This window comes from Phocoena sinus, chromosome 17 (assembly GCF_008692025.1).
Source record: "Phocoena sinus isolate mPhoSin1 chromosome 17, mPhoSin1.pri, whole genome shotgun sequence".
NCBI lineage: Eukaryota > Metazoa > Chordata > Mammalia > Artiodactyla > Phocoenidae > Phocoena > Phocoena sinus.
Window position 1 is genome coordinate 19,064,035 of NC_045779.1, and position 72,089 is coordinate 19,136,123.

Sequence of the window (72,089 nt, forward strand, 5' to 3'; positions counted from 1 at the left end):
TGGACTGGTACTTATTGTTTAGGGTCAACTGTAATTCAATATAACACCAGCTGGAATATGTGTGTTTTCAATGAATGTCTAAAACATAATGAAAACCCACTTCCATTTTTATACCTAAAATGTCACATTTTTATACCTAAACTCTAGAAAGTATATATGAAATGAAATTCTATATTATAAGCTTCTTCTGAATACAGTTTGCTATGTATTCCTTTTATATAAAAGAGTTTATATTTTAAAAGATCCAAATATCTGGATCATCAGTGTAATTAACCCTTCCACTTTAAGAATAGCGTCTTCTCAAGTCTAAAAAACACATTCTTACTCTCAACCTTCGTTTTCTTTCCATGTTTTAGGGTCTACAGAAATCTAAGAGTATAGCTAGGACACTTCTATATAAGGACAATTAGGACAATTTCTTGAAAGAGTTAGGATTTGTGATGAAAACTTGAAAGGAAGGGGCAGAGAGGTACATGCAGCAGTTGAGGATGATGTTATAATTTGGGGCAGAATTTGGGCAAAGAGCACAAGGACAGGAATATTCAGGAGGCAGTGAAATGCCAAGAGTTAGTACTCCAGTTAAGGGAACAGCACGAAGCAAGACAGGACCAGAATACCTTCTGTGAACAGTGCAGTTACACAGTATTGAGGTTATGAATGTTTCAGATCTGTGTGTGAACGCTGTTTATTTAAGTATATTTCCTATTTGTCCATGTGCTCTGTTTATTATTTATAAAGTTATGATTTACAAAAACCAGTATTTGGTAGTTATTTCATTTTCTTTTCTTTTAATTCCAAAGCATTTCGAAAATCTCTGTTAATTCTTGTGCTTATTCTAGCAGAATACCTAAAGGTAACGTATAGCAAGTAAACAGTAGCACATTTTCTTCCATATTTGCAGTGTGTTTCCCTACAACTTACCTAACTAAAATTAAATTTTCTTAATCTCTCTCGTTATCTAGTGAAATAATGCTTAACATTCAATTACTATCTACACATTTACATATATATAATTTTTATATTTTATAATTATATAAAAATCATTTAATTGTGGATGGTGTGTTTGCAGAGAAACATCAGGGATTTTCATTTTTCCACTTTTGTTAAATATGGGTCCTTAAAATTGTCATTAAAAGTGGGCTGCAGGGTTTTTGCCAACTATTTCTTCATGGGTTAGCTAATGGTAGTTGAGAAAGTTTTTATCCTCCTTTTATTAGGATGAAAAGCCTGTCTCTGACATTAATGCTGTAGATGAAAGGGTAGATACTTTTCCTTTTATCATGCCTGCCTTTCAACAGCCCTTCCCAGTAAACCTGAAAGGCAACCTCTAACCCAGGCACATTGTGAAGCACTTCTGCAGATCTAGAAAGAGAAGTGATCATCAAAAGATGAAGCTGCAGCCAGAGTCCTCATGCCACCCTGAATGTACTTCAGAGGCACTTCTTCAATTTAAAACGTTTCTAGCATTGCCTACTGTTGTGGATATTCTGATTTACAGAAATTAAAATATAATATTTCAACCGGGATGGAGTTTTTTATATCAATGAATAGCTCTTTTCAGTTTTGCATCTACAGCTCATGCTGTAATCTGCAATGCTGCAGATGCTAACAATACACACGTGCCAGATCTTCATAAAAAGACATGCAGGGGCTTCCCTGGTGGCGCAGTGGTTGAGAGTCCGCCTGCCGATGCAGGGGACACGGGTTCGTGCCCCGGCCCGGGAAGACCCCACGTGCCGCGGAGCGGCTGGGCCCGCGAGCCATGGCCGCTGAGCCTGCGCGTCCGGAGCCTGTGCTCCGCAACGGGAGAGGCCACAACAGTGAGAGGCTCGCGTACCGCAAAAAAAAAAAAAAAAAGAAAAAGAAAAAAAAGAAAAAAGAAAAATCTCTAGGTGAAAGGCATCTCCAGCACGATGTGGAGCTTTGTTTGCATTGTGTATTCTTGTGTTCCTGCCTACAAGCTTGTACATCCAGAGACATGTGTGTACTTTTCTGGTCAATAAGAATATTCCAAAAATCCAAATTCAGTTGTTCATTTAACATATATTGTAAGTAATACAGAGGTCACATAAACATGATCTCTTTTCTCAAGGAGGTTTTAGCATTGTTGGAGAGCTAAGAAAGTATAGGACTAGCCATAATTTATATAATAGAAATTGATAAGATTTAGAAGAAAATAAAATAGAGAAAATGGTTGACTGGATCAGTGATTTTCTTTGTGGAGAATGGTTAGAGTCTGAATATTCAGAAGAGAGTGAATGGAAGAAACTTCAACCAGTGAGAACTTTACCAAGAAAATCACAGAAGCATGCACAGAAATTATTGAACATGTTTTTTTCAAATGTGTAGAAGTAGTATTGGTGGTAGTAGTTAACTTATAAATGAATCATTGCATTTAGTGATTGCAGATCAGTCAAACTTCAAATGGATGACAAAATAGGTCCTCTGCAAATGTAAAAAGAAGCTTAAAATAATTACTTTCCTTTACATCAGGGGACAGATTAAGGAATTTTCAGGTTATGGCATCAACATGGATCTCAGCACTTGCATTTCTAAATAATCTGATTAAAGCATCGTAACTCTAGATTAAAGAACAAAGACATTTTTCTATCCCTTAATTCTGAAAATTACCTCTTTTCCAGAACAAATTCACGAAGATTTTTATAGTGATGCTTATACGATATGCAGGCTTTTAATATAATCTCTGAAATCTTTCTATAAAAACTCAATTACTCCCTTGTCATAACATAAAAACCCATTCCAGATGGATCAAAGACCTTACAGTAAAACATAAAATAATAAAGCAAGAAGATAACATAGGAGATTTTTCTTCATGACTTTGGGATAGGCAAATATTTATCCAACAGGTCTTACACATCACTAACCATAAAGGAAAAGATTGAAAAATTGAACTTCATTAAAATTAGGACATTCTGTTCATCAAGAGACATGATTAACAGAGTGAAAAGGCAAAAAAATGAAATGAATAAGAAATTTATAATATACTTTACATTTAAAAAGGACATGTTCGCAACACTTACAAAAGATTCTTACAATTCAATAAGAAAAATGTATACAACTCAATTTACCTACTTAAATTGTACATAAGTATATGTTAGTACCCAGAAGTCCTACTCCAAGCTATACAGCCAATAAAAAAGGTGTGAATATGTGTACAAAAAGGCATGTACAGGAATGTCCTTAGCAGCATTAAGTCCTAAACAGGACTATTAAAATTCAACAACAGAATGGGTAGAAAAATTGTAGAAGGCTCATAAAAAATAAGTAAAAGAACAAAGTATTGCTATGTACAACAACATGGATGAATCTTGCGGACATATTGAATGAAAGAAACAAGATACAAAAGAAGCCAGACAATGGGGGCTTCCCTGGTGGCGCAGTGGTTGAGAGTCCGCCTGCCGATGGGTTTGTGCCCCGGTCCGGGAAGATCCCACATGCCGCGGAGCGGCTGGGCCCGTGAGCCATGGCCGCTGAGCCTGCGTGTCCGGAGCCTGTGCTCCGCAACGGGAGAGACCACAACAGTGAGAGGCCCGCGTACCACAAAAAAAAAAAAAAAGAAGTCAGACAATGAAATTGTCTCCTGTATGATTCCATGCACATAAAGATTAAAACCAATTTTGGGTAAGAAATTAGAATATTACTTACCTTTGGGGAGAATGCACCAAGAAGGAGGCACAAAGGAAACTTCTAGAAGATGGTTATGTTCTCTATCTGGATCCCAGTGGTTTTCACACAGTGTGTTAACTTTGTAAAATTTCATTGAGCTGTACACTTAAGATTTTTGCACTTTAATGCATGTATGTTACATTTCAAAAATAAGGTTATAATGATTGTAGTTAGAGTAGAAGGACTTATGTGTGACTATCTTGAGGCAGAAACAAATGGCTGCTTTGGAGAAAAATGGAAACTGTTCTACTGTAAACAGAACAGCTGTGAGAGGAAAATTCACTAAGCACTGCAAGAAACATTATAGATTGTTTTTATCACATGTATGGCCAGTTATTTCTATCTTCTACTTAAAAATTAAACTCTTATACTGCACAATACTTTGATTAAAGCCCATTGAGTTTATAAAATAGCAACTATAAATCCTCTACTTTAGTTCTCATAATAATAATATTTAACTCTTATTGGGTACTTTCTGTTTATCTGTTTTAAGTGCTTCCATGTATTAACTAATCTTAATACACAAAGTGAAAAAGTGAGATAGCTCCAGTTATTATTTTCTTTAAAGGGAAAAGGATCCACGGCTGCTAGATGCCAAGTAGCATAATCAAGGTCCAAGGACTAGTGACACGTCATGACTAACTCGGGCATCTTAATTTAAAATTACATGCTTTAGAACATTGTACTACACTGATTCCACCTCACGAAACATAACACAAATTCTATTCTTACATCCTCCAGTGGAAGATGGATTTACTAACAATATGGTGATAGAACAGTCAGTGTGCCTCCGTTTGTTTTTTTTTTTTTTTTTTTTGCGGTATGTGGGCCTCTCACCGTTGTGGCCTCTCCCGTTGTGGAGCACAGGCTCCGGACGCGCAGCCTCAGCGGCCATGGCTCACGGGCCCAGCCGCTCCACGGCATGTGGGATCTTCCTGGACCGGGGCACTAACCCGTGTCCCCTGCATCGGCAGGCGGACTCTCAACCACTGCGCCACCAGGGAAGCCCAGTGTGCCTCAGTCTGAGATTGAGGTTTGGGGTCATGAAAGTATACAGTGGGTGAAATACCCAGAGATGAATATATACCCGAGTTTGCAATCATGGGGATAGAAAAAACACATAAGAATATACTTAAAGATAATTCCTAAGTATGCACATGAACAGAACATAATAGCAGCAGCAGCATGGAGAAAACATGACATTGCCAGAGGAAAGTATCTTCTTTGTAGAAATGTATCTATTAGAATGCTTTAAGCTGCGAGTAACTGAATTCCCAAGTCAGTGTGGCTTAAACAATACATTTACTGCTTGTTATGGCTAGAAAAACAGAGGCTAGGTGTTCAATGATTGTTCAGTGTCAGGGAGACTCAGGCACTATCTGCCTTTCTGCTCAGCCAAGGTGGTAAGTCTGTCTTCAGGCTTGTCCCTCTTTGCACAACAACAGGTGCATCTTTCAATTTCACAAACTGATACATCAGTGCCTGAAGGGACATTTCCTCTTTCTGCATCTCTTTTTATCACAAAAGAAAACCCTTGCCAACCCTCTCTTCACCCCCAAGCAGATTTCTTCCTTTTTTTTCAGTAGCCAAGGTTGCAAGGCAAGCCCATGCTAAGTCAATTACTGGTAGCAGGGATGGAGTGTGATGATTGCCTTTGACCAATCAACATTCACCTCCTAAGGATGCCAGTTTGAGAGGATGTGAGAGGGCAAACACCCCCAGTAAATTGGAGGCTATGGGCTTGGAAGAAAGGGGGTAGGAGGTTGGTTTTGGGTTAGGCAACCAACAGTGTCTGCCACAAGAAAGTAGTAATGCTAAAAGCGACTGTGGCTTTATAAGTAACAGCCTTAGCCACAAACCAAAGGGCCCGTTTTACATGAATTCTGTGACATTTCTTCTGTCTACACACAGATTTCTCAACAACAAATTAAGAAGTGAACACTATCATCTTTGAGTATTCCAGGATATTGTGTTTGATTACTCTTGAAGATGACATTTTCAGCATATATATTAAATCAGACATGACACGATGTATTATTGAAGTGTTAATACTTAATATTGTGAATGTTTAATTATTTTATATAAAAATATGACCTGCAGTACCAAATTGGAAGCCGACAGAAACACTGAGACAAGGAATACAAACTTTTTTTTTCCTTACCTGGAGAAAGTTTTGGAATTAAAACCTTAAAACCAAATCTAATTTTCTTTAATGTAAGCCTTTAGGTGTCTGATTTATATATTTTGTGGAAAGGTTTATAATAGAAACATTCAAGAGTCAGTGCATTTAACTTCATTTCTTAGCATCTCAATTCCCTTCTTCACAACTTAAATTGTCTTTGAAAATGTTTCAAGTAATGCTATTACTTTTAACTGTTTTTTATTTGATACTCAGTATACTTTTCAATACCACATTAAAATTGCAGTATATAAACATGTTCTTCATCCGGTGTGACAAATGACAGTTCTTTTACCACATACTTTGGGGTCTTCCATCAGTTTCCAGGAAGGAAAACCAATGCATGAGAGATATATGTAACTAACTGAAAAGTGCAAATGTAAGTTTTTTTTTGTGCTTAACCTGCTACAAAATTGCAAAATTACACCTTCTATGAAAGTGGTACGTGCACCAAAACTTCACTTTCTGTGCCCTTCTGATAGGTCATGTTTCCCTTTTGTCTCTTTTCTGTATTGTGAGAGGAAGGAAGGTCTCACCTTCACCAGGGGCTTAGATTTGAATTTTTTGATCTGATAAAGTGTAATCGGGTGGTGTGGAAAGAGACAGGTAGCAACTTGGGATGATTTGGGAATTACTATCAGAATGTTTTACTTTATTTGACCATAGGCCATGGACGCTAGCATTTAGAGAAAAAAAATTGAGTTCATGGCTCAATACAGAAGGGAAGCAAAGGTAAGTAAATTTAATAAATGCTTAATAAAAAACATACCTGTAGAAGAGCACCACATTAATTAGGGTGAGCCTTTGTGAATTTAAAATTAGTAATTTTCCTACTTCCAAGTATAGCATGAACAACAGCGAAACTGACTCAGTTCACTATCAGTTCTAGGTTTGGATTTTGAATTCCTGTCAAGGTAGCGCTGATAAATTAACTGAGGCTACCCTTCATATCAACTCCATAAATGATTACATCATTAGAAAAAAAAAAAAGTTCTGTGGTCACCTTAGGACCCGAATGCAACGCATTTTATGCATGAAGTGGAGCTCTCAACTGTCAGGTAATCCTGAGTCACAGATCACCCACCATTCTATGAAACCTCTTCCTCATTTGGTCATCATCATCAAGGTTTTAACAGAGCCAAAAAGAACAACTTCCCAATTCTAGACAATGGGTCTTGATAATGGATGTGATGCCCTGGAGAAAATAAAAGGAAAAGACTTCTGCTTCCCAGCCTACCTTCTGCACAGTCCCCTCTTCTCGCCCCAGTTCTCCTGCTAAATCTCCAAAACCCAACGTGTTAACCCCACCTCCACCCTCTCCGCAGGCCCTCTAGGGGGCAGCTCCTTTTCTGTAAGGGTTGTTAGAGCCATTTTAGCATCGAGTCAGGAAGAAATTAGGAGAAGGACCTCTGAAAGCAGGGGAGCTGTGACGGGCGGGAGGACTTGGGGACCTCCTTGCATACGCCTCCCACAGGGTCCAGACCTTCCACGCCCGGGTCCCTGAAGCCCAAAGCACACGCACAAAGGCCAAGTGTCCCGGCTTCGCTGGGCCGGGGGGTGAGGGGCGTGGGGAGAAGCAGGGCGGCCTCTCGTCGCTCCCGCCGCGGGCCCCTGTCCAGGGCCGGGCAGAGGTGGGGTGGGCGAGGAGGGGGAGCTCACGTCACGTGCGCGCGCGCTAGGACCGCAATAAATGCCCGGGAGCTCGAGGAAGCGGCGGAAGCGCTCGGCGCCTGGCTCTGCGCGGGGCGGCTGCACCGAGCGGGGGAGCGAGGTCGTCTCCAGCCTTCGCCGCCCAGCCCGGCCCGGGTCCCCGCCCCTCGCGCCGACTGATAGGGCTCCGAGAAGCTCGGGCGCCCACCCTGGCGAGCTAACCGGGCAGCCGCTGTTCCGCCCCAGCCTCGGGCTCTTAACTTTGGAGCACTTTTTGCCTGCTCCTCCTTCCAGGTCCAGGGAGGAGCCGCGGAGGCCGGGGCCCACGTCCCCCTGCAGGCAGCGCCCCCGTCGCCCGAGGACGCGCCGTGCCCGGGTCCTGCCCGAACCGGGCTGTCTATGTGCAGTCGTGCGTGCGGGCTGCGGGAAGCCGGCCGTCTTGTTCGGCTCAGCTCTCGTAGGGAACTTCACGCTGGAGAGGTAAGGGCATTTCTAAAACCGCACCGCCTTCTCCAATCTTCTTTTGGCTTCTTAAACTCTACTTAAAAAAAAAAAAAAAATCAACGTGCAGAGAATGGTCGGTCACTGAGGGTGGGTGGGCTGCTCGGAAAGCAGCCACGATGGAGATTTGTGGGAGCTCCTTCTGAGTTTGTGAGTTTCACCTCCTCCCGTCGCGCCCTTTGGTTTAGGTTAAGTGAACAGTGCGCGCCTGCGGCGGGTGGGAGGAGAGGCTGTGAAGCTGCCCGCGTACTGTTGGCTTTATCGGGTGCGGGCCACAGGTTAGGCACACACTTTCTAGGAAATAAAGATTTTCTTCTTGACTTGTGGCTGTATAAGAAGAGACTTCCCCCAGCGACCGTAACTATTCACTCGCATTAATTCAGGGGTCCCTCTAGAAGTACCCATGGATATATGTGTGAATAACAGTTTGTACCTCTTTACAACATTCACCCTCAATTTCGTTATTTCGTTGACATTCTGAACCAGAGATGGGACACTTGAGATAATACCTTAAAACAGAGAGAGACACGTGAAGCTCTGGATTGATTGATAAAACATTCTAGGGACATCATACCCTTTGCAGGCTGTATATATCTAGCCATTTAAAGCTTTGTAATTCAGAAATTATTTTCAAGCTTTGGCTCCTCTCGGTTAGTTTTGCCATTTATTTTTGGCGTCATGCACATTATCTTGGAAAATGTTGCTGTCTATTTTGTGGAAACAATTGTGAAAAGTCCTCTGGAGGAAAAATGGATGGGAGAAAATTTATTTCAAAAAGTGCATGTCCATTTGCTGGCATTATGTAAACAAATCAAACTGGCTCCATCCCTTTGTAACTGTTGGATTAGTTTTGTTATTAGAAAATTAATATCTGCCGGGATTTTCACCCTAATTACACTGCATGTCCTTATAGCCAGACGGAGTGGAAGAACCTTTCTTGGAGCTTTTCCCGGGGACATCCTGAGATCATTCATTATGAAGTGTACTGCGCGGGAGTGGCTCCGAGTAACCACAGTGCTATTCATGGCCAGAGCAATTCCAGCCATGGTGGTTCCTAATGCCACTTTATTGGACAAACTTTTGGAAAAGTACATGGATGAGGATGGTGAGTGGTGGATGGCAAAGCAAAGAGGGAAAAGGGCCATCACGGACAATGACATGCAGAGTATCCTGGACCTTCATAATAAGTTACGAAGTCAGGTGTATCCAGCAGCCTCTAATATGGAGTATATGGTAAGAAAAAATTTCAAATGGTATGTACATAGAAATGTTTAATAATGCTTTTAGCTTCCATGGTTAAATTCCACCATGCTAGTATTTAACCTTTTACTATTCGTCCTCTATAAAATTTCAAAAAAAAAAAAAGATTTTCTTCAAGAGTATCTTCTTCCGCATACTCTTTTATTAGTGCTCCTTTCGTTCTAAGAGCTCTTTGAATTTCAGAGTAGAAGTAAATACCTTTAGGTCTAATGTTCCTACTAAGTACTTTAAATTCTACTCTTAGGAGAAAGATTCCTGTCCTGAAAGTGCTGATGGTTGGTGTATTTGCTTTTAAGTGACTTAGTAGAATAATTGTTTCCTAATTCCTAACCGATGGAATCTTCTTATGAATGGTGGATCTGAAAAAAATCAAGGATCAATAATTTGAAGATGCTTTCCAGATGGCTGATATACATATATGGGTAGATAGGTAGATAGATATAGATATATGTCATTTCTTTTTTTTTCTAGAAAAGAGTATTTTTATTAACTGCCTAATGCCCCCATATTACCTTTTTTCCCTACATTTTTTTGAATTTTATTTTATTATTTTTTTATACAGCAGGTTGTTATTAATTATCCATTATATATATATTAGTGTATATATATCAATCCCAATCTCCCAGTTCATCACACCACCACCACACACCCCCCCCCAATTTACCCCCTTTGGTGTCCATACATTTGTTCTCTACATCTGTGTCTCTATTTCTGCCTTGCAAACTATATCATTTCTAATGGGCCATTGTTTCTTAGAAGTATGTAAATGACATATTGTAAAGTGTACATTTCTGTGGTTGCTTTTCGTTAAGGAATACTTTGGCAATGGCTTTTTTTTTCTTCTTCTGGATTTGTTTGTGAACTTTGATGTGTGAAAATAAGCCTGGGTGAAGGATTAAATAAAAATATGTGACTTATCCTTAATAACCTTACATTCACTCTGAGAGTAAATTAGCAAGTTGGGGAAACAAAATTACTCTTTAAAGACTATCAGTTATTACTCTTGTAAGGCTATAACTCATTAATATTAGCATACTTCATACCCTAAATATTCAGAAAAAAATCCAAAAATCTATACTACTTGCATGAATTAGGAATGCACTAGCAAAGGCTGATAATAATCATTGGTGACCGCAAACTTAAGGAACAGTGGTGCTAACATTTCTCCTTTGGACACATTGCGGGGTACAGTTAATTTGAACACATTCTGGTTTTTACTTTTATTTTTGCACTTACATTAGTTTTGATAGGTATTCTCTATTTAGGTAACTTTCATGAAGCATGGAAATTCTAAGGTAACATTACCCATTACAAAATATTTCATTATATTATTTTAACTTTTTCTAGAAAAATATTTTACCCTAAAGAAAGTAGGTAGCACTCAAGAGAACTCATCAGAGATTAAGAGTCGGGACCCAAACATCAGGCCATCAGGGTTTAAATTCTGCCACTGATACTAGCTAGGTGACTGTAGGCAGCTTATAAATTTCCCTCTACTTCAGTTTCTTCATGTCTAGCACATGCACTCACCTCAGAGGGTTGCTGTGAGGATTATGTGAGGAATGAGATGACCTGTGTAAAGTTTAGCTCATTATCAGGCGTATTGCAATTACAAGGTCCCAGTAAATGTTACTAAGACATTTAACCAATTTTATGTCTCCTTATACTGTTTAAATAGAATATCTGATGAAATTGTTCGCTCTTTTCAAAATTCTGTGCACGATATGACATCTGTAATGTCTCACATTTCTGATTTTTGTGTATTTTAAAGTGTTTGTTCAAAGTACAAAATTCTATGACTTCTTCATCTGTGAGCTTTCAAACAGAAAGAGCCAATTATGGAGCTTTTCCAAGTAGGCCACTGTATGCTTATTCCATGTGGATAGGTATTCAGTTGCTTTTTATTTAAAATAAGGAAGAACTTGAGAGTTTAAACGCACAAAAAGAAATCTGAGAATATTTGTGTGTGTTTTAAGTAATATGGGAATAATGAAAGAACTTCTGTGATTTGTTTTCATGTCTGACTTCCAAAGAAAATAACTGCCTGTTGTATGATGTCTGGTCTAGGATGTTTATATGAGTTTCTTTTTACTTTCACTGGTTTCATTCTGTCCTTGAAATGTAGATTCAGAAACCAGCCAGGGTTTATGTTGTGTTGCCCTTAGATACTGTTAGTACTGGAACTATGTCCTGGCCAATAACTGGGCTGCAGAGGAGTTTATTTCCCAGTGGTAGTACTGGAACACATTTGCTAGAAAACAAATTTATGGGAAAGTCTAAATGAACAATACTGTTTTATTTGAAATACTGTTGGTTTATATCTTACATATTAATAATGGAAGTACAGATGTAGATCAACCCGTGAAAACAAAATTTGTTCAAATAGTTGTTTAAAGTGTATTTATTTTGATAAAACAAAATTAAAAACTAACTAAAGAGCCACTTCCTATAAAATCTGCAATGCTCTATGATAAGTGCCACCACTTTTGGCCACTTACACTCTATGTGTCATATTACGTTAAAAATTTGCATAGCCAGTTACCTTATTTACATTTGGTGCTTACTTTAGTGTACTCTTTGTGCTTGAACTCCGGCAGCCAAGTCACATCCACGTTTATTGACATCACAACGCTACCCGTACTCTAATGCTCATTTAATAGGGTTAAAAATGGCTTCTGCAAGGCCACCTCTTCCCTTGAAGAGCTTATAGCCTGATTGAGAAGAAAGAATAGACATATTTGAAAATTTTCAAGTGAGCAAGGACACAGAGTTCTTTGTTCACATGTATGAATAATGCCAGGGGAGCACAGAATAATGGAGAATAATTTAGGAATATTCCTAAGCGAGAGAGTTAATCAGTGGGGAAGATGAGGTTTATGTTGTTCCTGGAAGGTGATCAGGACCACAAATTGTGGCCAAGAGTGGAGGCCATTTCTCAGTTAGAAGAAGAGGAACCAACACACATGGAGTAAGTGGCAGGCTGGTTGTAGGAAACTAGAAGCAGAATAGGTTGATGAAAGCAAAGCCCTGTGGCAGAATCAGGAAGGGGAGAAACGAGTTGTTAATGATAGAAACCAGTGAACTTAAGGAGAGAGATTACCAGCATTTAACTTAGGATACATTGAAAAATTGGGGCTTTTAGGTCAGCAAATGAAGCTGTTACTGAAGAGGCAATGGATTTTTGAGGAAAAAACACTGGCGCTGGACCTAGGTTCTCGTGTTGTCTCTGCTGCTTACTGGTATGCGAAGTCTGACGGTCAGCAATCATTTTGGGCATTGCTTTTCTCATCGGTAAAATCGATGTAGGAATATAAAACCCACAGGCTGCAATGAGGTAAGAGATTTGACCCTGTTGAGCACACTCTTAGTTTTCTTCAAGCCTTTGCTTTCCATGGGTTTTGACCCCATCACTTGGTTCTTTTATTTTTCTGGTTATTTCTTCAGCATATTCTTGTTTGCTGTTCATCTCTTAAAACTTTACTTTTGGCCCCAACGGTTTTACTTTCGGCCTTCTCCCTTCCTACAGGACTTTATCTACTCCTTTGACTTTAAATACCATCCGTATATTGATGGCTCTGTAGTTGACACTCCATCCAACAGTCCTCTTTGAGCATTGTCTTCCTATTTCCGACTGCCCACTGGGTCCTCTCCATGTAATTTGACTCCCCAGTTACTTCAAGTTTAAGATTTCTAAAAAGCAAATGAGCTGCTTTTGTTCCATCCTTGCCCAGGGTCCTACTTTTCTTCCTGGATGTCATGGACATAGGCTTAGTCCTCTCTAAACAGAAGACAAACAAACAAAAAGAAAACTGGGCACATCCTCAGCTGCTGCCTTGCTCTCATTCCCCCTACCCACTTCCACGTAAAATTCACGCACAAACATAAATACACAGTTACTTGTCAGATTCTCTAGATTCTGTCTCAGAAATGTCTTTTGAATCCATGTCTTCTGTTTCATCCTAACGGATGCTCGTGGTCTCGCCCTCCTCCACCGCCCCCGTGATGGGTACCGCAGCTTCCCCTGCAATGGACTGTACAGTCTAGTCCTACTTTATTTCTACTTTAGTCCGCCTTCCTCTCTGTTACTCAGTCTGTCTTTTCCCTCAGACAAATCTCTGGTGGTCACTCAGCTGCCCAAAGCTTCTGTGAACTTCTGGCTGCTCGCAAGCTAAAGCCCACCTTGAATAACTTACAAAAGGTCTAGCCCAGTATGCCTCATAGCCTCAACTCCCTTGCGTATCTCTGAATCTGTGTTCACACTTAAAATATACACTGTTCTTAGAGATGGTGGTGTTCCTCATGCCTCTGTGCCTCTTTGCTAGTTGTTTCCTCTGTGCCCGGAATGCCTGTGCATCCTGTCTCCTCCTGACAAATTCAAGAGTGCGCAGACTCTGTCTTTCTGTAAAGCTTCCTCTGATGCAATTCGATATATACGTGTCTATTTCCCTTTCCAAGACTGAATTCCTAGAAGGGTAAGGATGTACCCTGCTTATATTTATAACCCTGTGCCTGATGCAAAGAAGTACTCAGTAAATATTTGTTGACTGAACATTGCTGAGTGATAGTAAATATGTGTTGAATAAAGGGAGGGATGGAAGAATAGGTAAGATTATATATGAGATAAATATGAAAGACAGGTGAGAAAGGGGAATTAAAACAATAAAAGTTCTGGAAGGTAGGATATCACCAACACCAGAGATAGTGACATGGAAACTGGAAATACCAGAGATGAAGGAATAAATAATCCAGGATTTTTTTTTTAAATATTCATGCTATACTAAAAATCGTCCTGTAATATAGAGCTGCTGAGATAATACTCAAATGCTCTGGAATTTAAATAATAAATTAATTTAAATAATCATTTAATTACATAATTAAATTAATGAGTATTTACCCCTTCTAACAAATTTTTAATAGAGCCTCTAAAACTTATTGATTGGCTAAAATCCAAAATAGCTCACTGTGATAGAAAGCGTACCTAAGTCTAGAATGTATTTTAGCAACATAAGGACACGTCACCTAAAAATGACATGTGTCATTATATCATGCTAATTATATAAGCCATTTTCCACTATTATAACTATTTCCATGTCTTTTAGAGAACTGTTTTTTAATTTTAATTTTATTTATTTTTTATACAGCAGGTTCTTATTAGTTGTCTATTTTATACATATTAGTGTATATATGTCAATCTCAATCTCCCAGTTCATCCCACCGCCACCATCCCCCCGTTGACAGATACTCTGCTGGGAGGGTTGATGGCTGTGCCTGCTTGCTCTCACTTCACATATGGTGAGACTAGGGGCAGAAACTCTGCACAGCATTTTTCCAAATGTAGAACAAAATATATCTGGATATTTATCCTTTTGCTGGGCAGCCAGAGGCTCCAAGCCAAATAGCCAGTGGTACTTGCTGTCCATGGTACATATTGATGCAAACAATGGCTTAGTTCCAGTTGTCACATATATTCTTTATATGGTCATGCTTAACACTGGAAATCCAGATATTTCTCTTCTGTGCTTCAGTGCAGCAGATAATTCCAGAAACTTGACAGGGGATAACCTAGTTTGCTGAACAGGGTGGTGCTAGTCTGAGTTCTGCCCTGTTTCTGACACTCTGTAGCATGAATCCAAGCCTGAAAAAGTGATTTTTAGCTTGTGAGTTGCTCTCACAAAACAACTCTCATAACTTCACATTTTCTGACATTATTTGCCACCAATGACATATATCCAGAATAAATGCAAAGAATGAAATGATGGCATCATAACTTACTTACCAAAGCTCAGTGTCTACACATTTCTTATCTTGCTAAAAGTGGCAGGAATTCACTATCAGGAAGGTTTTATTGCAACTCTTGATTCCTAAAACAATGATTTTTCTCTCTGTATACTGGCACTTGCCTGGTAGCTTTCAAAAGTTAAATATTTGCATCTCTTAGTGATGTACAGTATAATCCATATGCACTTAGAGGTACCTGAAATATCTTTCTTGCTTCAAAGAATGTTATTTAAAGTTTTTAAAGTTTATTCTATATTTAAAATAACATTTAATTTTCTTAAAGTGTTTTTATTTTACTTCACTAATGTTGTTTAGATACAATAAAGCTATGTTTTGTTTATTCCTCTACTGAATTTAAAAGTTTTCAAAACCTTAATTTGATACATAGTTGTGTGTTTTTTTTTGTTTGTTTGTTTTTTTAAAGACATTGACACTTTAATGTAGTTTCCTGTTTGGAAGTTCCACTGTAGATGGCAGTACCTATAGGAAGAGAGTGACATTGTAGCTCAGTTCTACTAAATTTAGTAGTGACGTTGTAGCTCAGTTCTACTACCCTGGAGTTCTGGGAGATTAAGATTCCTCATTAAATGTAAGCAGCAAACCTAGGATCTTAGAAAGGCAAGAGACGACAAGCAGTTTCATTTAGGAGAGTGGAACACCCAGAGCCAGAAAAGCGTCACAAAATTTTAAAATTGTTATTGTTGTTTATTCCTTCATTCAGCAGGTATTAGGAATTTATCAAATGCCAGGCACTGTCTAGGACCCAGCAGTAAACATAACAAACATTCTTCCTTTCCTGGAATAGGTGTAAAGATCCTCATATCCCAACTCAGCAAGGGGGCCCACGTGGCTGACACAGAGTGAGTGTGGAAGTAATGCAGAAAATGAGGTCAGAGCTTTATCTGAGGAGAACAGATACACATCACTGTAGTCATTTTAAAGACTCACTCTGAGTCTGAGTGACAAGCCATTTGAGCCATTTGAACAGAGGAATATCATGGTCTTACTTATACTTACTCAGAATCGATTTGGTTTGTTGAGAACAGACTTTAAAGTGGTGGGAGGTGGGGCAATGGTGTGAGCAGGGATTCAAGACTATTGCAACAATCATTCCAGCAACTGATGGTCGCTAGGAGTGGGATGGTAGCCTTGAAGGTGAAGAGAAGTGGCATGGTGTGACTCCACACTGAAACTCCTTTGTAGTCATGACATCAATATTGATAAATTCAAGGAAGTCTTGTTGCAAGACTAGTGCAATTGACTTGGCCAGCCAGGCAGCCAATAGGCTGGGAGTTACTGCATCTGGTGCAAGGTCTAAACCCACCCAAGCCCTGGCTGCGGTTTTTGAAAAATGGCAGTTTCCATTCTGGTTTAAATATCGATGGGGAACTTTCAACTTGTACTGACTTCAGAGTGGTTACAGAGATTCTAGAAATCAGCAGGTTACTGATACCCATTTTGCCAACCCAATTCCAAGAGATCAGAGGAGGTGGAAGCAAACTCTGCCTCCTTGCTTCCCAGGATAAAGGTGCTTGCTGTTTCCCCGCGTGGTCTGCCCTCACCTCCAGTCTATTCTCCCACCCCCCCTAAAAACAAGAGAAGGTGAGAACTTTAGCAGAACAGGTCAGTGGCCCAGTTCCTGTTCATTAAGTACTAGTTGCACCATCATGGAGTGTGTTGTTGGGATTTTATTCCGTCTTGGAGGTAACACAGACAGATTTTGGATGTGGGGTGTGGCTGTACAGATTTTGCCCGAGGAACTGGAAATATTGGAGTTACCATTTTTTAAGACAGGAAAGGATGTGGATAGACCAGCTTTTGGTAGAGAAAGCTGGAGCTCAATTTTGGATAGATTAAATTGAAGATTTCCCTTAAATATCCAAGTGAATTTGTCATGTATGCAATTAGATATGTATAGTCTAATCTGGGCCTTGCAGTTAGGATTCATCAGAATTTAGGTGGTATTTAAAGGCAGTAGAAGAGACGAGATCATCAAGGGAATGAGTACAGAAAGAAGAAATGTTCAAGAAGTGAGCTCTCGACATACTTTACAGTGTAGACGTAGGGAAGGAGAGGAGCCGCAGCAAAGGGAATGGAGGACCAGGAAGAAAACCAGGGAAGCAACATGTCCTGAAAGCCAAGCGAAGAAAGGCAGAAAGGATTATCAACTCTGTTAAATGTTGCTTACAAAGATCAAGTAAAATGAGGACCCTTGAATTTTGAGATATGGAGGCCACACTGGAGGTCTGATAACACAGTTTGGGTGGCATCATAGTGGTCCTAGGATGGTTCAAGGAAGAATGGATGGGAAAAATGAGCAAGCTTGTTCACCCACTCATTCATCAAACATGAATGACATCCTATGGGCCAGGTGGGCTCTGCAGCCTTAACTCTCTTCTAACCAAAAGTTTTAACTTAGTTTTAGAAGAGGTAGTTTAGTTAGGGAACACATCCCAAACTTATAATTACGGTCAGTAGGAAAATGCAATTTCTTAGCTTAATTGTTTTTGTAGTTACCTTTACTGAATGCCTTCATTAAAAGCAAACGTGGTCATTTATAATCATCACAATTAAGAGTGACGTTTAGTTCAAGAACATTCTTTGCTCTTGTTCAGCTTTGTTCTTTCACATACTTCTTTTAGGAATTTATACAACCACGTAACTGTACATGATTTAAAATGTAAATTCTCGTATTTTTGATGATTTTGACTAATTGAATTAAAGCTTATGAAACTAGCGTAAATCTATGCTCGTTTTATATGTTATTATGTCTTTTATATATATATTATATATATATAACATAAAACATTTAGTTCATTGGAAGAAAATGTGAAAATTCAAGTGGTAATGACTTGTCTGGTGAAGGTATTACAGTAAGTATGCTTAATAACCCTTTCCTTATTTTTCTAAGTATTTGTTGTCTTCATAATTTCAAGAAGTTACAGGAAGGCATTTATAATTGATTAAAACAATTTGTTATTCTCATTGATAAATTTGTGATTAGAAAAACATTTAATTCAACAACTACTGATTGAGCATTTTTGTGCCAGGCACTGTTTTTTGGTGCTGAAGCATACATCAGTGTGTAAAAGTTTCAACAAGCTAATGAAAATAAGCAAAGTGAGATGATAGAGAATGATAAAGGTGGAGCTAACATGTTAAACAGTTGCGGAAGACCTCTCTGAGTCAGTGGCTTTTGAGCTGAGAGCTGAATTACAAGAAGGAGTCAGCTGAACAAAGCTCCAGAGATCTAAGCAGAAGGAATACCGGGCAAAAGGTCTTTAAGTCAGGAATGAGGTAGGAGTCTTCAGGGACCACAAAGAAGGCTAGGGTGGCTGAATTTTATTTAGAAATGAGGAAAGTGTTAGAAAATTAAGTAGACATATAAGCAGGGGCGAGAATTCCTTTTGGGTCATTGGTGAAGAGAAATTTGGATTTTATTTTGAGTGAAACGGAAGGTCATTGGAAAATTCTTGGCAAGGGATTGACCCGGTCATATTTCCTGTTTCATAAAATTACTCTATGTTGTGGAGAGTGAGCTACAGGAGGGTCACAGCTGAAAGCAGAGAGATAGTTAGGAAGCCACTGGTATCTTCTGAGTGAGAGATGATAGTGACTGAGACCAGGGTGACAGTGGTAAAGATGGAGAGAAGTGGGTAGTTTCAGGGTTTGTTTAGACGGTATTGCTGATAGTTTTCTGATAGCTTTAATGTGAAGGGTGAAGGATAAGGATCTTCGATTTTTACTCAAGCACGTTGGTGGATAGTTGAAGCATTCGTTGAAACAGGAGGAGAAACAGAAAGGAGAAGGTGGCCATGAAATCAGGCGTTTCTTTTTGGCCAAGCTTATCTTGCGATGCCATGTCATCCTCAGTTGAGTTTAATGGTCAGTGGAGAGGTGGGACTTGAGATAAAAATGTGGAAATCATGTAGATGCTATTAGGGACCATCTTAACTGACTGAACAAAACCATCTGAGAAGATTTTTATGGACGGAGGTTGAATGCCTTGAATTGAGCCCTGGCCCGGCAACATATGGAGGTTGAGCAGAAAGGAGAAGCTAGCAAAGGAAGCTGAGAACAAGTGGTCAGTGAGGTTGGGGGAAAAGATGGGCTACCCTGGTGTCCCAGAAGCCAGGAGAAGAGAGTTCAACAGCTTCCATACTGCTGAGGAGTGAAGTAAGAGGAAGAAAAGCTAACAATGGTTTTGTGGACACGGAGGCTGCCAGTGACTTTGATGAGTCATTTCAGGGGTGGAGTATGACCCGAAGTCTTACTGAAGTGGGAGGAAGAGAACGAAAGGTGAGGAGGTTGAGAAGGAACTAAGTAACTCCTCAAGATACCGTTGCTGTGAAGATCTGAAACTAGCTAGCACTACACGGGTATATGGCAATGCTCTTGGTTTTGTTCTTTAAAGAGCATGCTTGTAAGTTAATGGAAATGCACAAGTTGAGAAAGCACTTGACATGGAAGGGAGAAAATATAACTCCAAAGTCAGTTCATTTATTTTGACAGGAAAGGCTGAGGTTGTAGGTACACAAGCAGGTCGGTTGGTGTATTTAATGGAAAAAGAATTTTCACGTGGGTGCTTCTGTTTTTCCCAGTGAAGTATGTAGCAAGATCGTCAGCTGAGATTGAGAAAGCAGGAATGGAGGGGTGTGAGGATAGGATATTATGAAATGGTAATTTTGGAGTTACTATCTAAAGATCTCTGTGGAGTCAAATGTATGAGATGTTTGGAAGTACTTTAAGTTCATTTGGTTCACCATGCTTTAGGTTACAAAATCTAATAGATAGGGAAGAGGTTTACTAGGTTATGTGTTACTAGAGTATGTAGTAGTAAACTATTTCCAAAAAGCAGGAAGATTCAAAGTAATGATTTCTCTGGTTTGCCGTAGGTCACCCCACTCTTTCCAGCCACATCATGTGGTGTCACTTGCTTGACCTCTGAAGACATTTGACTAGGCAGCTCCTGGAGATGTGAAAGACATTAAAGGCACGTTAGCCCGGGTAGGGGGAGGGCGGTGGATTTTTTAAGTATTCAGATAGTACATAATACAGATCAAGTACAGATACAGATATAGACAAAGTAATGTTTTTGAGGTTCAAATTGCAGAGTGAGGTTAAATACACATAGTTGGATGGGAACTCTAAAAATTAAATTATGGGAATGACCCAAATATGTGACTTGGATTAGTGGGTTATTAAACTCACCAAATGTAGGAACCTGGAACTATGATCCAGTGAAGCTTACTTTTTTTTTTTTTCTTTTAACTAGTTAACAGAATCAATGAGGTGCAATTAAGTCAACTGCTTAGATATAACTTATTGGGAAAAAGGCAACAGATTTTCTCTATTAGAAACTCATTAACCTAAAGGCAATATATGAATATGGATACAATCTACTTAATAGTCTATATTAAATGCTTTATATTTTGTTTTTAATCAAAGAAAAATTTGAAGTCAAACGTCAGGAAATTGAGTAGCAAGTGTTTTTCATGGGAAAGCAGCTAGGTATGATTTGGGGAATAGAAATGAGGGGTGCTTTAGTCTAGTGCCACTCAAACTTTACTGTGCATACGAATTCCCTGGAACCTTGTTAACATACAGATTTTGATTCAGTAGGTCTGGGTGGGCCCCAGTATTCTGCATTCCTAACCAGCTCCCAGGTGAAGAGGCAGCTGCTGTCTGGGAATGGAACTTTGAGTAGAAAGCTTTAGGCTCTCTGGAGAAAGCGAGGTCTAAATTAAGACATTAAAAGTTGACGCGAGGATCCAGATACTTTCTTTTTCATCTCAACTCTCACATTCACCTTCTCCTTTTTATAAGGTAGCAACTCTAGCTATTAGTGCAGGAAAATAGAAACTCCTTTTCATTCCCTTTCATGAAGTGCTTAGAAACCAAAAAGATAAAGAAGCTTGAACAGTAAGAGTCCCCAACACTCAGTGTTTAAATCAGCTTGGAGGAGGGGTAGAAAATGAAATGTCAAATTTAGTTGATGGCACAGTTCTGCAGGATGGTGGAAAGTGAAGTGCAGTCAGTGACAGGAGAGACTCTAAAGGCCATATGAGTGAGAAGGAAGTAGAATTCCAAAGCGAGCAAGAAAGGAGGTGGCAGTGTGGGGCTGGGAAGGGTCGGCTAGATCAGATAATGAGCTATTAGATAAGACCCAAGAATGAGCATGGGAGTTACTCTTTATAACTCTCCCCTTTGCGTTATTGTTGCAACTCAAACAGTACAAAGTAAGCAAACAGTACAAAGTAACCATCTAAACAGGGGAATAAAATATAAAACTATATCTTATGTTTGCTGAAGACATGGCAAATCCAACTCTGAAATACTGAAAGATTGACTGATATGCTCAAAAGAAGCTACAGTGAGATCAGATGTTGTCCAGAGGCAGGAAACCAAAGAGATTTAAAAAGGGGTGGGGCATGAGGGAAGCTTTTGAATGAAGATGGAATAAAGAGCATCAGAACTCCTGTCTAGAAAGAAAGGGCTGAGAGAAGAGCTTTGTGAACTGAATTCCGTGAACATAGTGCGTACATCTAAACAAATAAAAAGCAGTGCTATTTCACAGGAACATCTGTACCGTTATTCCATATACCTTGGATTTTTTTATGCTGTAGGGATCTTGCCAAGCCCTGTTGCTTTTGCAGATGTTAGAATGACTTATGTGCATCTTGTTTTCTCTCTAGTGAATTTCTGCTCTTCCTTCAAGACTCACCTCTAATGACGAATCTTCTCTTGTCTAAACCCTCCTGTACGGAGTTAGGTGCACTTCACCCCAGTTCCCTGGCTTCCACAGCGTTTCCTACCTGCCTTTGCCTCTGTTATTTACATCCTTGTCTCTTTCTCTAGCCTTACTTTCCTTTGTGGGAAGGAACTGTGCTTTCATAACTTTTGCATTTCCCCAGCTGAGAGGCTGACACATGCTCTAAGCTCAGTTTATGCTAGTTGAAAGGGAAACAATGGAATGAATGAATGAAAAAATAAAAAGATGATTGGATTTTCAACAGTGATTCTAAAATGGGCAGAATGAAAGAGGATTTGATTTGTTTCGACGAGAAAATGCTATTAGAAATTTGCAAAAGCATTCATTTCAAAGTGTTTATGTTTTATTTTTAAGTACATTAGCTTTTTGGTTAGGGTAAAATCATTCTAATAAGTATGACAAGTGGGTAAATTAGCATTGGATTTTAGTGACTTTTCAGAGTTATACTGGGTTATGGACACCTCTGTCTCATGAAGTGGGGATGGCCAGACCCTTCAGCAAGTAGGGATGGAGTCTTCCAGGAGATACAATGATCAGAATGCCATGGCTTTTGCTGGAGAACTGTTTTCAAAATGTAAATCAGAGTGTGATAAGAAGTACAAATGAATATATTTTAAACTGTATATAAATCTAAAAGTATTTCAGAATAAAGCAGTAACCAGGAAAGTCTTCTCAGAAGAGGTACGTTTTGAAATAGTGTTTGGAAGACGTTATAGTCAACGTGTGGTAGGGACCGTGGTTGAGGGCATTGGATGATGAGAACCTTAACTGATAAGATGTTGATATGAGAATATGTGTACAGTTGATTCAAAGAAGAGGGCATGGCAGTCATGATCTGTGAGAACAGCTGAAAAGATGAAAATAATCTTGCTCTATCAAGCGCGACTCATGGCAGACTTGAGCAACATAGCCCTATACATTTTCCTTCTCTGCATACCTATGAAGAAGCATTTTATTTGACATAATTTGGTATTAGTTTGACTTTTGTAAGTTATACAGTTATTACAAAGGATTTCCAAACTTTGATTTTATTAACACTTTTTAAACTATTCCTCTGTGTGTGTGTGTGTGTGTGTGTGTGTGTGTGTGTATGTACACTAAACTAAACCTAAACTACACAGGTACTTACTTGGAGGCTTCAGTGGAAATATCATCCTGGAAATTTAATATGAACAAAGGTCCTGACTTATAGAGTTGATTGTCAATAGATTCAAAGCAAAGCTAGGCATAACTTACTGTAAACTTCGTTTTATAACTAACAGTGTGTTAAATTTGAATTCTAAGAAATTTACTTTTTCACTGGAAATTTAGGTGGCAGTGATTATCTTTTTTTAATCATTCAAAATTTGGGATTTAAATTTCTTCCTTAGTCTCGTGAATATTAACAATGTGCCATAAAAAGATTATGTGAATCACAGCAAATGAAGCAGATTCTTAGAGGAATAAGAGAACATTTATTAAGATATATTAGGTATCGGGTAATATGTTAGGCAGCTTACTAATACACATTCTGTGAGATGTTTTTATTCTCAGATATTATTTCTCATTAGGAAAACAAATGCCACAATAACAAGGATTTAACAGGAAAAAATTAATGAAGGCTCTGTATGCAGAGTTGTGGGCAGAGCTTAGGCGAGCCACAAGGATGGGGGACACCCAGGCATGAATCGTGGTACCACAGCCTGGCGAGGACCAGAGCCTGGTAGTAGGGCTGTATGAAAGGACACAGGCGCCATCACTGTGAGGCAGAGTACTCAGGGGATGAGTGGGGTTGAAGAAGGGGTAATACATTCTTAAATTCACCTCTCACCCTCTTACTTCCTGTCCATGTCTTCTACTGGCCAAATTCAACTAGAACCCAGGAGCCAAGAGAGCATGAAGTAACTCAGGATGTAGAGTTGAGCGTTTTGGAACATAGAGTATGGCAGCAAGTGGGTGAGAGTGACTATGTGGGAAAAAATGAAGAATATTTAACACAATATTCTTTCTCAAATTTTCAAATAAAGACTTTGGTAAACTGTATTTTTTTTACATCATCTTCTTAGTCATTGTTTAGTTGTTGAAGAAAAATGTATAGGCAAGTTCCTAAGGGACACCTAAACATCTGATTGACCATGCTATGGTTACTAAACCAGCTTTGAGTTTCCTAGCAGCCAAGGAAAACAGGAGACCATATGGTTTACATAGCTCTCAATGACTGTTTGGAAGCATAATAATTTATCGTTCTTGAAGCAGGAATTAGTGAAAACTTAACACAGAATTCCCAATATAGGAACAATGAGCAACTTACTATAGCAGTTTCATTAAAAGTATGTAAACATATGCATTTAAATGTTTCTTATATTAGCCTTTGGTTTAAGTTGAAGTAATGGTGTTAAATTTTAGGTTTCGGTTTCTATTTGTCCATAAACTTTATCTTTTACTGATTTTTTCAAAAAGAAGTTTTCATTTGTTAACCCATCTGTTTTTTCTTTTTGAAAATTAAAAAGACATCCCCAAGTACAATAAATAAAAGCAATTAATATTTTATTTACTTGCAAAACTTGTTACTTTCAGTTTGCTATTTAAATATATGAACTGATGCATGCAGAGTGATTTATTATGAAAGTTTATCTTTCCTAGCATGCATATTTTAGGCTTGAGTTTTAGATTAATCATATATCTATCTAAATTTATGAGCTATAAATAAACTAAAACATAGGTCCTCATTTTTATAAATTGGCTCAATGTTTGTAGATGAAGACTTAAATAACATAGGTGGTACTGTACTTTCTCAAGTCTCCTTTGAGGTCTCCTTAAACATTCAAAATATAGTCTTGAAGATTAACTGCTTCTCTCCTAAATGACAACAAAAATAATAAAAGCATTATAGTGTTGAATTTATCACAAAGTCAATACAAAGATAGATATATATGACCTTTACAAGAATAATCCAAGTTCAGCTTTTCAAGAATTACCTTTTGTTTAGCCTAGGTACATCATGAACACCCTTTCACCCGAGTTTATATCACACATGTATGTTTGACGCAGGGAATTTAGGTTCCTGTATCTCTGATCCAAGTTATTGCCCAGGACAGGCCAGCTGAGGCTAGAGATAATCGATGAGTACATATTGGCAACATATTATATGCCAAGTATATTAGGTGACATTAAGAAAACACAGATAAAGTATGGGACAGTTTTTGATTTAAAATTCTAGTTTGAGAATTAAGACCGAAAGTAGTAGAAACAGATCTAGGAGAACATACAGTAATTGGTAAATTATATGTTTAAGAAGGTTCAGAGAAGGGTGAGGTAAATGGAGTATGTATTGTGGTTGGAATGACTTCCAAGAGGAGAGTGATTGTGAACAGGACTTTGGTGAAAGGATAAAGTTTAAGTAACTAAGGAGTTGGGGGAAAGAAAGAACAGTCCTGTAGGGGAAAATTTCTGATGGATTCAATGGCCGAGAAATATGAACAGACAGGTACTAGAACCTTGCTTCTTGAAGTATTCAGTGTATGGTTCTGGCACCAGTGTTAGAAATGTCATAACTTTTTGATTTCTCTCCTGACCTACCAAGTCAAAATCAGATCTCCTGATGATTTACCAGCACTTTAACGTTCCAGAGAGCCAGCAGTAGAGGACCCATGTTGAGGAGTGGGTTATAAGTGAGGTAGGTAAGTTATCGCCAGACTTGAGAGAGCCTTGGCAGGGAGATGAGAGATGAATCAGCAGATATTCTGTAGAAATGTAAGGATTTTTTTGAATTAATGTCTAGGCTGCCTCACAAAGACAATCCGCCCTACACCATGCATTCGGTCTATCTGTATAATATTGAAACAATGGGTTTAATTAAAATGGTCTTGTCAGTTTATCCACACATTAAATTTTCATTCCAAAAATTATTTTAATTTTAGTAAAAGGAAGTGGCAATTCCCTAAATTATCTTTTTAAAGACTTTTAAGGCTTTGTTTTGAAGTAGATTTTAAGTAAAACTCTGCCGCATCTGCCTCACATCTCTGTAATTTACAGGAGACCCTAATATGTGCATTGCCCTGAGGTAACACTGCTACTTTCTCAGTACCTGGCAAAGCCTCTATGTCCTGAAACACAGGTGTTCCCTTTGAAATCTGAGCCTCGTGCATTTTCCCTGTAACTACAGTCTTTTCAAAGCAGGTGAAGCACAGAAGTTAAACACCTGAGGTAATATCTGAGTTGTAAGGAATGTACTACTACTGTTTTCCGTAGTGCTTTTTATACCAGATGACTTTGTCACAGAAACCTCATACACTCTTTCAGCGTAGATTGAATGATTGATTAATTGATTTCATTGACGTCTATTTCTTTGTTATAGTTCTGATAATTCCACCATCGGGGAGAAAAGAAGGTGGCTAAGATTTTATAATGAGGCATTATTTTTGGAATTTGAAGTTTTGTGAACCGTCAAATGTGTTACTTCCATAGAAAAACAAATTCTTTCCTGGAGATCAAGTTATTGCTATTGAGAGGATAACACTGACAGCTTATTCCATAAGATTTTGGGATTGCACTTTCTGGTTTAAGTAGGAAAACAACAGTGGTTTGGGAGGGATTTATGTTGTGACATATGATGGATATTTACAAACCTGTTTTTCCAGAAGATATGACAGGACAAGAATTATCTTTTTTTTTTTTTTTTTTTTTTTTTTTTTTTTGCGGTACGCGGGCCTCTAGCTGTTGTGGCCTCTCCCGTTGCGGAGCACAGGCTCCGGACGCGCAGGCTCAGCGGCCATGGCTCACGGGCCCAGCCGCTCCGTGGCATGTGGGACCTTCCCGGACCGGGGTACGAACCCATGTCCCCTGCATCGGCAGGCGGACTCTAAGAATTATCTTTTAAAGGTTGTGTTTAGAAAGAGAGAGCTCTATATGTCTTTGATTTTCTTCAACTGTTTCTATATTCATGAGCTGGTTGAAAAATCCTGGTGTTCCTTTTAGCTGTGTAGAAAAATTACGTGTGGAAGTCTGTGCCTTATTTCAAAGATTTTACCATTTGGTTTTCAGGACTAAGCTGAAGAGAGACCCATTTTGAACATTTTACTGAGAATGTCTTCTTGTCGTATTCAATTATGTTGAAGTTTTACTGGGAAGTTTTATGGAAGGTTTTCAGTTGTATTTCTCTGTTTTGGACAATATTAAAACTTTCTCCAGTAGAGGTGATTCGGAAACAGTTCTCCTCTAGACTCATAATTAGAAGATTTGAAACCTTCTTGGCTTTGCAGTCTTGAAAATCACAAATCGGGGCTTCCCTGGTGGCGCAGTGGTTGAGAGTCCGCCTGCCGATGCAGGGGACATGGGTTCGTGCCCCGGTCCGGGAAGATCCCGCATCCCGCGGAGCCGCTGAGCCTGTGCGTCCGGAGCCTGTGCTCCGCAACGGGAGAGGCCACAGCAGTGAGAGGCCCTTTTAATGCAAAAAAAAAAAAAAAAAAAAAAAAGAAAATCACAAATCAACTTTTTCTTCTTAGCTAAGAAATAGCCTCTATTGTCATCAGAAATATTATTTTATGTTTGAAAGTTTTCATGGGACTCTACAAGCAATATGGGGCACTCTAGAAGAGACTATAAGTACAAAATAATAGAATTTTAAAGCTAAAAGGAATTGAAGAGACTTACTCCTGCTTACTAATGTCAGAGACAAGGAAACAGAAGCCAAACTTGACATAATCAAAGAGATAAATTTGAAAGTACACAATTTAAATGGGAAAGAAGACTCTTCCAGGGTGTATCATGTATTTTAATTAACCTTAGTTTGAATAATTGGAACAAGTGCAAGCTTAGTTTTATCTCTGTCTATATAAAAAAAGGAAAGAAACACTTATTATTAATGACCTTGCTTGCATATGTCTAGAAGACATGGCCCTAAGGAAAGAGTATTTTCAATACTCAAAGGTATTTTCAATATATGGAAAGCTGGAATGGTATCATTACTTCTGACAGCCAGTGACTGCTTGGAACTGAGGTAGGTTTAGAGACATGAGGGTGGTTTTCTGTATGCATATGTATATGTCTAAAAAGACAAATCTTTGTGGGATTCATTTTCAGATTTTATTGCAAATGCTTATATAGTTTTTAAAAAATAATTTCATTGTTATTTATCATTTTTAGTAGGAAGGTAAGACCAGAGCTTTCAGCCTAGATCTGGATTTCCAGTGTAACTGCATTTTCAACACCACTGTGCTTTGATGTTATTACTTTGCCAGAGAGCAATGCATATTTTAAAAGTCCATATTAAATTGCAAATTGTGTCATGGACTGGTGTTAATTGCCATTTAATTAAGATACCTAATAGTAAGATAGTCAAAGACCTTTTTTTTTTTTGCACTTATCTTGGAAATCCAGTAAAGCTGTATCAATTCTGCAAAAAGTTATAACGAATTAAAACATTATTTCTAGAGAATGGTAGAAAATCTTGCAATCCTATTTCTCCCTGCTTAGAATGACACTGAACAGTTATTAAATTATGTGAGAGTTCCCAGGCAGGAGATTATTTCTCTGTGCATTTAAAGGTATCAGATCATGCTGGTCAATTTCTTGTTAAAATTTCTTTGTTTACTCATATATTTTTTCATTGCTGAACTTAACTATATAAAATAAACTACTTCACAGCTTCAATGTCACCTAGCGTATTTCCTTTGGTAGGCTATCATGATACCTTCCCCAAGAAGTGCTTATCAATACCTTTGTGGATAAAGGGATTTCCATTATCTCCATCCCTACCTCTGATCTTTGAGGATTTATGTATGAAGAGTCTAATTACACAAATTTGCATCAAGCAGATAATATCACAAAACTTTACTTCATATGCTTTAATGCAATCTAAAATAATAATAATTAATTAAAAAGTTCAGATTAATGTTTGACATATTTGAAAAAGAGTCTACTGTTCACTTTAGTTTTGTATACTAATATTTTTGAAGCCTCAGTTTGAAGAAAATGGTCTTCAGACAAATTCATAGTGACTAATTAACATTGGCTTTCAACTCTTGTTTAATGTACTACAATAATAATTTTGACGCTATAAAGAGTCAGTGATTTCCAGGACATGAATTTTAGAATTATGTAAATCTGGAAAGAGCTATACATTTACAATAATCAAAGAATATATTTGAAAATACTTAATACTTTGTAAGAGAGAAGTTATTCTCAATATCAAAGAGAAAGAAAGAGTCATATTACTAATGACTGTTTTTGCCTAATGTATAGGGATACAACTTCTGGTAAGCTAGCAATATTAACCCTATTAAAAACTACAATCCTGAGTGATTTGCAACTGTCATTGTTATTATAATAGGATAACAAGTATTCTGATAGGAATATGAATTGTTTATGCCCACCATATTTCACAAACGATAGCAGTCAATGGAATTTTCTGTACACGTCTAGCTACATAATTTTTGATTTTTACAAACAGTATTTTAGTGCTGAAACGACTATATGTTTCTAGGTTTACTTTTGAAAGTCCTTTGTCAAGGTTTAAGGTTTCTTATGTACACACACACACAGGAAACGATAGGGCCACTATGGTGAACTGGTTGAAAAATGTCACTGGAGACAAAGTATGTTAATAGTATTCTAAATGTTTCTTTTAGTAATAAAACTTCAGTTGAAGACTTTACTATGTTCTCGGAAGGAACAGCTTACTTATGTAGATGGAAAATAGAGTGGTTTTTATTTCTGCACACCTCAAGTACCCATTCTATAAAGAAATGGTAATTTTAAGTGTGGCGTGGCTTTAAATTAGTCCTGGGTGAATAGTTCAGAGAGAAAAAAATGAAGCCGGTTCGGCCATCTTGACTTAATTTGCAATCTAGAATTTAAATAGAAATGTATAGAGAGTAACCTGCATTTAAATGGGATGGGTATGAATTATTGCCAGTCTTAAAACATTATGTTGTAGCATAAAAATATACATTCCATGCTGTTGTCATGTTAAATGATAGTATTTCTTACAGGACAGCTATATTTTCAGTGATTTGTTTAAAAAGAATGTCCTTGATTTGTATTATTGAACTTGCCCTAAACACCAATGCTTGATTAGATTTTTCAAGTAATTACTTTTAAAATTGTCACTAACTAATATTTATTAAATATTGATAGCAAATTTTAGTTGCATGCCCTCTGCCTCAGTTCTTATATTAAAATAATGTATGTCCCTATTTTAATATTATAATAGTTAATTTTATATGCTCCACCCCCCATTTTTAATGGATTAAATAGAAGACAAGTTATGCTATAAAACAACTTATCCATAATATATACTCAACAATTGATAACTCAGAGGGACCTGAGTTATCGTCTATCTCAACTGACACATTTTACAAATAAGAAAACATAGCTTAAAGCATTTTAATGATATGTCTTAGATTTTTTTTCCAGTTTCTGCACAACAGATATATAAACAAACTTTGGAAATACAGCATATTTGTGAATTTGGAAATGGTTGTATATCTTCTCTAAAAACGATCCATCTTCAATTTCGTATGAAAAACTGACATCTAAAGTTGTAGAATTGTGTGTAAAACAAGACTAAATTGACCTTGAATAAGGGTCTTAAGGACTCCCTTGGTGGGGTTTCTTGCTCTGGGTCTCTCACTTGTTTGCAGTGACCTGGATGTGCAAACTCACAGATCTCTTGACTGGGCTAGGAAAACTCAGACAGTGGGAACTCCTCTTGCATCTCTGTCTGTCTCTGTGTGGTCTCTCCATCTTATTTTTTTCAGCTACCTATTTAGGGTAGCTGAACTCCTAATTTGTGGACTCAGGTCTTTTAAGATGTGTGTCTTTAAAAGAGAAAGAATCAGATAGAGTCTGTATTTCCTAACCTAGCTTGGGAAGTCTCACAGCGCCATTCTGTTTGTTGCAAGGGAATCACTAGCTTAAATTGAAGTGAAGGGGAGGGAATTCAACTCCACCCTTTGTGGGAAGAGTGTTTTAAAACCATCCCAGTTGTTTCAAGGCTTTTTTTTTTTTTTTTCCATCTAGGAACGTTTACGTTTTTCTTCTGGTTCCCGGCTGCTCTTTGACTATGAGATTGCTGTGTTGCTAGATTAGAAACCTGTGGATAAGTATAGTTTCACTATGCTTAGGACTAAAGTATTATATGAGAACCTGATTTCCAAGATTGAAAACAAAAATTTGATTGTCTCTTAAGGACAACTTACTTTCCAGGGAACTCTGCTTTGGAACATGTTTGCTTTTGAGAGATGACCATCTCTCCAACCTTCTGAAAACAAAAGGAAATCAGCATCTTACTCATTTTCTGGGACTTCAGCCAAATTCTTTGTTTCTTACCTAATTTGTCTGGGGATATAATGACAGCAAGTTGAATTATGCCTTTGCGTATTACATAATATGTAATTATAAAAATTAGGTCTAACTTAAATAATGAATTTAATTAATAGTATGCTTGTATTTGGCGAATAAAGTGCTTGCCTGATAAATACTTACTGATGTCTGTATCACAAAATCAGTCATCTTGAACATTTGATATTAATTCAAAGTGAAATTCAAGTTTTTATGAAAACCGGATACTTCTGCTGCTGTTAATTTTTTAGTGGCATGTAAATACACTTTTTTGTGTGTGTGTTTTTGCTAGATAATAAAGATGCACTATAACGAAAATATACTTACCCTAATTTTGTATACATTTTACTTTTTGGCTTTGAAAGCATGATTTTATGTATTTCAGATCCACAAGTGAATGAGGAGGAATGTTTAATATAAAAAGATTATATGAAGAGTGAAGAAACGTCCCTTCCCCACACATACTTTTTTTTTGGTGCTTCTTTCTAGTGTCTTGTCCATTTGGCCTATAGTCATGATTAGGTTTCTTCCATCCTTTAAAAATCAAAGAAAGTAAAATTCTCTCTAGAGCCTGGCATCAAATCTTTTTTGGCTTCTGCCCATCTTTCTTCTTCCTCTCTAAAGTATTAACAAAGTAACTCCCACTTGCCTTCTCCACTTTCTCTTTCCAGTCACTTATTAGCCTTATGTGCTGTGATTTTCTTCCTAGGACAGATCTGAAATTGCTCTTAACAATGCATTAGCACCTAGCAGACCTCATCTTCCTTGACTTCTCTGTAACATTTGACCTTAATTGCCCACTCTCTTCTCCTGGAATCTCTTGTCCTGTCACTTTTATAATTTAATTCTCTTTCAGTTTTCCCTTAACCTTTCTGATTCCATTTTCCCTAGTTCATCTTACTAACTCATTGTTTTTTTCTCCCCTTCAATTTTGATAACCCCAGAATTTTCTTTTCATTTCTTTTCTCATTCTGTATCATCTTCCTGAAGAAATTCATCTCTGAGTGAATAACTTCAAAATCCATATCTTCAGAGTGTATTTCTTTCCCCAGAACCCCAGTCATCTAATTCCACTTTCTACTTGACATACATACTGCATGTATCACAGACACCTCACACATCATCCTTGAAATATGCATTGAAGTGAATAGACATACACTTCTATTACAACAATCTATTTCTCTTTCTGTTTTTCTTTCTCACAGTTTGGTAACCTCATCAGTCTTCACCCTTTTTTTTTTCCCCCTCACCACCTTCCTTCAGTCATCCATCAACTTCTACGAATTTAAATTCCTAAACATTATTTCAGACTGTCTGCTTTTCTCCAGTCTCACTGCTATCACCTTAGGTTGTGTCCTCATTTTCTAGTTCCAGGACTATTTTTCTACCCTCTTAACATGCCCAGAATCCTGTAATTGTGCCAATATTGAGTCCAGTTCTATCCAGCTCTTTGTTTTTACCACCACACTCACTATACTGCCTGATTTTCAAATTAACAAATTGAATATTAAACCCAGGACGTATGAAATTATTTCAGTAATATAATTTTAAATATCACTTTATAAATTATTTTTAAGATATGAATTAATATTATTGAATTTTGTACACAAAAATGCATTTATATTTTATAGGATACAGATTCATTAACCATTCATGTATTGAGCAAATGTTTATTAACCACCTTGCCATATGGCAGACACAGATAATAGGCTGAAGGTACCAGCGTGAGTTAAATAACTGCCCCCAAGCAACTCACAGTCCCATGAAAGAGACATATAGACGAATACTAACACTGCTGTGTAATAGCTGCTAAACAAAGGAGCATAACAAAGCTTTAAGAGCCCAAAGTAGGGAATAGCTTACTTCTAAGAGAACTGAAAATGTGTCAAGAATGTATTACATAAAGCTGTATTGTGAAGTAAGAGTTAGAGGCTGTTTGACAAATAATTGGGAGAAGGAAGTCTTAGGCAGAGGAAATGATGCCAGCAAAAGCAAGGAATAACATGTTTTATGACAGGGAACAGTATACAGAGATTTGTTGGATGCGGTTAGAGGAATCACTTAAGCGTATTTGTGTCCACTTAGGTAATTCTAATCACTTGTAGAGCAGATTGGAGGGATGAGAGGTGGATGAAAGGAGATTAATTAGGAGGCTAGTGCAAAAATCTATATGAGAGATGGAGAGAACCCAGACTAAGATGCTGACTTTGCTAAGAAGAAGGGAGAAAACATAAGAACCGAGTAACACTATATTCTAAAGAAATATCCAAACTGTATATATACATTATCTGTTCGTGTCTGTATTTTGTTTTTGTTTTGAATTGTAGACATGGGATGTAGAACTGGAAAGATCTGCAGAATCCTGGGCTGAAACTTGTTTGTGGGAACATGGACCTGCAAGCATGCTTCCATCAATTGGACAGAATTTGGGAGCACATTGGGGAAGGTAGCTTAAAATACAACTTCTTGTTTCTGAAAACATAAGAGCTTGAAATGAAATACTTACTAATTCATCATTGTAAGTTTTCAAAGCCTTAGTGCCTAAAAGGAAAACAAGCAGTCACACCAAGACAAATAAAAAATAAATATCCTGCCAGAATGATCAGTAGTATTTTAAACTTATTTTTGTTTCAAGTAATTGATATATTAGTGATGTAAAGTGCAAAAGTATTTAATATTAATAAGTTACCCAAAACTGCCTCTCTACCCAACTTCATCAATCTTTTTGGCAATATTTGGTTTTATATTTTCTCCAGCCTTACTTGATTTTTGTGGTTATTTTCTTTCAAATAGATATAGACCCCCAACATTTCATGTACAAGCATGGTATGATGAAGTCAAAGACTTTAGCTACCCATATGAACATGAGTGCAACCCGTATTGTCCATTCAGATGTTCTGGTCCTGTATGTACTCATTATACACAGGTATGTTTTGGGTATATTACACTTTATTCGTTTAATTTGAGTTCGTGTAAACTAACAAAGTTTTTTTGTGTGTGTGTGTGTGGGAGAACTTAGGATACTGAACATTTGCCTTCCTTATGTCGTTTATATGGTTATTAAAAATATATTAATATTGATTTATGTAGAACAAGCTTATAAATTTTTATAAACAAGAATAATTATCAAAAAAAGTACAGACATTTCCTTAAAAATATTATTTCAATGATTTTACATATAAAATACTTTAATATGACCCCAGTAAATGCAAAAGGGAAGAAATTTACCATCTTCAAATTCAGATGTCAATTTTTTTATTTTCAAAAAATAAAAATATGGTTTTATTTACCATGGCATTCAATATTCACATGTGTGCAGCATTTATCATGTTTTTAAATTTTCAGTGTTTGGATTGGGTACTGGACATGTTCTAAAACTTCTAAATCAAACAACAAATGGCAGATTTGACTAGATAAAGCTCACTGCAGATCTGAGTTTCTAGAATTTCTATGACTATTAGTGACTATAAAGCAAATGGTTCTGTATGCCTTTGCATGGGACAAGATTAAGATCAGTATTGGACTCCCTGATAGCCAGTGGCACAGTGAAAATGTCACATTGTATAAGAAATTTGAACACCTAAACTTTTGCTCCAGTACTTTCTGCTTTAAGATGAGAAATTCTGTTCATTTGGTAGGTAAGTTTCTTCACAGGAAAATTAATACGGCATTTAGGACTGTGAGGATGTAACATTTGAATTATTTAGTAATAACTAAGATGTTTATGTCTTATATCTGGATAGAGTTATATACCTGTGTATCTCTTTTTTTTTTAAGTTAAATTAAGTATTTCCTCAAGTGTCAGGAAAAATATTGTTTCTGACATTGCCTCATTTCATTTTGAATAGTAACTGTGGGTTCTCCAGTTCACTTTTATGCATTTTCTCTCAGATATGTTGCTGTCTTACTTCATCTCAGCCTACTTTTTCTAAACCTTTCTTTTCTCTAATGTAGGTGGTGTGGGCAACAAGTAGCAGAATAGGCTGTGCCATTAATTTGTGCCATAACATGAACATCTGGGGGCAGATATGGCCCAAAGCTGTCTACTTGGTGTGCAATTATTCCCCAAAGTAAGTAAACAAAACACTACTTTCATAAGTATTTCTTAGCAACATAAAAATAACTTTATATTCTTGATTTTTTCCCTTATTTTCAGTGTGTATTATTGAGTAAACTGCATTGTTTTAACTGAGTTTATGTCATATGGCAACAATTATGGTTGCCTGATGTGTAAAATTGGTGCTTAAAAGGAATATGAAAATTGAAAATATAATCTTTGTAAAGATAGGAGTCATATTTTTAGGGCTTCAGTTTTATTTATTGCACTACTATATTGTGTAAATGTTTAATAATTTTGGTTTATTAGAGATGAGAAACTATAGACTGAGAAATGTATTTTCACCTATGTAAAGACCCTTCAAATAATTACATTGAAAATATTGTACAACTGAACTTAGGGTCAAATCTACGTCTAAAATCTGTTTTTATTAAAACAAATGGGATATAGATGAATATTCCATAGCAGAGGCTTAGTGTTTTGCAGAAGTTTGGTTTTTCAGTTTTTAGCAATATACATAACGCATTATTTAGAATATTTTCAAAAGAATGAGGTAGCAGTGTATGTTTAAACTTAGTAACAATGAGACATCACTTCCCATCTGTCAGAATGGCTATCATTAAAAAGAACACAAATAACAAAGTGTTAGTGACGATGTAGAGAAAAGGGAACCCTTGTCCACTGTTGGTGGGAATGTAAATTAGCGCAGCCACTGTAGAAAAACAGTGTGGAGGTTTCTCAAAAAACTAAAAATAGACCACCTCTTAATGGAGTGGATTATCTTTTGAAGGGGAAACTGGTGGGGCCACGCCCCCTACAAACATGGCCGGCCCTGTTCTGCTTGCCCACCTAGTTTTGGAGGAGGCTGTAGAGAAAATCTGTGCTACCAAGGTATGTGATACTGTGTTGTAATATTCAGTTTGATTTATATTTTCATCCAACTTCTGCATTAATTTGTGTTTGAAAGCCCAAAGCACATTTAATTATTACATGAAAAGTTTCTAGAACTCTATTTCAAATATTTAGAAGTCATTTAAAATATTTTTTTAAAATTTATAATATTAATAAGTCTATTATACCAACATGTATTTAAAGGAAAGTTTCGGGCTTCCCTGGTGGCGCAATGGTTGAGAGTCCGCCTGCCAATGCAGGGGACACGGGTTCGTGCCCCGGTCCGGGAGGATCCCACATGCCGCGGAGCGGCTGGGCCCGTGAGCCATGGCCGCTGAGCGTGCGCATCCGGAGCCTGTGCCCCGCAACGGGAGAGGCCACAACAGTGAGAGGCCCGCGTACTGCAAAAAATAAAATAAAATAAAAAAAAAAAGGAAAGTTTCATGATTATTCCAGATAACCACTTAATTCTACTTTGAAATTATCCCAGAGTGACAAGTATATTTTCATTCTTAAAAGCCATCTTGATATAGTGTTGACTAGAATTATTTCCATAAATGTCATGATTTCTGAAGAATTTAGCAGTTTAACACTATTTTAAGCACTTTAAGAGTTTTTGCCTAAATACCTATCCATGAATCTTACTGAACCATGCCCAATGAATTATACTAATTCTCTGCTTCTTACTGCAGAGTATACAATTTGTCATGCCAAAATAACAACAACAACAACAAAAAATATATATAATAGTATTATAAAACTGTTGTAAAAAATACTGTCTCAAATGTACTGGATGTCCTCAAAAATAAATATAAATATGATGTCCTTTTTGTAACACATGAAGATAAAACTTACCTGACAAAGCTTTGTGAAAATCATGCTTTTTATTGGGCATCCAAGTGAACATTTTTACACTCTTGTACTACTTTGTTCTTAATGATGACTAAATGAAGAATAATGTAGACCAGGTGTATTTGAAAATATGTGTAAATGCAGCCACTTTTCAGTACTTATAAAGAGATATCTTTTTTCCTTAATGATTGAGTGCTCACTAGCTATAATAAGTAGACAAGAAGTAAGCATATAGTTCACTGTGTAATATGAGCCATTTTTAATTCCTGAAAGCTTTTTTCATTGTGCCTGAGTCTGTTTTCCATCCCCCAAACCTCCAACCTGCTTGCTCCATTGTCAATGACCACAGTGTCTTACTAAAGCTGACTTTCCTCTGAATTCATACTTCCTTTTTCTAGATTCTGAATTCTTAGACATACATGCAAATAACCACATTTCCAAAATGTGCCCCTGTCAAGCCCTTAATACAAGCCAACTTGGAAAAAATATTAAATTCAAAGTTTGCATATTTTCCATTGTTAAGTTTAAATTTCTGCACATTGAATTTCCTTCTGCAGTAGAAACCTTTCTATGGAAACTGATATTGTGGTAAATAGCAAGGGCATGTCAATCCTTCTTAGGCTGAATTTCCTTTCAGGAGAATTTTAAATGTGATCCTTTGGAAAATTTTAAGTGTTATCCTCCTGAAAATATGATTTCATTTGAGAAAACAAATTCAAATTCACTAAGCCCGATTTCATTAGATCACTGTGTAGACCTCATGATGTCATCATGAAAGGTAATCACTGATACCACTTTAAAATATAAGCAAAGTTTAGAAATGATTCCATTTAATGTTAGCATAAATGAGTCAAGGGCTCAAAGGTTTATGCGTCTGTTTTATTTATTCCAATGCAGTATGTAAGATCACCACCTTAAGCCAAAACTTGTGCCAATATACAGTACTGATTTTTCTAGTAGCTTTCAGTGTTAAACAGGCATATAAAGGTGTATCATGGGTAATTTGTGCACATTTAAGATGGATTCGTATTTCCTAAATCCATTCTCTCTAACAGAAGGATCAGATAGCTATTACCCTCCTCAAGAAGAAGAAACAAATGAAATTGAACGGCAGCAATCACAAGTCCATGACACCCACATCCGGACAATAGCAGATGATAGTAACAGAAACGAAGTCATAAGCACACAGCAAATGTGTAAGATCTCCGCATTATTTACATTTTAAAGTTTACATTGCTGGCATATTCAACTATATTTTATTAATCTGAACATTTTTAGAATGGCAAAAACTTGGCATTAGACTATATGGGATGAATTAGAGCAGCTGTTGCATCATCTAAATTATTATTATTCTCTAAATTTTAGCTCAAATTGTTTCTTGCGAAGTAAGATTAAGAGACCAGTGCAAAGGCACAACCTGCAATAGGTAATATTTATTATTACTCTCAAAATTAACTGGCAAGATATAAAAAATATTTTCATTTTATATGGACATTCAGAGAAGCTAAATTTTGTTCCCCATTTCTTTTATTTAGATATGAATGCCCTGCTGGCTGTTTGGATAGTAAAGCTAAAGTTATTGGCAGTGTACATTATGAAATGGTAGGTATTATAAATGTCATTATTTGAGGATAGGATCCTTTCATATAATATTTTGGTTTTTTAATGGGAAAAATAACAATTTATATATGTATAGCTATTTTGCTCAGAATTGTTTAAAGTCATACATAGTAACAAGTTGTATCCTATGTAGAATTCTTATCATTTTAACATCCTTTTATCCCTTCCTTTTCTCCCAGCAATCCAGCATCTGTAGAGCTGCAATTCATTATGGTATAATAGACAATGATGGTGGTTGGGTGGATATCACTAGACAAGGAAGAAAACATTATTTCATCAAATCCAATAGAAATGGTGTTCAAACAATTGGGTAAGTACCTAAATAATCTTTTGGACCAGAGATTTTAAGTTGTAACAATAAGTTACATTCATTCAGAGCAAAGCATAGAAGAATTTAGTTTATAAAGAGAGAAGGTAATTTTCAAGGTTCATTTCAACTACACAGTTTCCATGGGCAAAAGTAAGGAAAAGTACCTGAATTCAAAGTTGAACCCTTTTGCTTATAAAGATCATGCTAACACTCTAACTTTTCTAGTTTCATTAAGAATGTACAAATTTAGTTTTTCCCATTGTGAAGCAATACATTTTTCAGCTATGATAAAAAGTGCCTGAGAAGGCTAATTGATTTGCATATTCTTCCTGCCCTGTTTGGGAGAATTATTTATTTCATGCAACAGTAACTTTGTTAATAAGATAGATTACTAGGTAACAGAGCATTTTGCAAAGTCTCTAAATATGTAATACACTATGTCACCTTTCTTTTGTCTGTTAAAATGTAATTTGACCTAGTATAAAAGCATTGATTAACTTTTGAAATGTTTGTCATATTAAATATACTAAATGTATTATTATAAAATAACATATTTTCATATATAATCTATAGAAAGTAGAAAAATCTAGGCTTTTGAAATATCTTTGTAGTTTCTCTTTCTCGTATGTAAAATAATAGACATTATTGAACCTCATAATGGAATGCCTTTTCTTAGGAAATACGATAGTCTCCCTTCCTTTGTAACTGAACAGTTGCATGAAACTCCACAGTATAGAATTCATAATGATAAGAAAGAATTTCTTAAGAATCCTTGTAAATTGGTGGAATGATGCCCTCTGTATACAATTTTATTCAAAGGCCTGATGTGTGGTTTTTAGCCATTAGTGATTAATCTCTTAAGTAAAAGCTTTACAGAAACACTTATTGATTAATTTATTCACTCAGCAGATACTTATCTTAAATAAATAATAAATATTAGTTTTTAGCTTTGGTAAGCCAAACATTGGGTGTTGCATTAAAGAACATTTACTTCCTATTATTTACCTTTTTCTTTTAACTTGTATTTTTAATTGTTTATTATATAAACTCTCTTGAAATGTGTGTGTGTCATATTAAAGTACCATCACAAATAAGCATTACCTTTTGCAATAGATGTTTTTTATGAAAGCCTGGGTATAGATAAACCAATTAAAATACCTATTCTTATATTCTTGCTTTTTAATAAAACATGTAAGGAGGAATTCATTCATTTATTGTAGACATTTTACTAGATACTAGGGGGAACAAAAAAATGAATGATGCATATTCCTTTAAGGTACTTATTATTTAGTAGCCCTTGTATTGACTATTTTGAAAGATTAAATTGTTTGTTTCCGTGGTAACAGGGAATGAGTGTATTGAGAGTTTTAATTTTAATAGGAAAAAATATATAGATACAAATGTGTATTATTTTATGCTATTATGTATAAGTTTTTGAGATTGATAATGAAAAGAGATCTTTCTCTGATATCAAGAATGGTATTTATTTGGCTCATACTTGAACGTAATATGAATTTAGCATAAAACAGATGATTAATTCTTATACTGCTACATGTCTAGATATAGAATTCAAAGTTGAACCCTTTTGCTTATAAAGATCATGCTAACACTCTAAATTTTCTAGTTTCATTAAGAATGTACAAATTTATAGTTTTTCCCATTGTGCAGCAATACATTAAATAAGAACATTTAAGAAAATGTTCTTAAATAAGAACATTTAAGAAAAAATTAAACATTCATAGACTTAAAAAATATAAGAATTTATGCTGATGCCTGTAAGATGTTGATGATTGAAATTTTTATGTTTTTATCTTCAGCAAGTATCAGTCTGCTAATTCCTTCACAGTCTCTAAAGTAACAGGTTAGCACTTTTTTCGTCTTATTTTCTTACCACTCTGTTGCACATTATTCTTTCTAAAGGATTTGCTTATTGTTCTGTGTTTGAATTCTTCAGTTCAGGCTGTCACTTGTGAAACAACTGTGGAACAGCTCTGTCCTTTTCATAAGCCTGCTTCACATTGCCCAAGGTACTGTTTTCTAGATTTTCTCCGTTTTTAACCTGTAAACAGGGGGCCTTTTACCCTGGATAACTGCTTTTGCCTGAGATTCTGGTGTCTCTAGGACTCAGAAGATGTATCATCTTGAACTGCTAGCAGCAGGGAGCAATGGACACCACAAACTGCATGTACTCTAGGCACTCCTAGTGTAGTTTCTCCAAAAAATGTGTGTGTGTGTGTGTTTTTTTTTTTTTGTCTCCACAAAAATCTTTATTTTAGCATTTAAAAGAAAGAATCACATGTTCATTCCCCTACAGCTTTATGAGGCTTGGCCACCCAGTAAGTTACAAGTTACGCACGTCAGGCACTTGTCTGGTCATTGCATGACTCTTTAATGGATCACATCAGGGCCAAGCAGCCCCCTTCCCTATGATTAGATGTAAAGTCAGGTACTGTTAAAATGTGTCAGCATTTTTATTCAAAGCATAACGGAAGTTGTAGACGAAGGAATGTTTACTAGATCACTATCTACATTCTCACAAATATATAACAAGGTGTTAAAACCAGAGACTAGAACTCAGACAAGCAAAAAGCTCCTGCAGTCTTTCTTTGACCTGAACTTACCTACGAAGAAATGAACTCAGTTTGAATCTATTGATCTTGGCCTTCCACAGACCAAGTGCTAAATATGGTTGAGGTAGAGCGTGCACAGCATGATCCTAAGGGCAGAACAGCTGGTTTTATCGCCATAGGGTGGGCAATGAATGTGCAGCAGTTCTCAAATGCAAAAATAAAATTTTATAGTCAATGGGGACACCCTTCCTCCTACAGAAGACATTTTTTATAAAAATCAACCTTTAATTCAAAGTTATAAAAACTCATTCATTTATTACTTATATTTAAGTGGTTCTGGTTTAGATGCTAAAGTGTACTGTGTTATACAAATTTTAGGAACATGAAATTTAAATAAGAAATGTAGCCATTTCTTAAAAACTGTATTGAGGAAGATCGGCTTCAATTGGTAAAGGTAGTTGCAATGAAGTTTTTTTTTTTGGCGGTACGCGGGCCTCTCACTGTTGTGGCCTCTCCCGTCGCGGAGCACAGGCTCCGGACGCGCAGGCTCAGCGGCCATGGCTCACAGGCCCAGCCGCTCTGCGGCATGTGGGATCTTCCCAGACCGGGGCACGAACCCGTGTCCCCTGCATCAGCAGGCGGACTCTCAACCACTGCGCCACCAGGGAAGCCCTGTTTTGTTTTTTTTTTAAGAATACTTTTAGGAAACTAATTGATACTTTTATCAAACAATGATTTTCATATAGTCATTTTGTTGAGACTCTGATTTACTATGTAGAATGAATTATGTTTTTTCCAGTCTTAGCTTTGATTTCCTTTTAGTGTGTGTACTTGTGTGTGTGTATGTGAATCCAGAAGAGCCAATCAATTTAAATAAGTGCCACTTGGCAGTTTCTTAAACTCTGGGAGTAAATTTTTAAAAATATCATGTGACTGACTGAACACTGATAATTGGACCCTATGTTTAAATAAAAGAACTTTTGGAAACTTTGAAAAAAGGAGCTAAAGTATCAGGAAGGGAGTAGGATATCTGGAGAAAGAACATTCCATTCAGAGGGAAAGATAAACTCAAAGGCCCTGAGGATGAGATTATTCTGTATGTTTGAAGAATAACTATTAGGCCAGTGTGACAGGAGCTGGGTGAGAAAGTGAAAGAGGGGTAGGATATAATGTCAGAGAGGAAATGGGAAGACAGAATACTCAGGGCTTATTGGCTATTATAAGGATCCTGTCACTTGTTCTGAATTAGATGGAAAGCCACTAGAATATTTGGAGCAGAAGAATGATATGATTAGACTTGTATTCTTCAGTGTAAGTGTGTGGCAAAATAGATTGGAGGGGACAAAATCGGAAGCAGGGAGACCATAGTGGAGCCTATTGCAGTGAGCTAGATATTGGAAGATAGAGCCCAGAGTTACAGTGATTGAGGTGCTTAAGGATGCTCTGATTTTATTTCAGTGTACAACGAATAGAAATTGGGTTGAATATAAGGTTGAGGTAAGGAAGGGAGTTAAGGATAGAATAAAGGTTTTTTTTGGCCTGAGCACCTGAATAACAGAGTTGACATTTATTGTCGGAAGCCTACAGAAAGAAGATATTTGCGGACTGGATGAGAAGATTAGGAATTTGGTTTCAAATATGCTAAATTTGAGATATTTATTAGGTCTACGTGGAGATATTCAGTAAGCAATAGGACATACAAATTTAGAATTAAGAGAAGAGGTCCCAACTAGAGATACAAATTTGGAAATCAATAGTTTATAGATGATAATCAAAGCCATGAAATTGGATGAGATACCAAAGATGTGAACCTAGAGAAAAGAAACTATGAGATGTCTGTGGCAGACAATGATTCAGTTTTTCCAAGTTATATGTTTACTAAATTCTGCAGTCATATTGGGTACCAAATTCCCAGATACTGAGAGAGAGATACTTCCTGATGTTTCTTTCTGCTTTGGATCCCCAAATTAGAAAGCTTCCTGGCTAAGCTTTTTTTTTTTTTAAAGAAAAAGCAAGAGAAAAGAAACACATCTGTGCCAAAAGCTGGAAGTAGGTAAAGTAAGCAGAAGCAATTGTGCTTACTGCCGGGATTGTACAACTGACCTATTTCAGAAGGAAAACATGTGTAGATATACATATATATATATGCTACTCAATCATAAAAATGAATGCAATTTTGCCATTTGCAACAACATGGATGGACTTGGAGGGCATTATGCTAAGTGAAATAAGATAGAGTAACACAAATACTTTATGGTATCGCTTATATATGAAATCTAAAAAAAAAAAATACAACAAACTAGTGAATATAACAAGAAAGAAACAGGCTCACAGGTACAGAGAACAAACTGGTGGTTACCAGTGGGGAGGTACAGTGTAGGGGTAGAGGATTAAGAGGTACAAACTATTAGGTATAAAATAAGCTGCAAGGATAGATTGTAAAACACAGAATATAGCCAATATTTTATACTAACTATAAATGGAGTATAACCTTTTAAAAACTGAATCACCATATTGTATACCTGTAACATATAATATTGTACATCAGCTATACTTCAATAAAAAATAATGAGTGAGATTTAGAATGCTGAGTTTACTTTTGTGTATGCATGTCTATGATCTTACTAATAAGAAAGACTGAAATAACCAGCTACTTAATATTTGTAAGTATATATTTATTTTTTAGAGTATATTGTCCTCGGAACTGTATGCAGGCAAATCCACATTATGCTCGTGTAATTGGAACTCGAATTTATTCTGATGTAAGTACCCTAATTTATGCAGCTCTCAGTATCTATCTATATGCATGCACACGTGTTTAAATGTATATATGTACATTTATATACAGAAAAAGGAACAGATTCTGTGTTGATATACATATTCTCGGAAAGGTCAATCATCAGTCACACTAAAAACTAAATATCTATACGCAAATATGCATGCATAATCATTTATCTTAACTAAATTTTTCTTCATATCCTATCTATATCTCTTATATCAGATACTAAATGAAATAGCTTGGATGCATCCTTGGGAAGGAAAAAGCATTTTACTTTTCTTTAACCTTCCTTTTGGTTCTTCAGTACTTGAAGTATAGACTGGATAATTAAGAGTTTGTCAAATGTATGAACAATATCTCCACTGCCAAATGGGCATTTAGCAAGTAGCATAGAATCAAAACCAGGTAATCATTAAAATACATACAAAAGGAAACCAGCTGAGGGTGTATTGTTATGGATGCCAGGACTGGGGTTGGACGAGGAAGATTAGCTGTGATGGCTTCAGGGCCGATAAGTGCTTTCTGATCCAGGTTTCAAGTGTGGGTTGGTAAAGAGGATTAGCGCACATTTTAGGTGGGGTGAATGGCACTTACAAAGACATGGAGATGAGGTGAGAGCAAGTGAGCTGAAAGTGGGCATGACTTGTAGGTTTGCTTGTATCTGAGCTGGTGAGATTTGAAGCTAAAAGGGGCTGCAGCCAACTTAGTGTGAGGGATGGAGGGAGGGATCCAGCTCTTGAAACATGTAATTGGAGAGTCTAAATACATGCTGATAAGTTTAGATTTTATGTGGCAGACATTTGGAAACCACTACCAATATCTAATCCAAAGAGTTCCAAAAGAAATATATTCTTGATGTACTTATTCAGTAGAATACTATGGAAATACAATTGTGAAGAGTCCCGAAATGTGAGTATTACCACCACTTGGTGAATTCATTTCGGGTTCAGGTTTTTTTGTTTTTCAGTTCAGCTTTACCGTTAAAATTATTCTCTGAATCTAAGTCTCTCTCCCAGCTCCAGGTTTGCGGTATTCTTATCTGCAATTTCAATGTCCTGTTGGTATCTTAATTTGGTAGTCCTCACAATTTGTGCTTATCTTCTTGTCTCTGAAAACATGCTTTTTCTAATTTTTCTGTGAACATCATGGTCATTCTTTACCTTCTGAGTTATTGCCACTTGCTCTGTGAAGTGTATTGCTGGTTCTCCTAACCCAAGTATGGTGTTGCTTTTCTTTTTTTTTTTAATATATATTTATTTACTTTTCAAAGTTTTTGGCTGTGTTGGGTCTTTGTTGCGGTGCGCGGGCTTCTCACTGTCGTGGCTCCTCTTGTTGCGGAGCGCGGGCTGTAGGCACGCGGGCTTCAGTGGTTGTGGCACGTGGGGTCAGTAATTGCGGCTCACGGGCTCTAGAGCTCAGGCTCAGTAGTTGTGGCGCGCGGGCTTAGTTGCTCCGTGGCATGTGGGATCTTCCCGGACCAGGGCTCAAACCCGCGTCCCCTGCATTGGCAGGTGGATTCTTATACCACTGGACCACCAGGGAAGCCCGGTGTTGCTTTTCTTTAACCCTATTGCTTTGTTTTTTCCTTTTATTTAGCCCTTAACTGATTCTGTTAGGCATTATGATTGTTTCCCCACCTCTTTTATTAATTTTTAAGTTTCTTGAAGGCAGCAGCTGGGCAAATTATGCATTATTTTTTCATCAACAATTTTACATGTGCCAAGCTGTGAACAAGACAGGCCTAGTTCCTGCTTTAACAGAACTTAGAGTACGCAGTGATATCAGACATTTGGCAAACACCTTGAAACATAAATGTTTGTTTTAAAAAAATTAATAAATATATATGAATGAGGAAATCTAGAATCATCAGAGATTTCCAAAGAAATCATTCTTCCCAGGTTGTCCCCTTAAGTAAAAAAACCTTTAATTTTACTCATGTCTGGTGAAAATCTTTCAAAATACCCTATACACTTCTGTACCTATAAGCCATCTCTTTGCTAGAGTTCAGGTTTTTATTTGAACTTATATCCTGAGATCATTTTATCTTTCTATCTCAGTGAAATGGGGTAAGAAATTTTGTATTACTATGCAGAACAAGTTGGAAATGTATATTTTTTATGTGCTAAGTACAGAATCAGAGATTCAGCCATTAATTAAGCAATCTTCCCATCCCTTACAAAATACATTATCCATTTAAATACAAGATATGGAAAAATGAGAAACAATCTATCAATCTCCCTCTCTCCCCCACCTTTCTCTCTTTCTCTCTTTCCATTTATAGAGTTACAACTTGTACATTCTATTGCTTTGAGCGTTTATTTCTCATTGATGACAGATGAAATTAATTTCTGCATTCATTAAAAATGTTCCACTGTTTTCACAGATATAGTTTTTTCTTTTCGTGGTATATTAGTTCTTATAATGTGTGCGTAGGAAAAGAAAATCTCTTCTGACCTTTGAACTCAAATCGTAATGCCTGCTGACTGCATAGTTAATGGGCAAAACAATAGTTTCAAACCATATTAAGTGCTTGGATTTAGTGAATGTTATATCTAAGCACTTTTATTGCCTTGGGAAAAGTGCTGATGATAACCTTTTAACAGAACAGGATAAATACTGAAAAGTGTAGTTATTTTTAATTCCATCTGTTATGAACCATATCGGACACAAATATTAATTCAGTGAGGGACTTTAAATGGTGAATAAAATGTGTCCTCAGAGTAAGGATATGGGGTTTTGGATGTGTGGTATTTTGTGATATAGCAAAAACACGAAAAGTATTAGACAGCTTGGCATTCGGTCACTCTGATCTAATAAATACTGACTGATGCCACAGAGTTCAGAGCACAGTAATAAAGCAAGGTCACGTAAGATGCACATGCTTATGTGAACTTAGAAAAGCACATTAGGTCACTCACGTGTGCACAGAGATAAGAAAAGAATACACCAGTGGGTTCAGAAAAGACCCATCGGGATATGGGGTAGATTGCTTTATACTGAAACAGTTCAAGCGTTTCATTTTGTAGGATTTTGTCAGGCTATGCTCAGCTATTGACAAATTTTGGTAGAACATTTGGATGAAAGCAATTGTCAAAATCTACAGAAGACTTTAATTGGCCACAAGAAAAGCGTTGACTTCTAGAACTCAGTCGTGTTAAAAAAATGGAAAGCGTTTGTTGGACCTGAAACAATTTTCTCCTTTATAGAAATTCCATTCAATTCAGATTATATAACTGGTACAATGCAAAAATAGAACTTCCTTAGTACCTCATGTCAGATCATTCAAACCAGAGTGATGTACATTGCAAATCTAGGTAGAAGCGATGGTTATTCTTCATCGGCTTATTCTTTTGGGCAAGTTTTCTCTACATAGGTTATATTATCTAATAGGAAAAACCTCCTCATTTAATGTATGCCTGTATTTTGGAAAAGGGACTGTAGAGATGTACAGAACTATGTTTGAGTTGCTCAAAGTCAAAACTGAATATAAATGAGGTCCAGATAATCCCCCCTGTGAATGTTTGGTCAGAGTGACCTGAGTAGGAACTAGCAAAGCCTGAAATTTAAGAGTGATAAGTAGGCCCTTGAAGAGATAAAAGGAGCTAATTTGCATTTTATTGCTTGGACAGTAGTAAAAGCTTGCTGTTTGGACAGATTAGCTGGTGAAAGATCTTATCCTTGCAGCCACCCTTAAGATCTACCTTCAGGTGCGACTTGCTTCGCTCTAACTTTGTCTTTTAAAACATTCCTTTATGCACAAAACATCATCCTGTAACTGCTCACTGGGTATCCACACAGAGACAGATGTCAGCGACCTTGTGTCCAATAGGAGAGTAGGCTGGACAAGTTCAGCAGACGTTTTCTAGTGATGGTGGTTTTTTCCTTTCTTCTTCAGCTGTCCAGTATCTGCAGAGCAGCTGTACATGCTGGCGTGGTTCAAAATCACGGGGGTTATGTTGACGTGATGCCTGTGGACAAAAGAAAGACTTACACTGCTTCTTTTCAAAATGGAATCTTCTCAGAAAGGTAAATAAATTGATATATATGTTTATAAACATATATGTATTTAGATATATCATCTTTCCCATTATGCTGGCTTTACAACCAACTCTCCTTAGCATGGCTTTGAGGTTTCGTGACTGAGCCAGGGTGCTTCCTTTGCACGCTGTGTAATAGTAGATCTTCCGGGGATGGGAGAAGCTGCAGTACCAGAGATGCCTGTCTCCTGCAGGCTTATAAAAATCAACATGAAAATCGGATTATGAGTCAGAACCACTCTTTTGTTAATTGATCTTATAATAAGGAAATTTCTTTCATCCTCTTTTGGATTTTCTAGGTTAGTTTTTACATGTAACTCTTTCTAGGTGAGTGAGGCACTGAATATTTCTCTACTCCAGTTATCTGACAAAGTATTTGACCAAAACAATGAGTCTGATTTTCCCCGGAACCAAATTCTCTTTTTGATTGGAAGTTCGATGCCTAGTATGATGTAAATGAACTCTTTCAGGTCATCTGGTATTTGGCTTATTAGTATTATATATTTCAGTGGTTTGAGAAAATTCATGTGACTTACTTTATTGAGTAATAATAAAAGTTAACAGAAAAAAACCCTGTAGTGATTTTTTTTTAAATCATTGGTACTTGGGGAAGTAATATTAAGTCCCATGTATTTTGTATAGATACAGATAAATCCCTAACTTTTAAACATTTACTAGGTTCTTCAAAATTGCCAGTGGAGGGTTTGCACATATGGTAAAGTTTCTGTAAAGGACACAAAAGGATGTGCCGTGCAGGATACCTAGATTGCCTTCCACATAAGCATCTGGGTGTCATCCTCATAAAATGACAGCTTTGTATTTAGCATCTATTTTCAGATGAGACTGTATCAGGAGGCCATTGTTAAGGAGGTGGCTTCTCCACAACCTGACTTAGCTGGCTCATATCAATGCCCTAGAGTACTAACTTACCGTTTCTTAAGTCTGAAAAAATTTAAATTGTATTGCCATCATACTTAGTCATATTTTTAACATCTAAAAAAAATTTAGTGAGGAAATTTAATGGTCAAACCTGTAAGATCCTAAGAATTTCTTCACTGAAATGTAAACAAACACACAGAGCTCACTCCCCACACCCTTCCCCCATCTCTCTCCTTCTGTCTCTCTGTCTATATATATGAAAGACACAATATATAAAGTAGATGGAGTTATAGAGTATGATATGCAGTTTTATAAGCTAAACTGAGTAATGTGGCTTCATTTACCTGTCATATTTCTTAAATTTATTGTAAACCTATAAGGTAGATGATATCCTAAGAAAACTGAGAATAATAATTATTTATGAACATCTACTATGAATTTTCCAGATGCTTGAGGGCCCTTTAAGTATATTGACTTAGCTCTACCAGTAGCCTTACAAAGTCGGTTCTCTAAACCCTAATTTACAGACATGTTAACTGAGGCTCAGAAAGGTTAAATGATACGCCCAACGTCATATAACTAGTCAGTCTCAGAGCTCAGATTCAGAACTAGTTCTGTTAAGTTCAAATATGTGTATTTTTCCGGTGTATCACTGTGTAAAAAGACACTTTCCAGGGCACTTTGTCAGTTTGTTTCCTACAAATAAAAATGGCTTTCAATTAGCCGTCTACTTGTATGAAAAACCTGGCTTGTGTATGTGTGTGTGTTTATTGTGTAATGTTGTGTGTGCACACTTGTGACATTCTCATCTCTTCTTCTAAAATTCTCCCCTTTCCTTACACATGAATAAATATGTAAAAGAAATTGCACTTTGTCTCTCTCTTAGCATTTGTGTGTATCTCTAAAAGCTTTTTTGTATTATTAAGAGAATAATACTTTATGGAAAAAATATGGACTTCAAAAGCTTACATTTGATTAGAATAAATAATGATTAATGCCATTATCAACCAGTTTTAACTTGAGGCATTTAAGCAAAACATACCTTGATTAATATTGTCAAATAAAATATAAATAATTTAATTAAGAGTAAAAGGAATGGTTTTGCATTGCTTTAAAGTCCTGTTTTAAAATACTTCTGAAATGAAATTGAGTGCTCTGTGTGTGTGTATGTTTCCATTTCAGTGAAGAAATACTTAGGACCTTCCAGATTTGACCATTAAATTTCCTCACTAAGATTTTTTTGAAACCACAGATGTTAAAATATTAATAAGTATGCTAGCTATATAATTTAAATTTTGTCAGACTTAGGGAATAATAAGTTAGTATTCCAGAGTATCTCTTAAGTATCTCCGTCTCTTTAACTTGCAGTTAGCTTTTAACCATGCCGGTCAGTTGTAAACCTGTATCTTAGAATTTCCCCAGTAAAATGGCATAAGAGCCACTTAACTGTACTTTATTGGAACTAATAGTGGTAATATATGAAAACATGACCTGGAATCTATAACGTTCTATATAAAGTACTATTATTACCACTATGCACCTTACATTTTTTTAGCAAACTTGTGTACAGCCAAGATTTTAAGAATTATGTCATCCTCACTCAAGCTTTCCAATAACTATAAATTATAGTAGTCTAAGAAAGTTGACCATCTGGATTCATAGAGCTGCTTTCTTGACTGTCATAAGAAAGCATGATTTGTTTGAAGGATTATATATGGAGATGACATCAATACACTCTGTGTATTTTTTGCAGTTTACAGAATCCTCCAGGAGGAAAGGCATTCAGAGTATTTGCTGTTGTGTGAAATGGAACACTTGGAGGAGGAACACTATTCCAAATGCCATATTTCTGAAGTTTGTATAAAACTGTAACATTACTGTACAGAAGATATCAACTATTTTCCACCCCCCATGAGTGTCAAATGCATATAAATTGTGATAGACTACGTCTATAAAATAAAACATGGGACGTTATTAGTTTAGGGAAAAGTAATGAATATGTAATGGTTTTAGAAATCCTGTGTTAAATATTGCTATATTTTCTTAGCAGTTATTTCTACAGTATTACATAGTCATAATTGTTCTACATTTCATATGTTATATTATATGGTGCTTTGTATATGCCACTAGTAAAATGAAACTAAACATTGAATGTGAATGTTCCTCAGAAAATCATCTGGTGCATTTAAAAACAATAATAAAAATAGTAACTCTAAAAATGAAAAAAACACATACTGCATTTTCCCAAGTTCAATGCTATGATTACCTACTCCATATAATATCAAATTATTTTCCACATAATACCTGTATAGTTTTTCTCTTTTATTAAGTTTAGGCATATAGAATATTAAGTCCTGATATTGCACTTATTTTGTATAAAATAATTCCTTAATATCCAAGTGAATCTGTTAAAATGTTTGATTTCTTGGGAACGGTCTTAACAGTAAATGGAATTACGTCAGAGTAGTGGTACGAAAACATTTCTAGTGATCATATAATAAATGTAGGATTAAGCATGGGCAACCAGAGCTTTCTATGTATTGTTCAAACTGGGGTCACACATTTATATTGTATCCTGGCAAATACTCCTGCGGGCCAGGAAGTATAATAGCAAAAAGTTTAACAAACATGAACTGATATATTGCATCACCATTGCCACTGATTTTCTTAATGGTAAATGGCCTTGTGTATAAATGTTGCCATATTATGGTATCTATAATGGTGATATATTTGTTTGTATGAAAAACGTATTGTGCTTTTAAGACTAAAAAACTGTAAAATGTTAATTTTGGTAATTTTTTTTCTGCTGGTGAATTTACTCTTTCCTTGTAAACATATTAAAATTAATCATGTTTCAAAGTATTTTTTTTAGTCCCCTTTGTATCCTTATTTTGATTTAGAAATCATTTTCAGTTAACAAAATTATTGTAAGTCTTTTGAATTTGGGTTTTGACATTAATCTAAACAACACCCCTTATATCAGATGTTTCAGAGTCACCCTGATTATTTAGTTATTTGTTTGTGAAAGACGAGACAGACAATATATATTTAGAAACATTATATTAAGGGAAATTTCGAAAAAGATTTATTTATAAACTAGAAGGAAGGAATCTGAAAGATACAGAGTGATTATGAAAAATTGGCAACAAATACTTCAAATATTTTTAGAAACGAAATGAGTAGGTGTTTAGGAACAGATAAAAGAGAGATAAATTACAGGAGGGATCAGAGAAAGCAAGAGATCTGGATCATACCAAAAAAGGAAAGAAAAGAGGGGCTCACATAAACAGCTGCTGGAGAGGCAATTGGTGAAGAAACTAACATCATGATCAGTTATCAAGTATTGGCTGGGAATTGGTTCAAAATGTAGGTAATCAAAAAGTAACCATTTATATATTAAAAATGTCAAAACTTAAAGCAAATTTTGTGGGATCATAGTTTTTTCCAAAAGACACAGACACCTTCTTAAATACTGTGATTGAAATGTAAACACATATAGTGAGATTCATCTTCTGTTCCTCACTCCTCCCCCCCACCCCGAGTAGGGATGCCCCATTAATTCTGTCAGTATAAGAATTGTTATATTTGTCTCTCGTTTAGCTATTCATCATCAGTTTTCTGTACTATTGCCATGTCTCCAAGTGGAGCCTTTTCATTTTGTTCCTCTCCATTCTTTTTCAGTGCATCATTAATTTTTACTGGAATTACTCTCTTCCATAAGTCCGTTATTTAAGAAAACCAAATCATCTCATAAAAGCATTTAAGACCCTGCATAGTCTTGCTCCATATTACTTATCTCTGCTGTTCTACAGGGTGTGGCCTGGAGTAAGTTACATAACTTTCTATGCTTCAATTACCTCACCTGAAAAATGGGACAAATAATACCTCATAGGGATTGCTCTAAGAATTAATTGAGATATTATGTATAACCTACTTAAAAGAACATTAAACACACAATATATGGTCAATATACGTTAGTTTTTATTACTAATATCTTTATAATCATTTTTGTTGTTATTTACCATGGGGAAACTATGCATCTGTCATAATACACTACTGATCCTTCAGCATTTAACTAAATGTGAAATCCTCCAGGAATTTTTCTGCAACTCTCCTGGTAAGAATAAAATAATGCTCTCTAATATGCCTTTTTAACTTAACCATATTAATTTTTAAATTTTGCCTTATATTTAGTTCTTTAAATTTAAGGATAAGCTCCTGGATAATGGTAATACTCTTATCTATCTCTGTACCCCAGAGACACAGTAATTTTTATCCTCTATAAATAGTGGGTCAGTATTGTTGAATGAATAGTCCAACAATTCCTAATTTTATTTTTGATGACATAAGTAAACATTGTGCATGTTGTCACAGCAGAAATAAAATATTATAGCTAGTTAAAATAGTTTATTGATAAACATTCTAACTGTGGACTTAAAACAGAGTTCAATGCTTATATAATAGTATCAATATTAACATCATTATTTTAGCTTTCAAAGGTTAACGGACCACATGTTAACTATTATTTTAATGTTATGCATCTAATAAAAATAATGTGGGCATTTCAAGTAAAGCAGAGTAATCAAAATTTTTTTCTTTCCTAAATCTGTTGATAATTTACATGCTATAGTGTCTATTTTTCTATTCAATATTGTAACTTGAAGTCTTGACTTTTCTCTAGCATTTCTACTATGTTCTTAAATATAAACTCACTTGAAGAACATGGTGAGCTAAGCAAAGAAACAAAGCAATGATTTTTGCAAACATACCAAACTTCAAGATTTAGGGTTTAAGCTAATTTATTGCACAAAGAATTACATTGTTTAGGTGGATTTAAAACACTTATGTGATGTGGTATTTCAACCCTGGCACCATAATATTTAGGAGTTGAAGAAATAGTTTAGTCAAATTACCTGAACCTCTTTCACTAATTTGCTGGAATTAAAGGCTAAATTATACTTTTGAGATTTTTAAAAGACAAACTTTTTAGAACTCTACTATTATGCCTACCAGTTAGATATTCTCGTTGTCCGATCCCTGTCATGTTCTGCAAAATAATGAGTGTAAAACAATGCTGATAAGCAAATATCTTTGTACTAGATCATTAAATTGTGAAAACTAATTTTTCAGCGACTACTAAAAAATATCTTCTAATTAAAACTCTAATTGTCGACTATATTTATGACTATGCTGATGAAGATGAAAACAGAGGGCCTACACAGGGCTGTATCTGATAAGCTCACTTTTAAAAAGGGATGTGTATGTAAGATGAAATAGAAATCAGGAATAAATATTTAAAAGTGTATGGATTGATTTAAAATAACATTAGGAGTGTTAAAATCCCAGCCTGACTGAGCTCTTAACTTATGCTAAAACCAAGATTTTTTTTTTTTAAAGCCGTATGGGAACAACTTGGTTAGGAACAATACAATGAAAAACATGAATAAATGAACAGATAATAGCCCCTCCTGAAGCTTTCTGCTTTCATTTATTCTAGGAGAAAGGATGACATGTATTGAGCACCAACAATGTGTTAGAAACACTGCTTTAGATTTCATGTATATTATTTGATTTCTCACAACTTGTGAGGCAAGATTATTTTCCCAAATTTATGTATTAGAGTGTAGATTCTAAAAGATTAAGTAACTTATCTCCATGTGAACTCTCAGAAGTTATTTAAATAAAGTTACAGACTTTATTTCAGATATTAATGAACTAGATTCAATCACTTTAAATCAAATTTATTAAGGTATAATTTACATTCAAGAATATGTATGCATTTATTATATACTTCGATGAGTTGTATTAGTTTCCTAGTCCTGCTCTAATGAAGTAGCACAAAATGAGTGGTTTAAACAACAGGAATTTATTGTCTCACAGTTCTGGAGGCTAGAAGTCCCAGATCAAGGTGTTGGCACAGCCAGGCTCCCTCTGAATGCTCTAGGGAATGATGTGTTCCATGCCTCTTCTATCTTCTGTTGGTTTGCTGACATTTTTATGTATTCCCTTGGCATGTGGCATAAACCCAATATACACGTTATCCTCTTTATGTGTGTGCCTGAGTCCAAATTTCCCTTTTGTATAAGTACACAAGTCATCCAATATGACCTCATCTTAACTGATTACATCAGCAATGACTCTATTTCCAAATAAGGTCACATTCTGAGGTACTGGGGATTGGGATTTAAACATGTGAATTTTGGAGAACACAATTCAACTACATTAGTGTTGACAAACTTATACATTTGTATTTACTACCATTATAAGGAGATATAAAACATTTCCATAAACCCCCCCAATTTTTTTTCCCCCCCAACTTTGTGTTGCTTATTTCCAGTCAATCCTCCAAATGCCCTCAGATTTGGCTATCACTGTTGTGCTTTTTATCAGTATTAGATTGAACACCTCTAGGGGTTCATATAAATATAATTATCTGTATAGTATGTACTGCTTTGTGCCTTGCTTCTTTTGCTCTGCATAATGTTTAATGTTTTTACGATTTACTCATGTTGTTATATTTATTAGTAATTTTTCTTTTTTAAACATTGAATAGTATTCTGTTTTATGAATTTCCATCAATTTACTCATCCATTCATCTATTGCAGATGAATGTTCCATGTTTTAGGTAATATTGAATAAAGCTGCTACGAATATTCATGTACAAGGCTTTGCCTATACACATATTTTCATTTCTTTTAGATACATAGGTAGAAGAATTGCTGGGTTATATAGCAAATATGTGTTTAAAATATTTTTGCTCACCTTTTTTTCAAAGTGGTTGTACCATCTTACAGTCCCACAAGTAATGTAGGAGAGCTCTTGGTTGTGCTACGTTTGGCAAACTTGATTACATTTAATCTTTCTAATTTTAGCTGTTCAATACATGTGTAATCCTCTCTCATTTATGGTGGTTTTACTTTGCATTTACCTCATGAATAATAATGTTGAGCATTTTTTCATGTGCCATTTATAAATCTACTCTGTGAAGTGTCTATTCAAACCCTTTGCCCATTTTTAAATGGTTGTCTTTTTATTATTGAATTATAATAGTAAGTTTTTTATATATCCTGGATATAAGGCTTTTGTCATATACATCCATATACATATAATGATATGTATTTTAAGCAGTATATATGTAAATATGTATTTGCTACTTTAATGATGTTTTTTGGAGAGCAGAAAATTTAAATTTGATGGAGTGCAGCTTAATTTTTGTTTTGTTTTGTGTTTTATTACAAGTGTTCTTCAAAAGTCCTAATTTTGCTTTAATTTTTAAAAACTATTTTCACTGGATATAAGATTCTGTGTTGACAGTTGTTTGCTTTCAGCATCTTAAAGATGTCACGTCATTGCCTTCTGGCTTATGTATTTTCTGAAGAGAGCTTTGCAATCATTCTATTTGTATCCGTCTCTACATAATGGTTCTTTTTCCTCTGGCAGCTTTCAAGATTTTCTCTTTATCACTATGTAGAGATTGTTTAGTCTCATACTGAGGTCTAATCTTTTTGGGGTCTCTATGAAGTGCTCCCACTGTTACGCAAGGAATAGCCACTCCGGATGCTCAGAACTTGTTTCCTGGGTCCTGGTGAGCTCTGGAAAAGGTTCCATTTATTCTTCTCTCATTGCTCTTTTTTGAGTCAGGCTGGTCTTAAGCAAACATTCCAGGGGATCCTATAAACATTTGTGAACCTGGGCCGACCTTGCCCAGCGGCCATCTTCCTAGGGCTAGCGGCTCCCCCAACTGCACTCTAGAAGAGGAGCGAGGAACTTCCTTGCAGCCAGACTCAAGGCTCTGCGCCGTGAAGGTACACAGACCCAGAGTCAGGCCTCCCACGTGTCTCTCACCAGCCGACTTCCCGGTACTGCCTGGGATGGCAAGACTAAGGAGTTCCCCTGAGATCTTGCCCGGAGTCCCCAGCCAGATGGGCCTGGCCCATCCCTACAAGGCGTCGACCTGGGACCGATCCGAAAGAGCCCGGATGCCGAGTCGCAGGATGCGCATGCGCAGTTTGGCAGTTCGCTCGCCCCGCCCCGCCCCCCCCCCCCCCCCTATCCTCACGGAGCTCCTGCTCTCAAGCGTCCAGGAGCTGAAGGGCTGTGTGAACAGGGCCGGTCCAGCCTCGCAGCCCATCGTCCTGGGGTCAGCTGTTTCCCCCACTGCACTCCTGACGTGGAGCACGTAAGGTCCTTGGAGCTAGACGCTCCGTGGCCCTGTGCCGGAAAGGTACACAGGGCGGCCGCTGTGGGAGTCAGGCCTCCGAGGCATCTCTCAGCAGCAGAGGACTTTCCCACGGGGCCCTGCACAATAAGACTGAGGAGTTCCTTAGATCGGCTTCAGGGGAACAGGCGTCTCTGTTTTGGGGCGGGCTGGACCTTGGCAGCGCCTTGCTGCTCCGGAACTCCCAGCCTGCGGCCTAGCCTCTCCCGCCACTGCCCAGACCCGGCTGCGCAGCGGGCTGGACCTTGGCCCGACCTTGCAGTCATAAAAATAAGACAAATCCTGTATTTGCATTTAGCTGGGAGGTGAGTGTTCATCTATAGCTGTTAAATACAAATAACCTTTTTTTTTTTTTTTTTTTTTTTGGTACGCGGGCCTCTCACCGCTGCGGCCTCTCCCGCCGCGGAGCACAGGCTCCGGACGCGCAGGCCCAGCGGCCATGGCTCACGGGCCCAGCCGCTCCACTGCATGCGGGACCCTCCCGGACTGGAGCACGAACCCACGTTCCCCGCATCGGCAGGCGGACTCCCAACCACTGCGCCACCAGGGAATCCCCTTTTATTTTAACTTAAAGAATTACACTGGAAGTCTTTAATTGACTTCAGTTATCAAACATCAGAGAAGAAAAGAATTGGGAACTGTTGTCACTGCTTAATAATAAGATTTTTGCTCCTACTTGGCTCATTGCTCTGGCACTGCTGAGATGTGCAATGTAAGGAAATAATTATGATAATGTATCCAGAGCAGATGTGCTGGAAATTGTTCTATAACTTTGATACAGTTTTAATCGACAAAAAAAAAATCTTAGCTTCCTTTGAGAACTATAGGTGGACAACCTCTATGTTGTATATGAATTTATGTGTGTGTAAATTTACATTATTTATAGAATGATGGTGTGTTAGATAAATGTCTTAGTGTTCATCTAACTACCATTCATCATCTCAGTTTGCAGGTGGAAAAACTGAATATGCACTGACTTGGCCTAAGTCTTATAGAGCTGTGAATAATTTTAAGTAAGTTCTTCAGACTTCCAGTCATATTTTCTATATTTCCCTGAGATAAAGCCAGGAACAAGCACACCAACCCAATGTTAAAGTCCCGATGCCTAAATGCTTTGAATACATCCTTGTACACTTCAGAAAGTATCAACAGTCAGTGATTATACTACAAACACTCTACCAGTAAGGGTGAGTACCACACTAATAAAGAATAAACCTAATTCGGTAATTTAATGTATCAATTTAGAAGCATATTTGTTTGTTGCATCAGAATCTCTTTTTTAAAAAGTAAAAAGAAAAAAAAAAAATTCACAACATATACACTAAGTCTGTAAGACATTAAAAAACTACCAGACAACTGGTATTGCTGTGTGAAATACTAAGAGGCCTATCAAATGCTTTTATAAATAGTACTAGTAACCGTTTTCATAGAGTGCTTATTACGTGCCAGGCATTGTCCTAAACAGTTTATATGGAAACTCACACAGTCCACACTACAGTCCAGTGAGGAGAGGGCCATTATTATCATGTTCATTTATAGATGATAAGAGTTCAATAACTTCCTCAAAATCACCCATAAAGTAAATATTGGAGCCAGGATTTGAACTCCTAAAATATGGCTCTAGATTCTGGGCCTCTTATTAGTTATTTCTCTCCCACAGCCAGCATCTTTTATTAGCTGTATACATAGCCTAATCTCTTTATGCAAATATACTTTTCAGAATGGGTACAAGGTATGAAGATACTTTTGTCATAAGCAAATGCCCTATAAAGTCATCTACTGCAGAGAAGGCTTCAATAACCAGGCCAACAAGCTCCCCACTGGGGTAAGCGACATCACCTAGACAAGTAAGTTTCCTGTTTTTCTGCCCCACGTTTTAGCCTCTAATTGGCCTCGTGTTGTGAGGGACTCCCCAACCCCGTGAAAACCTGTCAGAGCTTTGACCAGTAAAGTTTGTGTGTGCTCCTGCCACCTTGTGGTTGTATATTGTTCCTTGGTCAGCTCTGAAATCCCCTACACTTGATATATATTTTCCATTTTGGTCATCTGTTTTTTATTCCTTTGTTCCTCCTTTCCTGTCTTCTTTTGGATGAGTCAGGTATATTTAATTATTCCATTTTTTTTTTACTCTTCCATTAACCTTTTTAGCTCTATATTCATTTATTTTTCTCATAGTAGTAATTTATAGGGACTGTAATATGCATTTTTTATTATATTACTGTCTATCTTAAATTAGCACATTTGTCACTTCTAAATGCAAGTGCCTTCAAACAGTTTAATTCATTTACCACCACTCCTGCCTTTTGTGCTCGTGTTATCATAATTTTTACTTCTACATTTGTGATCTGCCTTATAAGATGTTGTTGTTCATTGAAGTAGTCAGTATTTGTTTACATTTACTTTTTCCAGGGTTTGTTTACTTCAGAAGTTCTGTGTTTCCATATATTGTCATATTTTATTTAATATGAGAAAACATAATATACTGTAGTGTAGGCCAACTGCTCATGTATTTGCTCAGCTTTTATTTATCTGATACATCTTTACTCCATCTTCAGTTTTGGAGGACATTTTTGATAGAGAGAGATTTCTGAGTAACTTGTCTTTTTCCTTTTGATCACTTTAAAGATATTCCATGGTCTTCTGCCTTCTATAGTAATGATGACCATTAAGCTTTAAGTTTAATTTTTGTCCTTTTGAATGCAAAGTGTGATTTTCTTTGGCTACTCTTAAAATTTTATCTTTATATTTTGGCAATCAGACTGATAACCAATTGGTAACTAAAATACCTAAATCACCTCTAGATTTCTCTTTCCTTTTTTATTTTTCTTTGATTTAGGGTCATTTGTTTCTTTTCTTTTTGCATGCTTCATATGTTTGAATTGGAGGAAAATTGTAGAAATTCTAAATGATGTTATCTTCCTCCAGGCGGGCTAAATTTTCTTTTGCAAAACAACCACAGCACTATTGGATCACCTTGGTCCTATTAAGGCTTGGTTTTCGTCTTTGTTAGGGCTAGTTATTTTATTTTTGTCTTCATTCCCAAAGCCCTCACTATTAGAGCATAGCCTTTCTGGGGTCTCAGATTAAAGCACTGGGTAGTAACGAAAGCCACCCCTAACTTTGACTGGGTTTGAACTCCAGCTTTTCTCCCTAAATCATGTGGCTACTGCCATGTCTGCTTTAGCATTTTAACGTCCCAGATGCTACTTCTAGTAAGTTTTAAAAACATTTTTGAGTGTTACCCTGTGAGCGCACAGCAGGTCAGACAATGATTTAGGGGAGATGTGTATACTAATTTTTAAGCCCTCTCTCTGAGGTTTCCTTCTCCACTGGTGTTTGCCTATTAAATCCCAGCCAGTATGGCAGCACCAACATCTGGCCTCAGTCTTTTCAACACAGTAAGACTTACACTTTCTGCTTCTGCTCTATCATCTCCCTTGTCTGATATTTCATTATACAATTCCCTTCTCACAAGGGTTTTACCCCTTCAAGCCCTGCCTATATTTGATGCTTTCCAAATCCATGTTTTATAGATTTTTTTCAGCTTTTATAGTTGTTCTGTGCTGGAAGGCTAGTCCAAAACAGGCTATTCTACACTGGCTGGAACCAAAAAGCTACAAATGTTTGTTTTTATAAGCTGTATTTTATTTGGAAGAGGTAATGAAGCCCATGGCAACAATAAAAAAATTCAGATATTCTAAAGATATATCATGAAAAGTATATTACTTTAAATTTATAAAGTTTCCCTTTATAAATTCAACCAAGCCTCATATGGATTTATAGTCACAGATCTGCATGTCTTTGTATTTATGGATTTGTGCATACATGCATGTGAACTCTTAACCATTATGCTATTCTGTCTAATTAAGAAATTAACACCTCCTTATTAATTTAAAATATTTTGACCAGTAATTTTTCTTTTCATTTTTAAACTTGTATGTGTATGTTGTTAAATTTTTAAAAAAATTAATTAATTTATTTTTGGCTGTGTTGGGTCTTCGTTTCTGTGCGAGGGCTTTCTCTAGTTGTGGCAAGCAGGGGCCACTCTTCATCGCAGTGCGCGGGCCTCTCACTATTGCGGCCTCTCTTGTTGCGGAGCACAGGCTCCAGACGTGCAGGCTCAGTAGTTGTGGCTCACGGGCCTAGTTGCTCCGCAGCATGTGGGATCTTCCCAGACCAGGTCTCAAACCCATGTCCCCTGCATTAGCAGGCAGATTCTCAACCACTGCGCCACCAGGGAAGCCCCTGTTGTTAAATTTTTAAAATCTTTTCCTTAATGATTTCAGATGTCATTCTGCTTAGAGGAGCCATTCTTACTTCAAGCATACATTAAAAAAAAAAACTTCAATGTTTTCTTCAAGCACTTTAAAGTTTTTATTTATTATGTTTAAATATTGGATAAATCTAACATTTATTTTGGTATAAGGACTGAGGAAGGAGAAATCCAAGTATATTTTTCCAAATGGCTATCCATTTTTCCTAGCACTGTTGTTTGAATAATTCATCTTTCCCACATAAATTTGAAAATGCTGTCTCATTTGAACTAAACTTCCATAAATATTGCTATAATTATTGGCTGTATCTTCTGATCTATTGATCTAGCTATCTATCAGCCAATACTAACATGTCTTGTTAATTTGCTTTGTAACATATTTTAATGTTTGGTATGGCTTATGGCTTACTACTTGTGTTTTTTAAAAATTGCCAGCTAGTCTCACATGTTTATATTTTCATAGGAAGTGTAAAAGTTTTTTTTTGTCAGTTAATAGTCCAGTTTGAGACACAGGTATAATATTGGATGCCTTATGCTTTTGGTTATAATTACAGTTCCTGCTACCATAATTTTTCTTCTTTTTATTAAACCGGATCAATGATATCCCCAGAACCTATAATGTGAGGTCATATGTCATACGCACTTCGTGATGTGGTGACATTCCTGCTCCCACTGTACACATCCTCACTGCCCAGCAGAATGCTTCTGGGAGAGATCATCCTTTTCTCTTTCTGTCTTGTTACAAAATAACTCTAATCCTTCTAAGTAGGATTTAGTAGACATAAATGTATAAAACATATCACAAAGAAATATTTGATATAAATAGGCAGCAAGTTGTAGTCTCCACCAAAAAAGAATAACATAACCAGTACTTTTCAACATTGAGCTGTGCGCTGAATTTAGAGAATATTTTCACTTAGTTCCTGGTTCTCATTCTATCTGCTATAAATATGCATTGCACTGGAATATACACAAATTCTAAAACTTTGCAGCTTGTACCTTTTAAGTTATGATTCCAACCTACATTTTATGAAAGCAATAAATACCATAAAACTCATTTAATATTAACATTTTTCTTCTACATCCTTTAGTAGAGGAAAATGATCTTAATTTGATTTGTGTTAGTCTGATGAACATGTCAAATAATAATTCCTCAAATTCCAGTAGTGTCTTAAAATTTACAAGCTTTTTTCACATATAATATTTAATTTGAGTTTGACAAAAAGTCCATGAAATAGATGTTTATTTTTCCATTTTACAAATGGGGAAAGCAAAAGCAGAGATGTTAAATAATTTTAGTGAACTCCAAAATGATTTGAAAATAAAATAAGACACTTCTGCTTTAAACATGATTGCTATTAATTTTGTTTATTAAAATAATTATTAACCTATGGAGGTGATTCTGAAATTTTCCATGCATTTACTGAAATAGTGAAATTATTGAAATAGTAGAGTGGCATACACATTTTAACTGTTACTTATATCAGAATATTATATTGTCACAGAAGGTTCAAAAATATCACTTTTTTCTCAATCTAGAGCCTGTGAAATTTTTTACATCAAAAAAACCAAACCATCGATAATCACAAAGACATAGAAAAGTGTTACAATCATACATTCCAAAAGGGGAAACTAAATATTTCTGTCATTTACTACTTTATTTGAAATATCTATCAACTTAATAAGGAGACGTTTCTACCACATAATTTTTGAAACTGATGTTGAGTCTTTGAGAAGATTTCTGGTCTTGACTCATGTACCAAAAAAAGCATTATGTAGTTTAAGGATTTATATTGGATCTTAGTTCAGATTTTATTTTATGCTTATCATATAGTCTAAAATCATTAGAAATATTTCACCCAGAAATGGTTAAATGAAATAGTGTAGATAAAAATTGAGCAGAAGGTAAGTTTGGAGAAAAGAATTAGAAGGGCAGAGAATTAGAAGAGGCTACTTATATAAATGATTGGAAGACAAATGACCCTTGGTATATTTGGGTTTTTTCACAGAGTTAACAGGTACAGATTAGAGACTGTTTTAAATATCCTCAGTGCTTGGAGATAATCCTTCATTCATTTGGTTGATGCTATATTGAAATACAGGGCTAGTGCAGTCACATAAGTAGGGCAGACACTTAGGATCAAAAGTCAATGAGTCATTTTGCTGACAAGAAGTTAAGAGTTGAGAGCTTTGATAGTGTCAGGTCATTGGGGGAACCCAAGATCTGGAAGATCAAAAAATGGTGGGAAACTAGGTGGTTGATAAATTAGGCCAGAGTCTGGAATACCTGAAGTTGATAATGTAGAATAAACAATAGAAAAATAAAAACAGTGAGAATACAGAAGAGAATAATAGTCTGGACAGGTTTATTTGTCTGTGATGTCAAAGAGAAATGTATGGTTCAGCTGCCCTGAAGGCTTGTGTAGGATAGATGCAACAAAGGTAAGTGTGTCATGTGTGTCCTGTGTACATTACTCTAGGAGAATTTATCACTATACCTTTCCTTGTTGAAATAGTGTTATTAACCAAAATGCTTGACCTTCTAACTGCTTTGTGTAAAAAAGAAGTAGTGATGCATGTGATCTGGTGTGAACCCAACTAAGATTATTTAAGAGGATATTAGTCCATTACAATGTAAGTTCTACTTTGATGTATTGATTTTACTGCCTTTAAGAGACTTGTTACATTATAAATCAGGATTTCATTGAATACTGCCATATTTTAATCATTAATTTTTTTATTCATAGGATAGAGTTTATAAATACTTGTACATTTTGATTTATGTACAAGAATACACACACATAGTATATGCATATTAAGAACAATTTATGTCTGATCACAAGACCAATAATTTATTTTTTATGTATGCATTTTTTCTTTTTATCTGCACACACTCTATTTCCTTACAATACCACAGATGAAAAGTGTTGAAATTATAGCATCTCACATGTAATACAGTAAATGTGAAACTTTGCAAACATTTGAAAATAAGAATATAAATTAGGAAATCATTCATGTCCTCTTTATTAACAGGTATTACTAAATATAACTTTATTGCATGTGTTAAATTGTCTTTTCTGCTTTATACGAGTCATCTTGTTTAAACCATTTAAACATTTTTCCTTTTGGCAATTGAAGAAATATAACAATTCCGAAAGGAAAGAAGGAATGTTCCTCCACAGTGAAAAAAAAAAAAATTAGACCAACCCACAGATAATTTCTGCTGGTTCTAATGGCTCTTACCCAGCTCTTTTGGTTAATAGGACATTCTGTTTGACAGTAGCCTTCAGTGTAGCACTGCCAGAGAAAGCTAGCCTGGGCGTGCAGCAGCCAAATATTCTTCCACGTCGTCGCACGCTGAGTAAATCTTTGCTTACTGGCAGCCTTGCCCGCTGGTTGGAGCACTTGACTGGAAAGGAGAAACAGATATAGATGTGAAAACTTGGGCAGGGTGAAAGAGGAGAAATGGAAAAGCTCAGGAAAAAACAAGGGGAAAGGATTTGAGAATTATTTTCCATAAAAATAAAAAAGTTAAAAAATTTTAGAATAATGAATCAAAGCGAGAGATGTTCTTGTGTAATTCATAGCCACATAACGATTGCTTCCATGGATTTTAAAAGCAAAGCAATACAATGAAAACAGTCTTTAGATAGAAGTATCAGCAGTATTGACTTTTTTACAGGTTATTTACACTTAGATGAAACACAGTTCTAGCAAGAGTAGGATGAAGGTTTACTTCCAGGGAAACATGCCTCCATAATAAACAAGGAAGTACTGTCTTTGTTCTAATTATTTATGAGCAAAAATTTAGCATATATATTATTATTTAGATAATTTAAATATTGAAAATATTTAATTGTAGGGTAATAACCTAAGTAAAGCATAATTGAATTCCTGAGAATAATATAACCATAACTAACATAAACATTGTAATAATATTTATTGAGTGTCTGTTATGTTTTGGATGCATATAATTTATCCTACACCTTATATAATGAAGTGGATAAAACTTAAAAGGTTTCATTTTTGGAAAGATGACAGTGAGGATCAAGCACAAATAAGTCTTTGAAAGACAAATATCTTTTCAAGAGCATTATTGAAAATAACTACAAGTATAGATTAAAATATTTAGGAGTCTTAATGCCCCATGCTTCCTATCCTACAGCCATTCTTTTTTTTCTACAGCCATTTTTAAGCAAACCATTTCCATAAGTAAAATGTATACAGGTGATTGAATTTGTGTGAGGAATAGAACAACAAACCACTGTCTTACAGTATCAGTGGTGCCTAAACATCCATGAATGGAAAATGTATGAAAAACTGGCTAATAGCAACCCTTCCATCAGATTTGTCTATAAAGATACTAGACAGGAGAAGATAGATATGTAAATTTTCATAAGCATCAATTGTTCAAGGAGAGGTTTAGATATCTTGGAAGAGCTGGATGTGTCATATAAAGGATTAAAACAACAAAATATTACATAAAGAAATTAGGACTAATAGAATAATAAGGCATAAAATAAAAGGATGCACATGATGTGGGTGAGTTACGTTGAAGGCAGGACAGACATAGAAAGCAAATGAGAATAATGGAGCGGGTATCAGGGGGTTAAAGATCATGGTCTGAGATAGGGTAGCTGGAAAATAAAGGTATCCCTGAGCACTAATAGTAAGATAGATGTAGCTGGTGAATGAATGAGTTGAGAGATCAAATTAAGAAACTCTCCCAAAAAGCAGCATGATCGTATAAAGTTATAGAAAACATACAACAATTGCTAAGAGAGAGTGAGGCCAGAAATAGAAATACATAAATCCACACAGAAGCTTCAGAAAAAGAGAAAAGTAAAAAAAGAATTTTGAAGAAACAATTTACATAAAATTTCCCAGGATTGAAAAATACATGTGAAAGACTTGTGATTGCAAGTATTCAGAGAGTACAAAACAGGAGAAAGGAAAATTCACACCTAGTGTAGTGAATTTTAAGAATATCAAAGTCAAAGGGAAAATTCTAAATATTTTCAGGGAGAATGAAAAGACCTACAAAGGAATAAGTTTCAGATGAACATCAAGCATTTCATTAACACCACTGGGTACAAAATTTCAAAGGGGTAATATTTCTTAAGTTTCAAAATAAAGAACTTAGAATTTTCTATTCAAACAGGTTGCTTAGGAAACTCAGGACTTGAGAGACTCCTTGGGGGTGAATTCCCTGGGTTTCTTTATTGCTTCATCCTGACATCTGGTTAGGGTGTTGCAGAAACCTCCAACCTGGAGCCATCTAAGGATACAGATATTTTAAAAAATTTCCAAGAAAAGGGTAGCCTAAAAAAGAAAACGTTCTTGGCAATATCTACTCAAACATCAACAGAACAACTGCCCCTGCCCCCATGGTTCCAGATAAGTGGAAGGTGAGCTTGATCTTTCAACCCACACCTGCCTCACAGAATCCAGTGATGCTCTGAATGCCCCCACCCCACCCCACCGAGTGCTGACAGGATCAAGTAGGCAGCTGATCTTCCCTCCTCAACCAGCTGAAGCAGGAGGTGTTTCCATTCCTTCGCTGGGGTGATGGCAGTGGGGCTGAGCAGAGCACTGATGTCTATTCCACACCCAGCAGAAGCAGGCAGCAATCCCTCCAGCACTCCAGCCAGGTAGTGTCAGTGTGATCCAGTGGTGAAGTAAGCCTCTACTGCAACCTGGCATCAAAGACCCCGAACAAGGTGGTGCAAAGCCGGCTACTCACTCCTCTCCTCCAGATCAGTAGGTCTCAGTGGGGAGGGTGAGTATCTACCTTCACCCAGGATCAATGAGGCAAAAAGAAATGGTAAGAAGTAAGGCTAGTCTGTATTCAGCCTCTCCCTCTCTCTTCCCCTAGTGGCAGGGAGCCCAGCGGGGAGTTGAGTTTGTACCCCTGGTTGGAGATGGTAATGCTGCACTAGTAGACACCCTACTTGTGTGAGGTAAGATGGTGAGGCCAAGCAAGAAGCTGATCCCAAATGCCTGCTTGGTCCTTGTGTATGTTTCAACATGGAAAAGGTCTGCTATAAATATGAGTACAATATATACACATATACTTATTTATTCCAGTGTCTTATAATGTCTGAAGGTCTAGAATGCAATAAAAACCATATCAAGAGCCAGGGGAATATCATACTATGGATGAGAAAAGACAGTCAACAGATGTCAAAAAAGAAACAAATCAAACGTTGGAATTACCTGACAAAGATCTTAAAGTAGCCGTGATAAAAGCACTTAAACAAGCAATTAAGAGTTCTCTTGTAATGAATGAAAAAAAAACACAAAATCTCAGCAAAGAAAATATCAAAAAGGAACTAAATGGAAATTATTGAACTGAATAATACAATAACTTAATACATAATTCTCTGGATGGGTTCAGTAGTGGAGTGGAGATGTCAGAGGATAAAATAAGTGAACTTACGGACATATTCGATAAGATTTACCTGATTTAAGTAACAGAGAAAATGGAATAAAGAAAGTTAGTGGAGTCTGGGACTGTGGGACAAAAACTAAATAGCTACCATTCATATCATTGGAGTCCCAGAATGAAAGGAGAAAAAGAGTAAGACTAAAAATAATGACTCTCCTCTGCAAAAGACACTGTCAGAACAAGAAGACAAGTTACAGCCTAGGAGAAAATATTTGCAAAACACATTTTGATAAAGGAAAATTATCCAAAATAAACAACTCTTAAAACTCAACAATAAGAAATCCAATTTAAAAATGGGCAAAAGGGCTTCCCTGGTGGCACAGTGGTTGAGAGTCCGCCTGCTGATGCAGGGGACACGGGTTTGTGCCCCGGTCCGGGAAGATCCCACATGCCGCGGAGCGCCTGGGCCCGTGAGCCATGGCCGCTGAGCCTGCGCGTCCGGAGCCTGTGCTCCATGATGGGAGAGGCCACAACAGTGAGAGGCCCGCGTACCGCAAAAAAAAATAATAAATAAAAATAAAATAAAAATAAAAATGGGCAAAAGATCTGAATAGACCAAAGAGGATACACAAATGGCAAATTATGAAAAGATGCTCAATATCATATCGTTAAGAAATTGCAAATTAAAATGGCCATGAGATATTACTACACAACTATTAGAACTGGAGAAAATCCAAAATGCTGAGATCATCAAATCCTAGGGAGGATGTGGAGCAACAGGAACTCTTATTCACTGCTGGTTGGAATGCAGAACAGTACAAACACTTTGGAAGACAATTTCTTTTTTCCTTCTTTTTTTTCCTACAAAACTAAGCATACTCTTGCCATACGATCCAGCAATTGCACTCCTTGGTATTTAAACAAATGAGATCAAATCTTATCTCCACATAAAACCTTCACATGGATGTTTATAGCAGATTTGTTTATAATTGCCAAAACTTGGAAACAACCAAGATGTTTTTAAGCAGATGATTGGACAGATAAACTGTGATACATCCAGACAATGCAATATCATTCAGTGCTAACAAATCAATGAGAAAAAAAAAATATTGTTTAGTAGAAAGTTTTGGGAGAACTGGTTTATGATATGAAGAAGATTAAAAATGGATTCCAACCTAACCCAGTACTCACAGGTGAATGTCCAATGAATTAATGTCAGATGTCTTAATTAGGAAAGGTAAAATACTAAAGATAATAAAACTAAGGGAGGGCGCATATCTCTGTGACCTAGAAGGGAAAAACAACTTCTTCAAGATCACAAACCAAATTGATTCTTTTAATCATACCAAAACTAAAATTTCTATTTAACAAAGAATACCATAGTAAAGAAATTGATAACTATCAGAATGAGAGAAAATATTTTTAATGTCTAGAATCAATAAGGGATTAAGATCTAAAATATACAAAAATCTCTTAAAAATTATATAAAATATGACCCCAGTGGAAAAAACAGACAAATTTATTTGTCAAAGAAGAAATCCAAAAAGCTCACAAAAATATGAAGACACACTCTAACTCATAAGTGGGAAATACATGTTACAACAATACTGAGGTATCACTTTACACCTATTGGACTGGAAAAAAAGTAGAAAACTGGAGAATGGCGGGTGTGGGCAGGAGTGGGGGGATATAGGACCTCTGCTGGTGCAAAGTCTGACTATTGCAACCATTCTTAGAGCAATCTGGCAGTACTTAGTCAAAGTCTGTATACATATACCCTACCTATACATCCTCCCTGACAGATTTACTTGCCCATTTATAGTTGGAATGTTGGTTGTCCTAATTTGGTACAACTTATGAATGAAGTTGCATGTTTATCGTTATCGTTGTGAGTTCAGTCACCTCCTTTTTTCTGTTTTTTTTCCTGCTTCTTTTTCCACTGTGCCTCACCTCAATAAGACATACAACTGCTACATTCATTTATTTTGCTTTAATGGAAAATTAATTTTAAATATTTGTTAGAAGAATATTAAGTGTGTGGTATAGAAAAAACCTGGTCAGTGGTAACATAACCTTGTTACTTGGTTTCAGATGAACAAAAGTTGTTGTAAAGGTAATTGAAATGATATGGAAACTATTTCCAAAATGAGAGAGTCCACAAAGATCTCAGTTTTTCTTTTGATTCAGTGATAAGGTTTGGAACTATTTGCTATCCCTGTCTGGAGGTCGGGGCACTAAAACTGTAGAGGTTGTGTATTTTGTTTCGACAAGTGAGTCTAAAGGAACAGGGTAGGTTAAGTTTTTAGATTCTTGCATCATCTCATTGATAGTCACTATAACTAGAAATCATATGGTTTTTAAATGAGAGAAAAATGCAGTGCCTCAGGCAATACTGATGTTGAGTATTAGTCCCCTTTCACTAATAGTGTAGAGGTGGGTGGCAGTCTAGGGCAGGAAAGTAGCTCTGCTCCCACTACGTCATTTAAGGACCGGGGTTCCTGTTTGTGTTCCTGTTGCTCTCTTCTTGGATGTTTCCCCCATCTGTATGGTTAAACCTGTGCCACTGCTATGAACACGTTTCAGCTTATCTGAAGGAGAAGGAGCAAAGATGAGGATAAGCTCTCTATCTTTCAAATGATGATAACAGGACATTTTCCCCATTACTTTTGTTCACATTAGTCTGAACGTTCTCATATGGTCACCCCTAGTTTCATGGAAACTGGGAAATGTAATTCTTTTTTTTTTTTTTTTTTTTGCGGTACGTGGGCCTCTCACTGCTGCGGTCTTTCCCGTTGCGGAGCACAGGCTCCGGATGCGCAGGCTCAAAGGCCATGGCTCACGGGCCCAGCAGCTCCGCGGCATGTGGGATCTTCCCGGACCGGGGCACGAACCCGTGTCCCCTGCATCGGCAGGCGGACTCCAAACCACTGCGCCACCAGGGAAGCCCTGGGAAATGTAATTCTTATCTGCATGGCCATAACCTGCCTAGATCTCTGTTATTAAGCATGGCAGAGACTGGCTAGCTACTCAGCAAACCCATTTTTTAGTAACCTTTATTAGTTCACTGTGGAAAAGGGAAAAACATTGTAGATGTGGGGCAACTAGTAGTCTGAAATGCCCTCCGTTATTCATTGTCAGATTCGATATAAAAGCAAGTTCCAACCAGCTACAAGAAAACCACTCTAAATGTAAATACACTAATATATTAAAGGAAAAATAATGGAAAATGATATGTCATGTAAGACTAATCAAAAGGTAGCCAGAATGGCTATATTAGTGTCAGATAAAGTAAGCTTTATAACAAGGAATAGACATTTCATACTGATAAAAGGGTCAATTAATGAAAAGGATATAGAACTCCTAAATATGTATTCACCTAATAACACAGCTTCAAAATACGTGAAACCAAAACTGATCTAAATTCAAAGAAAAATACAGAAATTTTAAATTATATTTGGTTAAAAAATGTACCCTTTCTCCTTATAATCAGAAGCAAGGTGATTATATCTGCTCTCACCACTTCCATTAAACATTGTATTGGTTAATGCTGTTGGGTTCATATCCAAAAAGGGCCATATCCATATTGGCCCAGACCAATGTAAAGAAGATTTTCCCCTATGTTTTCTTCTAGCAGTTTTACAATTTCAGATCTTAGGTTTAAGTCTTTTATCCATTTTGTGTTGATTTTTATATGTGGTGTGAAATGTTCGATTTCATTCTTATGCATGCCATCTTAGAATAAAATAGGGCAGGGAAAAGATATAGAAGTCATCCTATTTGGAAAGGAAGAAGTAAAGCCATCTCTTTTAACAGGAGTCATGATCTTCTGTGTTAAAAAATATATCATAAGGACTCTACAAAAAAGCAAAAAAGCAAATATAGTGGATAAGCTTATTAATCACATGCACACTAAAAACTCCCCCCAATATTGCTGAGGTGTATCAAAGACCTAAGTAAATGGAGAGATGAACCCGTTCTCCTACATCTTTGTGGTCCATACTCTGGGACCCAGGGTGCCAGAGCAGTATCTAGAACATACCTGCTGACTCTGTTAAAAAGAAAGAAGA

The 72,089-nt window shown here is 36.5% G+C and overlaps 1 protein-coding gene across 2 annotated transcripts; it reads left to right on the forward strand.

Moving 5' to 3' along the window:
- The first annotated feature begins 7,602 nt into the window (after positions 1–7,602).
- CRISPLD1 (cysteine rich secretory protein LCCL domain containing 1) lies at positions 7,603–52,005 on the forward strand. Of its 2 annotated transcripts, XM_032610044.1 has the most exons (15): positions 7,603–7,996; positions 8,931–9,250; positions 33,476–33,594; positions 33,942–34,074; positions 35,103–35,218; positions 35,996–36,096; positions 38,004–38,144; positions 38,314–38,374; positions 38,484–38,550; positions 38,748–38,878; positions 40,696–40,739; positions 40,833–40,905; positions 44,135–44,210; positions 48,123–48,253; positions 50,897–52,005. In XM_032610044.1, exons 2-15 carry the CDS (start codon positions 8,993–8,995, stop codon positions 50,946–50,948), a joined length of 1,503 nt encoding a protein of 500 aa, XP_032465935.1. In that variant the 5' UTR covers positions 7,603–7,996; positions 8,931–8,992; the 3' UTR covers positions 50,949–52,005. The 2 variants fall into 2 exon arrangements, with proteins under 2 accessions (XP_032465935.1, XP_032465936.1); XM_032610045.1 differs by lacking the exons at positions 7,603–7,996; positions 8,931–9,250; positions 33,476–33,594; positions 35,103–35,218 and having other exon boundaries at positions 34,007–34,074; positions 50,897–51,949.
- Positions 52,006–72,089: the final 20,084 nt, after the last annotated feature.

Coding starts and splice junctions, on each gene's coding strand:
- CRISPLD1 (XM_032610044.1), top strand. CDS start 8,993: ATGAAGTGTACTGCGCGGGAGTGGCTCCGAGTAACCACAGTGCTATTC. Junction 34,075..35,102: donor TATGTACTCATTATACACAG/GTATGTTTTGGG, acceptor TCTCTAATGTAG/GTGGTGTGGGCAACAAGTAG. Junction 38,145..38,313: donor CATAAGCACACAGCAAATGT/GTAAGATCTCCG, acceptor TCTAAATTTTAG/CTCAAATTGTTTCTTGCGAA.